Source organism: Bidens hawaiensis, unplaced genomic scaffold, assembly GCF_021521415.1.
Source record: "Bidens hawaiensis isolate Kalapana, Puna unplaced genomic scaffold, B.hawaiensis_p1.1 tig00012184_1, whole genome shotgun sequence".
Taxonomy (NCBI): domain Eukaryota; kingdom Viridiplantae; phylum Streptophyta; class Magnoliopsida; order Asterales; family Asteraceae; genus Bidens; species Bidens hawaiensis.
Window position 1 is genome coordinate 539,537 of NW_027491981.1, and position 72,089 is coordinate 611,625.

At 33.0% G+C, this 72,089-nt stretch overlaps 4 protein-coding genes across 4 annotated transcripts; 1 reads left to right on the top strand and 3 right to left on the bottom strand.

Annotated features, from left to right (window-relative positions):
* Nucleotides 1-1,504: 1,504 nt before the first annotated feature.
* On the bottom strand, nucleotides 1,505-23,528 carry LOC143540256 (putative lysine-specific demethylase JMJ16). Its single transcript, XM_077033364.1, has 9 exons — nucleotides 23,153-23,528; nucleotides 22,812-22,883; nucleotides 22,605-22,682; nucleotides 22,104-22,523; nucleotides 21,808-22,038; nucleotides 21,582-21,740; nucleotides 21,135-21,501; nucleotides 1,920-1,993; nucleotides 1,505-1,852 (listed from the first exon to the last, which is right to left on the bottom strand). The coding sequence occupies exons 1-9, from the start codon at nucleotides 23,429-23,431 to the stop codon at nucleotides 1,505-1,507; spliced, it is 2,028 nt and encodes a 675-aa protein (XP_076889479.1). The 5' UTR covers nucleotides 23,432-23,528.
* Nucleotides 23,529-27,621: 4,093 nt separating this feature from the next.
* On the bottom strand, nucleotides 27,622-33,502 carry LOC143540266 (dolichyl-diphosphooligosaccharide--protein glycosyltransferase subunit 2-like). The gene is made up of 20 exons (XM_077033374.1): nucleotides 33,426-33,502; nucleotides 33,173-33,321; nucleotides 31,966-32,158; nucleotides 31,796-31,885; nucleotides 31,574-31,636; nucleotides 31,390-31,459; nucleotides 31,162-31,226; nucleotides 30,702-30,756; nucleotides 30,033-30,157; nucleotides 29,806-29,921; nucleotides 29,668-29,737; nucleotides 29,491-29,592; nucleotides 29,310-29,399; nucleotides 29,081-29,223; nucleotides 28,891-29,002; nucleotides 28,725-28,808; nucleotides 28,565-28,645; nucleotides 28,263-28,487; nucleotides 28,043-28,165; nucleotides 27,622-27,970 (listed from the first exon to the last, which is right to left on the bottom strand). Exons 2-20 carry the CDS (start codon nucleotides 33,316-33,318, stop codon nucleotides 27,854-27,856), a joined length of 2,070 nt encoding a protein of 689 aa, XP_076889489.1. The 5' UTR covers nucleotides 33,319-33,321; nucleotides 33,426-33,502; the 3' UTR covers nucleotides 27,622-27,853.
* Nucleotides 33,503-47,138: 13,636 nt separating this feature from the next.
* Nucleotides 47,139-51,626, top strand: LOC143540245 (uncharacterized). The gene is made up of 14 exons (XM_077033355.1): nucleotides 47,139-47,183; nucleotides 47,276-47,578; nucleotides 47,644-47,818; nucleotides 47,924-48,007; nucleotides 48,090-48,331; nucleotides 48,408-48,624; nucleotides 49,545-49,624; nucleotides 49,728-49,812; nucleotides 49,910-50,041; nucleotides 50,108-50,221; nucleotides 50,320-50,367; nucleotides 50,471-50,555; nucleotides 51,137-51,193; nucleotides 51,443-51,626. The coding sequence occupies exons 2-14, from the start codon at nucleotides 47,358-47,360 to the stop codon at nucleotides 51,469-51,471; spliced, it is 1,569 nt and encodes a 522-aa protein (XP_076889470.1). The 5' UTR covers nucleotides 47,139-47,183; nucleotides 47,276-47,357; the 3' UTR covers nucleotides 51,472-51,626.
* A 13,115-nt stretch (nucleotides 51,627-64,741) lies between these two features.
* Nucleotides 64,742-67,846, bottom strand: LOC143540257 (uncharacterized). Its single transcript, XM_077033365.1, has 2 exons — nucleotides 67,444-67,846; nucleotides 64,742-64,860 (listed from the first exon to the last, which is right to left on the bottom strand). Exons 1-2 carry the CDS (start codon nucleotides 67,844-67,846, stop codon nucleotides 64,742-64,744), a joined length of 522 nt encoding a protein of 173 aa, XP_076889480.1.
* Nucleotides 67,847-72,089: the final 4,243 nt, after the last annotated feature.

The window sequence follows — 72,089 nt, forward strand, 5'->3', positions numbered from 1 at the left end:
AAACCCAAACATAGTTTGAAAAGGAAATTACTACGACATCCATCCAAATTACTAGAATCCACACGTACAACAAAAAAAGATAACGTTTACGTGCGTCAACTTTAAAAGATAAACCATAATAAGCTAAATTGTGCATTTATCATACTAGGCATCATCATAACCATGATCCCCATCACTACTATCACCAAAACTATCTTCATAACCAAAATCATCATCATTACCGGCACCTCTATCATCATCATCACCAACACCACTAGCATCATCATCACCTACATCATCACTAGCAACATCACCAACATCATGAAAGCCCGACTCCTCCTGCGGACGCGACTCCTTTGGTGGAGCCGGGGTATCACGTAATGGCACATCATCAGTGGGATCGTTCCTGTCTCTAACCAACCACTCTATCATCCTCTCCATCCATATCATACGCTACTACATATTAATTAATCGCATATCCTGATTCAGCGTCCCGGCATTGCCATGCGACTGCCACTCGTCGACATGTGGCCCCTGAACAAGTACATAAACGTTAGGATGGCAATGTAAGTAGGGATGGCAGTGAAACTCGAACCCGATGGGAAAAAACCCGAAACCCGACAAATAACCTTTGAACAATATTATATCGCATACATATTTAAATGTAAAACAGATAAATAACCTTTTTATTTAAATGTAAGAAAGTTTTGAACAACATTTGAACAATAGTCCTGTAATTGTAAACACAATTGGTCACGCCTCAATTAACGGTAACATGTAACAACACGGTGAATAAATTTAAGACTTACTTGGGTGGCTTGAAGAGTATTTTTCTTCAAGTCGTTGGCAATGGTAAAGGTACGACTCCTTGGTGGGAGAATTGAGTAACACTCTCCACTTACGGAGGAAGACTTCCCAGTCTTCTTCAAGTGGAAAACTTTGCTTGTGGTGCTTGGTAATATTTTGATATATGTGAAATCGACACAGTAACATTTCAGTGTTTGGGAATTGCCGTTGCCATGCATTAATCAAAGCATACTCCCTGTCTGTTAGTATGACATGTGGTTGCATACACTTGTCCAGCGTCCTTTTTAGTTGGCTTAAGACCTACGTGTAACTATCTTCTGTTTCGTCACTTATAAAAGTGAAAACTACACAAAAGGTTTTACGGGTAGAAGTTACACCTACAATCTCAACAAATGACAAACCGTACCTATTTTTCTTGTATGTTGCATCTATGAACAATACATGCGGGAATGCACGCCAAATCGGGAACGATAATTCATGAACGATGAATAGCCTCTCCAACTTGTGAGTGGATTCATTTACCTCATGCTCTTGAAGGTAACCAACATTAGTCAGGAGTGTGAAAAGAACCTGCATCGGAGACTTATTACCGTGGAGGGATACTCGTTGCCTTTGTTGTTCGTTGTATACATTTTTTACCGTAGACGCACAACGAGGGTCCTGCTTTCTTATTATTGATATAATGTTTTGGGGATCCGCGTTCTGGTTTGTCAGATCCTTAACCAAAACTTTTTTGTGCAGGGTTCAACCTCTTTGCAAGTTCATGCCCTTCCATATATATAGCAGGCGGATGATTATGTGTACCACACACAACTTTTAGTTTCCAACCATCTTCCTCTTTGTGGTACTTTGCAATCAACTGAAACGGACAGTTGATTTTCTTGGTACCACCAACGAGTCTGACAGTTGCCTTCCCATTGTATACACCACCACGATCACATCTAAGAAACACATTGTTCTTGTCGCCAGCAACATTTGTCATAGACCTTTGGGTCACTATCACGTAGCCATTGTTAAGTCCGGTGTTGTACGCCCATTGCTTCAACTCATCAAAACACATAAACACCTAAAATAAGATTCATTTTTGTTAATAACAGGATAACGTAATACAAACATGAATAGAAAACCTATACCTGTTCGGTTGCGAAAAAATGACCAGATTCCACAAAAACGGTGGCGAAATATTCATCGGATTCCACAAAACTTTCTTCAAAATAATGCATTTCATCAACGAAATTTATCAATGTGGTTGGAAAAATAAATTTAGGTTGGTAATATTTTTAACAACATTTGGAAGGGATGAAGGGGGAGAAAGAAGTGAGTAAAATATACACAGACTTCATCGTTAGATTTATCTCGTTCAAAGAAGTAAGTGGGTAAAAAACTCTATGAGATCACACAATTTATATGGTTGAGAGATTCTTTTTATACCTAATATTCGTCTTACAATATGGTCAAATAATCGATTACACATAAATATAAGTGAGAGATTGATGGATTAAAGATTCTTTTTATACCTAACACGTTTCACGCTTCCTTCAAAAGTAATTGTACGATTTTAAAGATTCTTCGTCATGCGTTTCGTATTATTTCCTATACAATTCGTACAGATTACTTTTCATGATTTTTCAAACACCTACATGCATACAATTTGTATTCTTTCTTATACGGTTCATATGTTTATGTTAGATTTACATGTTTCGTTTAAAATCTTATACGTCTCGTCTTCCATATAATACGAGCTGTATACAAAAGAATATGGCCCGTATAGTTTCAATAGCATATGACTCCTATGGTTTTCCATATGATCGTATGGCTTCCTTGATTTGACTAACTTAAGTTAATATTCTATACGTTGCGTATTTCAGCATACGTTGCGTATGAGGCCTATGATTAGACGGGGGAATGGTGTGTAAATTGCTCAAGTGGTGTATCTCTAGTAGACCCCTTTGATTATTATACCAGAGCTTTTGGCACTCCCAATAAATATTTTTTTAAAAGAACGTACGAAATGTACATATTTGACATCAACAAAATCAAAATAACTGTTTGGAACGTACTAGCTAGCATATTTTTTCCATTTTAATACTTTATATTAAATAAATAAAATGTGACAAGTAAATTTGCTTAATAACGTTCAAGAAATAAAAATCAAAGAGACTTTGGTTTATGTGATTTTTTTAAAACTATCAATTTCGATCAAATAGTTTATTTTAAGCTCTTATGTTACAATACTTAAATTTAACTACAAATTTTAATCCAACTTATATTTAAATTGAATATCATATTGTTATATAATAATAAAAAAAAGTTAGTGGGTTTTTTTATATTTTGTTATTTGGTTGTTCATTGTGTTTTTTAATTGAATATTTCTATGCATTATGTTATAGATTTTGGTCATTGTGTTTTCCAATTTGTACTCATATAAAAGATAAAAATTTAAATAAAGATTACATCATTGTGTCTTTTTGTTTGTCATTGTATCTTTATGCTCAACATTTGTCTTTTTACTTATCATTGTGTTTTAGTCATTGTGCTTAACATTCACTTAAGTTGAGAAAGATAGTATTATTATGTTCATTGTGTAATATGTAGATTTCATTGTGTTTTACGTTTCAGGTCATTGTGTTATATGTATAATATTTACCATTGTGTTTTACGTTTCAGACCATTGTGTTATATGTATTCATTATTGTGTTTTACGTTTCATGTTATTGTGTAATATGCATTCATCATTGTGTTTATGTATTAGATAATTTGTTGGTATTTTTAATTATATCTACACATTATTACACAACCATGTTATTAGTATTTAAAAAAACACAATAATCAGTTGAAAGACACAATGGCGAAAAAAACACATTGACAAACAAAAAGACACAATGACGAAAAAGACACAATGTTAAGCAAAAACACACAATGACGTAAAAAAAATTTATATAACTTCATACTCATATGATAAGAAACGCGTGCTATTATGGTGAATTTTATTTTTTTTTTTAAATATCATATGAAAAAGTTATAGACGTTTAAAAATTATTAAGAAATTAGCATGAGACTTGCATTTGAAGAGGGAAATGTGTACTATTACTTTCATACCATTTTTTCTTTGGTCCCTATATGACACATGTCAATTAATTATAATTTGTCACACTTCTCATTTTTGTTAGTTGTGTAAAATAACTCAACTCTATTTTACTAATATAACTTTTTTCCTTAAATAACATGACATAAAATAAGTAATCAAATCTATACTATATAATAAATAAATGTTTAAATCGTCACGTGTCATCACCAAAGTATTTCTTACAAAATTTTCCCTCCTATCTCTCCTATTAAATACAAAATTTTCACTCTCATCTCTCATATTAAATATATTTATCTTTCTTGTTAATAGTTTTGCATTTCATTTTTCCCTTTTTAATCTTTAATTTTCTCTTTTTAATAAATACATTATTGAACGAAGAGGCAAGATTAACTTAAATTTAAAATTTTAATAAACTTTAACTTATTAAATATATGATTGTTTACTAAATTACATGTTTTTTCTTTCAAACTCTTAAAAGGCAAATTCACTATCGATGTATTCTCAGTGTTTATATTAATTTAAACGAGCGAATTTTTTAACTGGTTAAAGTATTAAACATGGTTCAAGTAAAAAATATTTATGATTAGAATATTTCGATCACGGGTTGGTTTAAAAGTAACCATTTACAACTTCTTTTTTTAATTGATTGTTTAAACAACTCATCATTTATGTTACGTTCATCATCCTAAAAATTCACAAAAATATAAGCACTAGACTACATGTTTTGGTTTTCAAGTGGATAATACAACTTTTTATATTTGGAATACAAATGTTAGACATTAGCACACTGTTAATCAAATGACAATTTGACTCTATATATCCTTCTACTATTAGAGATTTCAAAAATATATATTTCTTTAGTAAAACGAGTTGTACATGTACCAAAAAATTAGGTCGTTCAAGCCCATGTTTCTGGGAGATGAAAAATATTACTATTTTTTAAGATGGTATTTATCAGACATAAAATGATACGTTACAAAAAGGTATTAGTTTCCTGATGTTTTAAATTGCCTTAAAATCTAAGGTTGTCAAGTCATATGTCAGTCCTAAAAGCCGATGTTGAAGTGGTGTTGCTTAAAATATTAACTAGAAAATTCGTCTATGCAATGAAACTAAACTACATATGAAAATACAATATGATAATCATGCAATAGAAGCCGAAATCATATTCAGAAGTAATATTGGAACTCATACTTTCATTCTTAAAAATAATCCTACACCTTTAGATAAAATAATTAATTTCAAAGAATGAAAATTTCATTTTATTTTTGTTTTGCAATGAAGATTAATAAAAGCTAAGGTCAATCATTATAGATAGTTGGTTTCTTTTTTAAACAATTTATTTTAGTTTATGATCAGTTATGTGTTGTATAATTCATAGTTAAAAGCAGGATTAATAAGAAACTACTAAGTTTTTATATTAAAAGTAAAGTTTCAAATAAAACTACAAATAATGTGTATAAAGAAATGGTTTTGAGATTCATGAATTTTGTTACAACTTTTTATTTTCATATTGTGCATTGTGTAATTTATTCTATCATATAATATGTCTTTATATTTGTTGAACATATTTTTTTAAATTTTATATTGTGTTATTATTTAATAAATTTATTTATTTATTCTAACATGTGTGCTACACGGGTAACTAACCTAGTGTCTTATATAAAAGCAGTAATTAATTAAGGGTTAATATTATACTATACTGATTCATTCCGTTGAGCATGGTTCCTTAGGTTTACAATTTTTTTCATAATTGATTTGGTGAGGATTTAAATTTTGTCAAAGTTAGTATATTTAGTAAATATCTAAATTAGTATTTCATGACGCTTTTAAGAATGACAAAGAAATATTATCGGTTATATTTGTATGAATATATATACGGAAAAGGGTTTAAATAAAAAATAATTGTTTTGTGAGAACTATGGGAAGACTTTAAAATAAACTACACCATTAAATAGAAAACTATACAACTTTTAGAAACTGCTAATTTCAACCACTAAATCCTAGATCCAAGAATCTATATATATTTTTATGCTTCTCAAAAAACTATTATTTTTTATGTTAACTATATCCTATATCGAAGTACATTTGTTATATTTAAATTTGTTATATTTAAGTGGTGTGTTTTTTTCCCTGAAATACATTAGAAATATAGAGTGAATATGAAATATAGTCGTATCAAAATAATTGATAAAATTTTAAATAATCAAATCAGGTTCCCACCGTACTTATTGTCACGTGTGCCTGTCTGCAGCCTGAAACAAGGGCCCACTGTCCTCCCAAGTAATTATTTTTTAGAAAATTTTACCAATTATTCCTGTTTATACTAACGTTTCAAAATATTAAAAGGACACATTTCATTTATTTTATTCTCAATGATGACTATTTTAACCGATTGAGTCGAGTTATACAAAGACTTCAATTTAAAAAGATAAAAAAATAATGAATTGATATCCAATACAGGATATAAAATACTAGGGATTCTCCTAAGACAAATAACTTGAGTCTACCTTTGAATACCCAATGATTGAACAGCTCGTAAAGCAGGTTAGACAGGCGAACAGATGAGAAACATGCACTCAAAAAAACTTTAGTGAACCTAGGACAACTTTTGCAGTTGACGAAGGTACGCGTAAACATGCGGGACTTGAAGTCCCACCTATAACCGTTAAAAAAATTGATTTATTTATTCCCTTTTTAATCCTATTTTTTGCTCATACATACTTTGTGTGAACACGGTAAAAATTATAAAGGCATATATCACATAGACAAATGCCGCTCATACTCATTTACACTGATTAAATATTCTGATAGACACTGAAACCGTCAAGACTGTCTCAATTCTTCAAACAAAAAATTGAATAACATTTACTCAACCTGTCAAATCCTTGACAAAACACATATATCAATCACATGTCTCAACTACTTTTTTTTGCATTTAGCCTGGCACATAGCTTAAAGTCATGATTATGACATTAGAAGCAAAATCTTGATCACAAAACGTTACGTCCTTGCTAGATATTGTAGAGTGTGATAGATAATATATATAAGATACACATTTTCTTGACAAAACTCCGGTGATGGTATAGGTTTGCTCTTCTACTAGAATAATGTGTTTAATTTAAGATTCGTTCTCTTTGATCCGATTAACTTGACACCTTGGTATATGTATCACACACGTGTTAAAAATTAAACCAAGTGAAATACATAGTTTAATATGAAAATAAGCCACTTAAAGTGAAGGTTACTATAAACATGTCAACAAAGATATGTGTTTGCTTGTACAAATTTAAGCACGATTCAACAAATCATTATTTTTCCTTGAAATATTTAATCTACAACTTCTTACACTACTTAGAACATGTGTAGTGGATGGAGCCCTATGTGAGCGTTATTTGTCATGTTGTGCCACATCACCATAAGGGTTTTATGGCTAAAATGGGTATAGTTGATGGAGCATGGAGCTCATTCAAATCATTACCTCATTATTATGTTATTATTATTATTATTTATCCAAAAAATAAATAAATAAACAAGCCACCAATCACCTTCCACTCCTCCCCCCTCACTGGCGCTATGTGGGGAGCACGCCCCTCCTCCCTCCATAGCACCCTGGGGCGGTGTTCCTAACGCTATGGGGCTTCATGAGGCGGGGTAGCGCCTCACTACGCATGGTCTTATAGCACATTATGGTTCCAGCTAGCCATCTTGTTCCACATTTTGACTGCCATATAACACAACATATTACCGAATTGACATCTAACTTAGACCCTTTTGTACTAGTTCAGCAATTTTAGTAACCTGAAGTCTAAACTAGTTAACTAAACCGCAATTGGCCTTCTGGCTCACTGGCATGGAGGTGATGGTTAAAAATTGGGATCCGTGAGGTCTCATGTTCGAAACCTGACTCAATGGGGTTTTCCCATAGTGGTGGGTTTCCTCATTGATGGTGTTCTTGAGTGAGTCAAGCTTGGAGCGTCAAAATCAGTATGGACGGTTGACGTCTCGTCTTATGAAGGCTCACTCGAGTGTTGGTGGTGGATCCAAACACTATTAAAAAAAATGTTAACTAAACCATAACAATAATACAGTCATACACTAAGCTCATGCCTTTTTGTTTTAACTTACTTTTTAATCATGATAACATGTAACTCAAAAAACTTGCGGGACCCCACAAATACCATGCTAACCAACGGAATCCGATAAATCATTGTTTGTGTTTGACAAGTGATCTTCAAGAGGTTATGACAAGATACCACTAGAAAAACTCAAACCCGAGATTTCACAAGAATTTTATTTGAACTAGTAAACAGTCCGCACATTGTTGTGGAAGCTTTGATACACTTTAACTTGCGTGGCACATTAAGATGTTGACAAAACATAAAGTTAATAAAGTTTTTATGTGCTCTATGACATATTTGGTTTTAATAAAATTCATATCAAAACGTAGATAAAAATAAGGATGTACCTAAACAAAATTAATTTGTCGTGAATAAACATAATATATATCTTATTTAACCATATGTTTTGGTAGCACATTACGTGAGCCGGGTAATCCGGTATTAAATAAAATTTATATTGAGACGTACGTAGAAATATTGGCATTTGTATTTGAAATTTAGAGTACATTACGATGTGAAAAAAAAAAGGAGCTAAAAATGTATTACACTTGACCCAGATCGGTTTCGAACAAAACGTATACCGACACGTGAAGATAAATGATCACGTTGCAATGGTATATTCAAAATTTAAGACACATACTATTTTCAAAAATAATATAAAATATGTCAATATATTGAATAACTCTTGGAAAAAATAGAAAATCATAGTATATAACAACATTAAATAATTTAAAAATCAAACTTCAAAATGAATTAAATTGTAACTAACTCAAGATGCTTTGTATACTTGTGAAAAAAGTAATTAGATTATTGGGCTGGTAATAATCAATAGAATGTGTATGAGCGCACACACTATATATAGTGTGTGTAACTCTTACACAGGCAACCTTTTGTCAAACCTTATTCTCTTGAACTCTCAAACTCTCTCTGCTCTCCCTTTCTCACGGCAATAAACATATACCAAACAAGATCTGAGATCTCGGTCATCACTAGTAATTTTCGCTATCTAGTGTAGAGGTTGATCCAAGTTAACTAGTAATAGTGTTGTTAGATCCGGTCAAGGGACCTGCACTACCTTAGCTACTCACCAAATCTGGATACACCAGAACCGGAACTCAAAGATCCTGCTCCAGAGACTACGTCTGTGATTGCACTTCTAGTTAATGCTGCTATACCTGCTCCAGAGACTACGTCTGTGATTGCACTTCTAGTTAATTAGTATTTTTTTTATTTATGACGTCATCCGGGTCAAACACCGGTCCGCCCTCTCGAGTCTGTGCGACCTTTGACCCGGGTAAGGCGTCCGGGTTAACGTCTGAGCCGAGTCTGAAACATGGTATACGCGAAACATGTATATAATCGTTCTCGAGATTAATCATAAAACACATATTTTCAAACCATTATCCTTTTTAATCACTAAAAGTGATAAGGTTTTAAATTTTTTATCAAGTGTTTAACATTTTGTCATTTGTTAATTCGTACCAACCTAACTGTCTCTACTTGTTCCATCCAAAAAAAGGTACTAAAAAAATGTATAAAATAAAAGATGGCATGAGACACAACCCTACCAATGAAACCAACTAGACTATCAGTCAACCAATAAACTGTTGACATCAAATCATTAAACAAATAAAAAAAGTTAAAGTAACACTACAGTTAGGCTGAGGGGTGTGGGGGGCTCTAATGGGGGCGCGAGTGGGGGCTCCAGCCAATAATATTATGACGTGTGGCAGAGAGAGAAACTGGATAAGGGGGGTGTTGGAGCCCCCGGTGGAGCCCCTGGCCCTGGTGTGGAGGGGCTCCAGCAGGGGCTCCAGCGGATTTTTTTTTTATTTTTTTATAAATGTATTAAAAAAACGTATTATTAAAAAAACTCATAAATTATTTAAAAAAACACACATTAATTAAAAAAACACATTAATATCTAAAAATAAAATAAAAATTAAAGTACTAAAAAAAACATTATTCTTATTCTTCGGCTTGGTCTTCTTCGATCAACCTCTTTCGGATACGTTCCTTTTGCTTTTCCATCAGTATTTGATCGACCAGATTTAGGTTACTGAAGTCTCTAGTAAGGAAGTCCAAATCTCTCATTCGACTTTTTTCCTTTTTGTCATTAGAGACCACCTCCATGGTTTTGTTGAATTTATTGAGGGATTCAACAAGATCGACGATGTTTACGGCTCCCCCCTCAGCCGGTTTTTTCCCCTTGGCGTCCCGTCCCAATGGCCGCCTCCTCGGCGGTGAAGACGTTTCCTCCCCCGCAATGTTTAGGTCGAATCCAACGCGGCAATCCGACCCGATTGAAGTGCTATACGCTCCGGACGAACTTGTTTTAGTCCGTTTCGGCCGTACTTCCGCATCAACGTCCGGCGCCACCAGCTCAACCCACTTGGAACACCTTTTCAACCTCTCCCACAACTTTACATCGTCCCACGTCTTCACCGTCCCATACCTCCGCAAACACTCCTGCTTCCACTCTTCGACAGTGAAATTGTAAACCGCCAAATCATCACTGCCACTATGTATACTAGCTAAGCATTGTTAATTTAAAACTGGTGCTTCTTCCATAAACAAGCTATTGTTTTATGTTTCTAATATAAAGAAACTGTGAGTATTTGCAACGAAGAAACTGGCACATCAATTTTGTGTAACGGCAGTAACAATTATAAACCGGACTAAGATTTAAAGTACATGAACTTGAGCAGCATCAGTCTTTATTTCTTGAACTCGTCTAGTTAAAAACCGAATAAATGGTAATTGTATTCTTTTACTAATTGAGATATTTAATCAAGATTTTGAAGTTAATGGTTCTATATACTTTTTTAGTTTATATTGACCGTACTTTTTGGTTACCATTTTACCGAAAAGAAAATGCTAATACTAAATCGCTAGTTTGTTTCACATGCAACAAATTAGTGAAAATCTTTAGCCATCTACTTATATCTATCATTTTTGTTTGTTTCACATGCAAACAAGTTAGCTAGTTGGAATTCATTTAGTTATATAAATTGGAGATTACATAAAATAAATAATTTGTACAAGATTTGGACAATAATATTTGTGTTTCTATAAAGAACAGTTTTCAGTAATGTAAAAAAGATGTTAGGTTCCAAGGATCCGGAGCCACTTCTTTTGATATTCTAGCGTTCATGCTATGCTATTCAAAGTACATTATATGCCGTCGTATGTGCACTATGCCAAAAACGTAAAGAATAATATGATGAAAACGTAAAACTGAAGCCATTAGCCTTATCGAAACAACCTCTATCCCTTAAAGTAAAGGTAAGGTTAATTTGTCACCGTCACACTCAGCCTCCCACCCATATGCCAATTATGGGTAAGTTTGTAGGCTTATAGGTTGACAAAAATATGGTTTTTTATTTATGTTTGTAACTATACAAAAAGTAATTACAAAAAATATATATTTATATATGAAGAGATATCCCATCACAGGGTACAATGAACCAGTGACTTTTAGTGTCAAGTGTCAACATACATAATGGGACAAGTCACGGCTAGAAAGAGCACGGCCTCTGAGACGACATGACACATGATTATTCTTGGCGAGGGAAGATGTCTTGCCATTTTTAAGCATAAAGCAACCTTGATCGGCCATATTTTTTGTTGGTTCTTCCGGTACTAAGCAAGATATATATTTGTTAAGGAAACGCACGTACTGTTCCTCATAAATATATATAATCACAATATAAATATAAACATGTGATCCAAATACTAAACTATAACTATTTATATACACATAAAACACATCTAAAAGAGGAGCATGTTGGTTGATGCACGGTTTACTGTCAATCTATCACATCAATAGCGGAATTCGATAAACCAAGCAGTTTAAGAAGATATGATTTATCAACGTGCCTACACATGCTTGGGTATTCAAGACACATCAATTTAAAAAATGCATGATGTGAATTCTTATAAAGATTACGAACGCATTTTTTAAACCTATATAACCAAATTTTTATTAATAATTTGAAAGTTATAAAAATAGTGCTTAACGAGAAAATGGATGAACAACTCGAAGTTAAAAATCACAACTATAACAAGTTTTATCAAAATCAAAAAGTTCTATAAATGTGATTATTTTTATACAAATAAATATAATACATTGATGTGTTAGATCTATAAAACTTAAGAAATCTTATAATAACATCCATATAATAAAATAGAAGTATATTAGAAGAGGTTGCAATAATCTTCTATAAGAATAAATTTTCCAACATGCTAAAGCAGTCTTGAAATTGTAACAATAGGGTAACATTTCACCATTTGAGTAATTCACATAAATTATACTTTCAAACATTTTTAACTAAACCATATACTTGTGCATAAGCCATATGATTTTGTGGTTCCCCTGGCAAACTTATGTCGCTCATACCCATGTCACACGCGTGTCACTAGGATGCGTCGGTTTTCCCTAGCATCTTGAATTGTCAGTCGAGCCATGCCGCATCCGTACCCACCTCTCTAAGTGGAAATTTACCTTATCAACAAGAAGTTGCCTCAGTTCCTTTGATCTTCGATGACAATCTTCTTCCAGTGCCATGTTCTTTTGTCAAGGACTTGTGTGTTAGCACAAAGTTGTTATATCCGGACCAAGTTTTTGTTAGTGGCAGCTTGCCCACAATAACAAATTGTCTTATCAACAATAAATCTCTTTCAAAGGCATTTCCCACTCAGCTTCGATACACTTTTTTCTCATCGGAACTAACTGAGCATCAATAGTAACTTAGTTGAGTTTGATGAACAAATACAAACCCAACACATTAATTTCAAAAGATAAATATTAATTATACTCTTTTTAAGTACATGATAAGAGTATTTAGAAAGAAAAAAGTAGCTAGATAACAAAGTATAATATTTTGAAAGAAAGTTATTTTGATGCACTAAATCTTCAGAAGTAAAGAAATGCCGCAACGGAAAGTTTCATTTAATTTTTCTAAGTATTCTTTTTAGAAAGAGTTGGGGGGTAAAGGACTTCAGACTAAGACCCTTTTCAACGGGGAGGGCATGCATTTGGGCTTCTGGTCCAATCGTATGAAGATAATAACTCTTGAGATCTTTGAGGTTTCTGGTTCAAAACCTGACTTAAGGGGTTTTTCCAAAGTGGTTGGTTTTCTTCTTGATGTTGTTTCTGGGTGAGTTAAGTCCGAAATGTCAAAATCGGTATGGAAGGTTGACATCCGTCTCAGGAAGTCTCACTCGAATATTGGGGGTAGTTCCAAACGTTGTTAAAAAAAGAAAGGGGTGATGACATCCTCTCTTCAGCAAGTCAGCTACTCGAACCAGCTACAACTCGGGAATGAAAATAACCATGCCAAGTCAACTCGGCTCTAAACTCCTGCTAATAAAATATCGAGCAAGAATTTTAAATTAAAATTATATTATCATGTCACTAGTTGACTTATGAACCATGTTATACGAGCCTATTAAAAATTGAATTGGAAACTCATTAAGATTTAAAACTTAGTTTAGCGTAAACGAGTCAAATGAGTGATCGAGCCGACGAGCGAGCTTACCTTGTAACAAGTTTGCCTCTTACAAATGAGCAAACTCATCTAATCTTGGTCATAAACGACACATTTTTGAGCAAGCTAGCTATGAGCAATGAACTTTTTGGAGAACCCTACTCCTCCAACGGGCAACCACTCATTCTCCTCCCTCAACCCTGTATCATCACATTCATCACATGTCCTTTCACATCGTTGTAAGGCCCCGTTACCGGTAGCTCTACTTTCGTGTTGGATTTACTCATAAACGCAGTTCTAAATATCAGAGTTAATTAAAACATTCGCGGAACATTAAAAACTTTCGTAAAACATTTCGTAACAATCCAAAACTTGTCTTAAACAAACAACTTGTCTTTCAAAAACAAAGTAATTAAAACATATCACGTCTTGAGCCTTCTGATGCCAGCCTCTTATTCAATGTCACGTGTCTCCTCAAGCGAGCTGCCTCATCCTACTCACCTGCGTGCATACTAAAAGTCAGCTACGCTGAGTGAGTTCAAGTTAATCATACATTATACAATACATACAAACTTATATTCTTTCAATCATACTTTCGTACTTTCTTTTGTACTAACCTGCTTTCATATCTTACGTTATAAAGAGCATTACGCCCTACATTCCTCGAGTATTATTAGGGCTTGGTACCCTCCTTCCTCGAGTATTATTAGGGCTCGGTACCCTCTTTCCTCGAGTATTATTAGGGCTCGGTACCCTCTTTCCTCGAATATTAGTAGGGTTCGGTTCCCTAGTTCTCGAACATCAGTAGGGTTCGATTCCCTCTTCGTTACCATGCAACCATACGTCATACCTCGAGTATTATTAGGGCTCGGTACCCTTTTCGTAACCATGCAACCATACAACCATCCTTTCCTTCTTTTATTAACTTTATCACGTTCATACACATAAGCATACATATCATACTTACCTTATACATAGCGTTACAACCTGACAGTACGTGCAATATCCGAAGATCGTTCACGTACCATCAAGCAATCATTCATACATTTCACATTATTCACATAAGGCATACACTTATCTCTTAGGATAAGCGTATTAACAAACATATTGAGCATGCACACAGCCCCGAAAACATAACACATAAATGGGGCTAGAAACTCACCTGAAGTCGGTTACGTTCACCGTTAATTGTTATTCCTTTCTTCAGTTGGGCGCGGCTAACTTTATAACAATTACTCGTATTATTTATCTATTACTAGCCATATCACTAGCTTATTTGTAATTAATTCATTCCTTTCTAAGTTCAAGGACCATTCTGTCCTTCTGTTAAACTTCAATTCGTTACTTTGGTCTTAGCGAATTAGACCTTCTAATTCGTTATCTTTGTTAATGGTCTTAAAGAATCAAGGGTAATTCGTTACCCTTTTCCTTAACGAATCGGATAAAGAATCAAGCCTAGTTCGTTAGGCTTCCTTATGCGAATCAGCTAAAGAATCACCTCTGGTTCTCTAAGTTCCCTTAGCGAATCAGCTAAAGAATCACCCTCTGGTTCTCTAAGTTCCCTTAGCGAATCAGCTAAAGAATCACCCTCTAGTTCTCTAAGTTTTCTTAGCGAACTAGCTAAAGAATCACCCTCTGATTCTCTAAGTTTCCTTAGCGAACTAGCTAAAGAATCACCCTCTAGTTCTCTAAGTTTCCTTAGCGAACTAGGGTTAGGTCAGGGAACATTCCCTGACACCTTTATCTTTTCCGGCGCCGCCTTTCCGGCGCCGTCATCGCCGGAAAACCGCGTTTTCGCCGGAAAAACGAGATCTCACTCGTTCTTCCACCATTTTCATCGTTTTTCGTCCCGTTTGATCCAGATTTGAGCTAGGGTGATCCCTAAACTCATCTTAGGTCCGGTTTATACCCGATTCCACCCGGATCTTGTGATTTAAACGGTTTAACGGTGTCGGCTCGTCGTTACGCGACTATAACTAACGTTTTAGGCTCGTACAATACTAAACTATCATTACCTCGGGTCGGTGCTCGGTTTCCTTCTTGATTTCGGCTAGAGATAAGGAAGAACTAGAGAGAAATCTTAAGTGTGTGTTTTGGGTGGTGTATGGAATATGTGTGAATGAGGATTAAATGGATATTAAGGGTTTATATATTTAAGGATCATGGGCTTAAGCCCATGGTCTTTCCTTCTTTCTTTCAAAACCCAAGTCCATAACCCATATTCATTTACCCAACACTAGCCCAACTCGTATTCTATTTATCTAAACCGATAACGACCCACTATGAAATAACGAAATTTATTTTTATTATAATAACCGAAAGTAGGATGTTACAATCGTCGCGTCCTCTACGCCTATCTTTTCTCTTACGTCACTCATATCGGTAATTCTATAACATATATAACATAGTTTATATTTTCCTAGCGCCCTTAACACATATATATGTGTAAGCATATAATGGATCGGTCAGCTAACTGAATGCATGTGGGCTTTGGTTCTCCTATCCCTAGTTTTGCAAAAACCGCATAAGGCATCAACCATTAATACTAGCTCCAAGGTCAGCCAAGACATTGCTAACAGACAAATTTCCTATGAGACAAGGGATAGTAAAGCTCCCTGGATCGGTCATTTTCGGCGACAGCTTTCTTTGGAGGACAGCTGAGCATTCTTTACTCAAGGTGACGTGCGAGAGCTCCTCCAGCTTCCTTTTGTTGGTCAGCACTTCTTTGAGAAACTTTGCATATGTCGGCATTTGAGCAATGGCTTCGACGAAAGGGATGTTGATGTGGAGTTGTTTGAAGAGTTCTAAAAACTTCCCGTACTGAGCTTCCAATCTCTCCTGTTTCAGCCGTCCAGGGTATGGAATAGGTGGAACATAAGTTCGGACTGGTTCCTTAGGTTGTACGGTGCCTGTTGGGATCAGTCTTTCCTGCGTTTTATCAGGGAATTCCTTCTCAATAACTGGTTCTGAAGTTGGTGAGGCAACAATGGTTGTGCCAAACTTAAATATTCTATCATATAATATGTCTTTATATTTGTTGAACATATTTTTTTAAATTTTATATTGTGTTATTATTTAATAAATTTATTTATTTATTCTAACATGTGTGCTACACGGGTAACTAACATAGTGTCTTATATAAAAGCAGTAATTAATTAAGGGTTAATTTTATACTATACTGATTCATTCCGTTGAGCATGGTTCCTTAGGTTTACAATTTTTTTCATAATTGATTTGGTGAGGATTTAAATTTTGTCAAAGTTAGTATATTTAGTAAATATCTAAATTAGTATTTCATGACGCTTTTAAGAATGACAAAGAAATATTATCGGTTATATTTGTATGAATATATATACGGAAAATGGTTCAAATAAAAAATAATTGTTTTGTGAGAACTATGGGAAGACTTTAAAATAAACTACACCATTAAATAGAAAACTATACAACTTTTAGCAACTGCTAATTTCAACCACTAAATCCTAGATCCAAGAATCTATATATATTTTTATGTTTTTCAGAAAACTATTATTTTTTATGTTAACTATATCTTATATCGAAGTACATTTGTTATATTTAAATTTGTTATATTTAAGTGGTGTGTTTTTTCCCTGAAATACATTAGAAATATAGAGTGAATATGAAATATAGTCGTATCAAAATAATTGATAAAATTTTAAATAATCAAATCAGGTTCCCACCGTACTTATTGTCACGTGTGCCTGTCTGCAGCCTGAAACAAGGGCCCACTGTCCTCCCAAGTAATTATTTTTTAGTAAATTTTACCAATTATTCCTGTTTATACTAACGTTTCAAAATATTAAAAGGACACATTTCATTTATTTTATTCTCAATGATGACTATTTTAACCGATTGAGTCGAGTTATACAAAGACTTCAATTTAAAAAGATAAAAAAATAATGAATTGATATCCAATACAGGATATAAAATACTAGGGATTCTCCTAAGACAAATAACTTGAGTCTACCTTTGAATACCCAATGATTGAACAGCTCGTAAAGCAGGTTAGACAGGCGAACAGATGAGAAACATGCACTCAAAAAAACTTTAGTGAACCTAGGACAACTTTTGCAGTTGACGAAGGTACGCGTAAACATGCGGGACTTGAAGTCCCACCTATAACAGTTAAAAAAATTGATTTATTTATTCCCTTTTTAATCCTATTTTTTGCTCATACATACTTTGTGTGAACACGGTAAAAATTATAAAGGCATATATCACATAGACAAATGCCGCTCATACTCATTTACACTGATTAAATATTCTGATAGACACTGAAACCGTCAAGACTGTCTCAATTCTTCAAACAAAAAATTGAATAACATTTACTCAACCTGTCAAATCCTTGACAAAACACATATATCAATCACATGTCTCAACTACTTTTTTTTGCATTTAGCCTGGCACATAGCTTAAAGTCATGATTATGACATTAGAAGCAAAATCTTGATCACAAAACGTTACGTCCTTGCTAGATATTGTAGAGTGTGATAGATAATATATATAAGATACACATTTTCTTGACAAAACTCCGGTGATGGTATAGGTTTGCTCTTCTACTAGAATAATGTGTTTAATTTAAGATTCGTTCTCTTTGATCCGATTAACTTGACACCTTGGTATATGTATCACACACGTGTTAAAAATTAAACCAAGTGAAATACATAGTTTAATATGAAAATAAGCCACTTAAAGTGAAGGTTACTATAAACATGTCAACAAAGATATGTGTTTGCTTGTACAAATTTAAGCACGATTCAACAAATCATTATTTTTCCTTGAAATATTTAATCTACAACTTCTTACACTACTTAGAACATGTGTAGTGGATGGAGCCCTATGTGAGCGTTATTTGTCATGTTGTGCCACATCACCATAAGGGTTTTATGGCTAAAATGGGTATAGTTGATGGAGCATGGAGCTCATTCAAATCATTACCTCATTATTATGTTATTATTATTATTATTTATCCAAAAAATAAATAAATAAACAAGCCACCAATCACCTTCCACTCCTCCCCCCTCACTGGCGCTATGTGGGGAGCACGCCCCTCCTCCCTCCATAGCACCCTGGGGCGGTGTTCCTAACGCTATGGGGCTTCATGAGGCGGGGTAGCGCCTCACTACGCATGGTCTTATAGCACATTATGGTTCCAGCTAGCCATCTTGTTCCACATTTTGACTGCCATATAACACAACATATTACCGAATTGACATCTAACTTAGACCCTTTTGTACTAGTTCAGCAATTTTAGTAACCTGAAGTCTAAACTAGTTAACTAAACCGCAATTGGCCTTCTGGCTCACTGGCATGGAGGTGATGGTTAAAAATTGGGATCCGTGAGGTCTCATGTTCGAAACCTGACTCAATGGGGTTTTCCCATAGTGGTGGGTTTCCTCATTGATGGTGTTCTTGAGTGAGTCAAGCTTGGAGCGTCAAAATCAGTATGGACGGTTGACGTCTCGTCTTATGAAGGCTCACTCGAGTGTTGGTGGTGGATCCAAACACTATTAAAAAAATGTTAACTAAACCATAACAATAATACAGTCATACACTAAGCTCATGCCTTTTTGTTTTAACTTACTTTTTAATCATGATAACATGTAACTCAAAAAACTTGCGGGACCCCACAAATACCATGCTAACCAACGGAATCCGATAAATCATTGTTTGTGTTTGACAAGTGATCTTCAAGAGGTTATGACAAGAAACCACTAGAAAAACTCAAACCCGAGATTTCACAAGAATTTTATTTGAACTAGTAAACAGTCCGCACATTATTGTGGAAGCTTTGATACACTTTAACTTGCGTGGCACATTAAGATGTTGACAAAACATAAAGTTAATAAAGTTTTTATGTGCTCTATGACATATTTGGTTTTAATAAAATTCATATCAAAACGTAGATAAAAATAAGGATGTACCTAAACAAAATTAATTTGTCGTGAATAAACATAATATATATCTTATTTAACCATATGTTTTGGTCGCACATTACGTGAGCCGGGTAATCCGGTATTAAATAAAATTTATATTGAGACGTACGTAGAAATATTGGCATTTGTATTTGAAATTTAGAGTACATTACGATGTGAAAAAAAAAAGAAGCTAAAAATGTATTACACTTGACCCAGATCGGTTTCGAACAAAACGTATACCGACACGTGAAGATAAATGATCACGTTGCAATGGTATATTCAAAATTTAAGAAACATACTATTTTCAAAAATAATATAAAATATATCAATATATTGAATAACTCTTGGAAAAAATAGAAAATCATAGTATATAACATTAAATAATTTAAAAATCAAACTTCAAAATGAATTAAACTGTAACTAACTCAAGATGCTTTGTATACTTGTGAAAAAAGTAATTAGATTATTTCATGAATAGTAAATTTTATGAGATAACCATCATATGGTTTTTAATATATATGTATTTTTAACACAGTTATCTCATTTTGTTTTCAAATCATATTACGGATATGGGTTTAACTTGTTGACCTAGCCCTTGTAAAAAAATTTCTTTTTTCTTTTTTTTTTGCAAGAACTCAAATCTTCGCTAATTGCATATTAAATCCAAATCTGGCATCGAAGTCGTAACATAAACTTGACCATAACAATCCACACAAGATGTAAAACAAACAATTTACATAACCCTCAAATATAACTCATGAACACTAATTGAATAATTCGAATATTAAAGTTTAAACCTTTAATATTTACTTCCAAATACACAAAATCACCTTTCTTGCACGTTGTTGTTCACCTCTTTAGATCATCTTCAAGAACACACTCAACACCAAACACTTCATACAACAAATGGTCAAGAACTTAAGTAACACTTACTTTTAACACATCTTTTGACTTTGATGAGCTTACTACGTTTTTATACCAATTTCACACTAGATTTACGCACCTTACAACATGATTATGAAGGTAATGATATTTCAGAACATCAAAGGTAATGATTAACCGATTAGTGGATCATGAAGAAATCATGATACGATAAAAATGAACATAAATTCATTATCTTTGCGTAATCAATGTTTGTATGTATCCTTGCATAGTTTGTAACAAGAGTATGATGCAACATTACCAATCACCGTTTGTATATATTTTACGCATGAATTCATTTTATTTAAGATTTAGTGATGATGAAAAAGTTGCTTGCAGCATACCAAGATAACATATGATATATCCATGCTTCTACTTCCACGGTTGCATTCTATACAACTAACCATCCACATTTTGTTACAGACCTAGAGGTTCTAGCATTATACCCCTTTTGGATTTGCCTTACCTTCTAAAGTGTCGATTAGGTGATTCAATTCACTTATCTCATATCGAAAGAGAAAGAACCTGGAACTCCATGGACATGTGCATAAATGCTTTGAATGTTCTAGACATGAGTATTTGCCTGGGGTACATGGACAGCTAACAGCCGAAAGGTACAAGTCATAGAAGCATACCAAGCATTCCCTTTTCACTGCACAACCAACATCCTCTTCCATCTTGCGTGATTGTGAAGCATTGCACAAGAATTCCCTCTTTATGCTTTCTTGCCTCACACGTGACTGTTCCATACAAACAAACACGGGTCAGCGGGTCAGATAAGAAAATATCATACGGAATGGGACGAACAGATTAACCTTAAGAGCTCGTGTAAGCCAACCATCTTTTCCACATGCATTAGTCCACCCACGCATTCGAAAGTCCCACGTTGATTTAGCAGCTTGTCTGGCAGCTTCAATTAGCATTTTATCATAGGAGAGTGATGTCTTCCGATGAAACTCACTGTATATTTCTACAGTCAGCTGCCCGTGTGGCAACCAGGCAAGGGTTGCAAGGTTGACTTTCTCAGAAACACTGAAATCAGTATCAAATCCTGAATAATATGCCCCGGGAAAGATAAGTACAAACTGCTTTGCATGTTGTACACAGCGGTACACAGGTATACCCTCAGATTTCAGAGTCGAAGGTGAAAGTTGAGCAACCTGTAACAGACAATGAAAACTCATTATCTGAACTGTGAAAATATAAAATACTTATTTATCTAATACTTGTAGATACTCACTAGCTTATGAAACAATTCACGATGTCTTGATATTTCTGGGAACGTTCTCTTAATTAGTGCTTCACATTTTTGGCGGTATTTACCAGGAACTCCATACAAGATTCTAGAAGCCCCAAGGTGCAAGTAATTCAGAGAGTATAAGTGATGATCTTCAACATTCTGGATAAACAAAAACAAATAAGAATTTAAATAGTACATGTTATCGTCAAAGAAATTCAAATCTTACCCAACAAATGGATGAAAAGCACATTCCTACATCTAGGCGTGGGGTCGAAAGGGCAGAATTGTCACTATCAAAAGCAAGAAGGGAACCAGGGAGCTTTGGGGTCTTATTTAAATTCCAATGTGATTTCATGTATTCGGTTTGATTATTATCATCATCGTCATCATCATCAAGTGATGGCACAGGAAATCCACTACCAAGAACTTTTGCCTCCAAATTGTGAGCAGACAACACCTATTACAGAGTCAGGATTAAATATTAAGTTCACGACATTTTAAGGTATGATTGTTTGAATATACCTGAATTTGATCAGTCGGGTTCTGAACAATTCGCCAATATTCACCCTCGACATTCTCCCAATGCTTATTCTGAGTGAAAATATCCTTCTTTTGAAAATAGTAGCGTCTAAATTGTTCCGCGTATGACTTGAACTTTTGCAGAGTAAAATCGGGACCATTTTCAAATTCAAATTCATTAGGTCCATTATCCAAATCCATTAAGCTCTCTTTTTGAATGATTGCGTTAAGTTTTCTCCTTGAGTGTAAATCTTTAAGTTCATCAATCTGTTGAATACGTGTACCAAATTTACGAGATTCAAATTGATTTCCTTGCATAATAAGCGGCGGCTTCCAGGATTCGGGAGGTATGATACGACAAATTCCATGTTCCTCGGCTTTTGGTCGTATTTTGGCAATATATTGATAAATGTCTTTAAACTCCTGTCAACAAAAAGGTGAAAGCCAGGTTAAAGGTATAGGAATGCAAAAACATTGGACATTAAAACATATCAAAACGATCACCTCTGGAGATGGATGAAAGGCGTGGGAATACTCTACCCCAGGCCTGCAGGATTCGTCTGGATGCCAACATGCAATAACCTGTAAAAGTTGTAATGCAGGGTTAATTACAACAATCTGAGAGGGTATTGGATATATCATATACCAACTGAAATATGTTAAAATTATACTTCATTATCGAATTGCAAATTGAAATAAATGATCTCAAACCTTCTGGCAAGTATTGCAAGCCGGACACCCTCGAGTCACTCCTTTTGGAAGGGTATTTTCCAATGATATATTCTGCAAGAAAAAGCCATTATTAACTATTATAAAAGTTTTATTATAATATCCAATCTGTTAGATTTAGTAAATTTCCGAATTTGGACACGTATAAGCGAGCATGTGATTATCATGTTCCAATTTAACAGTTTTGGTTTGTAACTATTCTCAAAGAAGTAAACCATTCTTGCTTATATTAGCTAATCTATCACTAATCAAATCAATAAAACTGCAGTCTGCTTATAAGAACTTTTATAGTTAAGAAAGTGATGCCAAAGGAGCTAGCTAACCGTTTTAAGATGTTTGGTACTATCCGGTTCTTCCAGATTACTGACTTGATCATCGTTAAGTAGCCATGGCATTCGCTTGACAGACTTTCGAAGCTTCTCTACATCAACGTCACCTTGAATGCCTGCAAAATTACTAGATTCATCATTCAGTTTTGTCCTCTTCAGTGTGAAAGATGTGAGCGATGAATATCCTGGTGGGGCCGGCCTTCCGTTTACTGCATTCATCCTAGATCCTATATCTTTGGTTGTCATCTTTATTGTATGGAAACAAACACACATTAGTTAAGAAAATACTTATGAAGCCGTTACTCAAGATGGAACGAATGCAATAGCACATAAAGAAGAATCTAAAATAACCTTAGAAGCAAAATCACAAAGAATAATCGCTTAATGATATCTTAACAATTAATGTAGATCATTAACACAAACATAAAGAAAATGGGATTCGTAAGTATGTAAACAAAACTGAACTCGGGAAAATAATATGGTATTGTTATCCAACCCAAATTAACTTCAACATTTGAATTTTTTATATGAACCAGTGTGGAAATACCTCAACTACTCAGCCCTAGCCCCTAGGCTGCGTCCTCTTTTAAACAACCCGTTTTGAGCCCTAGATCGTGCTTACTTTCACAGTGCAACACAAGTTTACAAAAAAGTGAAGACATGAACAAAATCAGATGGTCGATAACACAAACTTCCACAAGCATTCAGTAACGGAACAAACACGAAATGAAAATTGATGAACAACTTTACCACAAAAAAACGCATAATTGTTGTAACAAAATAGTTATTATGTAGTAAAACAGAAGTTATACCTAGAATCAAGGGGAAGAAAAACAGAGAATACATATGAGTATTATGTGGTTAATTTATATGTAAATAACCATATGAATATGAATGCTAAATCCGGACCGAACCGTTGACACAGGTCATTCTTGGTTAGCCAAATCAAATAAAGCACACAAATAGGATTTACATTAAATGCAAAGTAAATAAATTTGAGGCCATTACTCAAGATAGAAAGAACATGATAGCATATAAAGAAGAAACTAAAATAACCTTAAAAGCAAAATCACAAAGAATAATTGCTTAATAATATCTTAACAATTAATGAAGATCATTAATTAACACAAACACAAAGTAAACAGAAAACTGAATTAGGGCAAATTACATGTCACTGTTATCCAACACAAATTAGCTTCAACAGTTGCATGATTTTGAAGAAGCAGTGTGAAACACCTTCACTGTTCAGGTTTTGAGCCCTAATTTAGCTTCAGATTATGCTTAATTAAGTTCAAGTTACAACACAAGTTTATAGAGAAGTGAAGACATGAACAAAATCAGATAAGCACTGAGTTACGAAATGAAGATCGATGAACAATTAACTATAATATAAATAAAAACGAATAATTATTGTAAGAAAACAGTAAAATAGTAAGTTAAGTTATACCTAGTCGATGAAAGCAGAGAATGTGGCACTAGTCGTAGAAAAAAAGAAAGAAACCCTAAGGCGCTAAAATGAATGCTCAAAATTTATACACAAGTCCTACTGCTGTTGGTGTTGGTGTTGGTGTTGGTGGTGTATAATAAAGTATTAACGGTAATATGGAATTGGAAAAGTTTTAGAAATACGTTTATCTTGTGCAACGTTTTCATTAGCTTGAAATTAGTTGTCAAACCCTCAAACATGGGTCTTGTTTAATTAGATATTAAAGTTAATAACAACAAAATAAATTATTAGCTTAAATGAGGTAGATGGTGGGTCTTACCTTTTTTTTTTTATTTTTTTTAACTATCATCGGAGTTGAAGGGATAACGATAGAAGGGATGTGGTTTGGCGTTGGCATAATAACGGGGGAGGTGTTGGGGGTTGGCGGTTGTAAAAGAAGATACATGTGCAAATCGCCACCAACCTCCAAACCCTAATCAATTTAAAATTTTAAATGCTTCGTAACGTGGCCCCATGAACAAATCACTGTTAATTGTTAATTTATTTATTGTTTGTTTCAGTTAGATTATCGAAGCAAAGGTAGGCTGTACTTGATCCGAGGCCTACCAAATTGAATATTGATAGCCCCGCCCCTTCACGATTTCTTCCATTATGCTGCTAATTTGAGTGACAAAAGGCGGTGTTGGTTACGACAGCAGTATGGGGAAGCAAATAAGGCACTGCACTACGGGTTTGATCCTAGAAGCAAACTGTTCTCAATGACCGGGATTGAAACAAACAAGGACTGAAGCGATCAGTCAAGACTCAACCAGTCTGCAGCTGCTGATCTGGACAGCAAACGAGCCAACATCAGGAGTGGTTTTGAGATCAAATCATGGCGTATAGGATAGCAGTAATTTGGGATGTGCTGAAATAGTGAAATTGATGATCAAACGATACCGAATAAAAATGGGGCGCCAAAACAGACCAAGACAACAAGTTTAACGGTTTCGGTTTCGGGGCAGAATCACGGTGTACCAATCCAGGTTCATAGGATACCTTCGGAGACGATCAAGGACTATTGCGGGACTGCGGAGGCTGCCAAATTTTTGTGGCAGCTGGTCAGTCGAAGAGGCGATAGCTGTTCGCGATAATAGTGGTGGTTTGGACCTAAATGAACCCGGAAAAGCGTGTGGCTAGCTAGCAAAATGTGCGTAAGCACTTGAGGTAAGTTCATCAGCCGTTTCTTGATTATTATTATTATTATTGGTTCTCAAATCTAATTATTAACATTTTGAATACTGGTGTTAAAAACATCAACCTGAAAAACACGACATTTTTAGATGTTATTCTCTTTTGAAATCTAATACTGATTGGGAGTGTAGTTTTCAGTTGGTATGTATCTATGGTATCCCCCCCCCCCCCCCAGTTATGTGTTTGATTATTGATTGGCTAACTGAGTTACAAATTAAAATTACCATTTGATCAAATATGTGCAGATAGGAAGAGTACACTTGGCTTAAGCTTATTATGCTCATGATCTGAAATGCAGTCTTATTTTTGGGTTCATTACAACATAGCTTTCTTTTATATGATTAGATTCTCAAGCATGAAGACAAAGAATCGAAAGTCAGGCAGTAGTCTTATTCTTACTTCTATTGTTGAGTGATTTAAACTTTAAAGAACTTGGTTGTAGCTCTTTCTAGCAGCCTAGCAGGTTACTTAAAGAAAAGTAACATTAACATTAGCTGGATGATGATTTCTTTACTAAAGTTCTAAACATTGTTTTTAACTTTTTATATACTTGGTTTGTTTTAGACAAGCATTAACATTTAAACATTTGTCAACAACCACGAGAATCGTGTTGTAGACAAGCATTAGCGTGTAAAAAATGTCAACGACCACATAAATCGTGTTTCCGCCGCAACGCGCGGGGCAAATTGCTAGTGTTTACTCAATTTTAAACTTTTAGGCATTTTATATGTTGAAATTAAAAGAAGTATGAAAGAGAAAGTTACTAATAGTTACTGTATAGATTTTTGTAATATACTCTTACTGTTAATTATATAATCTATTATCTTATTTTAGTACACACTTATTTATTATTGTTAAGACTAAATTTAATGATAAATACTAGTAAAATTTCAATTGTAATAGCAAATATGTAAGGTAGACAATGGAGGTTTAAGTGATTTACAGAATTATTTAAAATAGGTTAGTTTTTCGTTTAAAAAAATATAGCAAATGAAACAAATAAAGTCATATATCATCTATTATACATTAAATTATTATAATTAGTTTGCGAGCTAAAATGGGTAACACTCCAAACCAACCAATCATTTTTTTTATTTTTTTTAATATTTATTTACCTTTTTAGTTCAACTAGAATGAGCTTGTTAAAAATGTGTGATATTTAAAACTCGCTACCTACATTGACCAACCAATCATTTTTTTTATTTTTTTTAATATTTATTTACCTTTTTAGTTCAACTAGAATGAGCTTGTTAAAAATGTGTGATATTTAAAACTCACCACCTACATTGACTAGCCGTTATACACTTTTTATTTTAACCAAACACAGTCTTATATTAAGTATACAATAACATAAAATTATTACAAAAAAAAAGTAAATTATTAATGTTTATTATTAATTATTTTTATTTTTGCATTTCATACTTTCTACATAAAAATAATATTATGTACATAGAAAACCATAAAAACAAATTTGTTCGTGTGTTTTTCCTTTGAACTTTTAATCATTTACGTACGTGTTTCGGTAAATATAGCTTACACAATACACATTGCATTTATTAAAAAAAAATATTAATTTTGTTTCATATACTCTTAATCTCTCATAGCATATAGCAACTTTACATGAGTGTTGTTTTAAATATCGTTTTTTTAACTCTTTTCACTTTCGCTGTAGATGTGATTATTTTCCATGCATAACAAGCGACTACTTTAATCGTCATTAACTCATTATATAACATGAAGTAAAATCTAAACAAAAGCAGTGCATAGTAAATAAGCCCTAATCTATAGTCGAAAAGTAAGTCCTGCTTAAAATAGGATATAATATTAAGGCGAAAAAGTATCTAAAGAGGGTTAGATAACATTACAAGACCAAACTCAACAGTCAAAACTGTATTCTAACGTTTAAGACCTCTTTTCTAATTATAATAACGCGCAAATACCAGCCAACGATTATGATATTGTATCACCATGTCTAACACTTATATAAGTATAAGTATCTAACTGGTGGATTTGTTTCAGGCCGATTTTAGCTTAGCTGATGCCGAGGCAAGGTAGGAGAGAGTTCTATGTCCCACAAACATCAAGAAAATCCCTATAACTCCCAAAGTTTTCAATGTGGTGAAAAGATCCAACTGCAGCCAATATAACAAAATAAATATCAGATTTGTCAATTGTTAACGAAAGAGTTAAAAACGGAGTCATACCTTCAACCAGAAAAACGCATATAGGATAAGCACCGCTGCAATGCCACCATGGAACAGGATGGCAAATGTGGCAGGTACGGGTGATGTGGGAAAGTTCTTCAAGTTCACACCAAGACGTAATAACTGCAATAAAAAGATATAATTTTTTTAAAGTCAGATTAAACAACTTCGTATTCTTTTATTAGAAAAGTAAATGTTAAAACTTAAAAGACAAACTTACCCCAACCAAGAATGCCAGGAATGGAACAAGAACCAGGCCCAAGAAAGCAAAAGAAACCTCTTTAGGAGGGCGTTTTTCTGGGACCCGGAAGATATGGGCTATCTCGGCCTTGGGCCCGTATCTTGAGTGCGGGTTAACAGCTTGTAAAGGGGGTTGGGGTGCCTTTTCAGGTGCCTTGGGCAGATCTAAGTCAATAGAGCCGAGAGGTTGTAAGAAAGAGTTCTCCTGAAACACATATTAACGGGTTTAGAAATTGACCAACAATATGTATATAAGAATTATTGATATAATGAAATACTTACCATCACAGCATCACCCACTGTCAGCACAATATCGTATTGGCCAGAGAGATAGTAAAACTTCTCAACAAGACCGAGAAAATCCTGAAAAAGTAAAATATATTCAAACGATCCATTTTGACCAGTTACAATAACATTAAAATAGAAAGAAACAAAGCGTAACCAGAGTTATCTGAAAATGTTTCCCAGAGTTTCCCACAATGAAGATATGCTCAACTCCAGTTTCATGTCTCAGCTTTAAAAAGGCCTGCAAGTAAACAGAACTTGAATAAGTTAAGCATACAAAAAAAACTGACGAAATACAGCCGTTCAAAGAGCTGGTCAAAGACCTGATGAGGCTTGAACTGTATGCCAGATGGGGTTGTCAAAACAAACGATAACTGCAACTTTTGAAGGTGGTTTGCTGAAAGTGACAAATCATTCTTTCCAGGTAAAACTAGCCTACAAATCAAACATCACATGTGATGACCATATTAAAAATCTATTTTGTTTATTTTTAGTTCGAGTGAAGTAGCATACTTCTTTTCAGATTCCACAATATCACCCTCAAGCACTGCAACTTTCACGTTATCCACTTTAACGACTCCTGTAACATGAACTGGCACTTTTGTTCGGCCTCCAGTTGCAAACTTTCTTTTATGTTCTGGGTCTGAAAGCACAATCTAGAAGAAAAGAAATTAATGTGATGGCAAATAAATATATGGTTGGAAACATTATGGTAAATCTGAAGCATAAAAGGTCTCAGTACCTCAAAAGCAAAAATATATTCCCCAATATCAACACCTTCTGGCAAAGCATCTAATGTATAGATTGCTTCTTTCGGGTCAAAATGAAGTTCCTAAAGTATTTAAAAAATCACTTAGAACTAGAAATTCAAATTTAAAGATATATTTCATAGGCAACAAATGTTGTCGAGTTTTAGTAAGAACCTGTTTAAGAATTGAAGCATCTTTTGAACCCGAGCTGAAAACTTGCATGAGTTTTACTGACAAAGGAGGAGCAGCAGATCCCAGAACCGTGTTCACCTTAACCTGAAAGGAAAGCTTAGAATTAATAATCTGAAACCGAACAGCATAACGAAATATGAAAAATGAAACAGCACACACCTTGAGTTTATCTTTGCTGGTCAATGAAAGCACCGTAGATGGAAGTGATAAAATTAGAGGAACTGAAACCCTGCAACAAAATATGATTTCATATTATTTGATGAACAAACTGATAAATGCAGTAACAGCTAGACTTGCCTATTGTTTTCCAAGTGAGATAGAGCGTCAATTTGGTAATACAGGTCCTTGCTATTTCCAGGGACTCCAACTCCAAGAAAAAACCTTGCCAAACCCAAAATTTTGTCCTCAGGTATCTGCAAAATTTGAGAAACATTAGGAATAAATATTGATAACAATTAACAGATAATTGAAGTGACCTGTAGCAAAAGAAAAACAAATATATGAAAAATAAGAATGTGCCGCACATTTAAACTTTCAGAGGTGGATGCAAATTTTGTCAGCCCTCGAACAACAGCAGAGGTGGCGGAAAGCAGGCCCTGATGCCCACTTGCATCAATGTGTTTGTCGTCAAAGTAATATGATCCATCATCTATAAAACGATAATGAAATCAATAATCAAGTCAATAACTTTTTAGAAGAATCATGCTTTCATGGTATACGCCCTGCTTGCGGTGCGCACATATAATGTATATATGTGTGAACCCTTGGGTGGGCAAAAGTAAAATTGCACTAATTTTGACGTTATTTTACTAATCACGTGAAAATAACGTTAAAAGTGGCGGAAGGTTAATCAGGCATCATGTGGTGGCGTTGATAGCCGAAAGACAAGGGCACATGCACCAATCAGCCGGTGTCCCGATGATTGAGTGTTATGTGTCTTATGTCCAAGGCTTGATTCAAAACTACTATCGAGCCGGGGGTCTCACCGGAAGCAGTCTCTCTATCCCTATGGGATAGAGGTAAGGCTGTCTACATCTTACCCTCCTCAGACCCTACCATAGCATTGCTATTGGTGGGATATACTGAGTACGATGATGATGATGATGATGATGCTTTCATGGTATAATCATCTCTTAATACAAAAAATAGACACTTTTAATTTAATATATATATATATATATATATATACTAACCATATTTCTCAATACTGTCAAAGAGCTTCACAATATCTTTTTTCAGTGTACCAATCTGAAAAAAAAAGGTGCATAACAGTTAGATAAAAGCATGAGACATACATGCTATAGTAAGTAGGAATAAAAAAACATAAGCATCACAAAATCTGTGTTTGCTTTAACAAGAAGATGTGGTAGGTACTAGGTACGATAAGAATCAAGTTCAATGGCTAAAAAAGATCCAAGCAACCACAAAAATTACACTCAAGACAATCCCACTATTGGATCATTTATTTGGAATGCATGTGAGAAATAAGAATAATATATATAGCTCAAAAACGAATACTTGTAAACAACTCACAACATTAATCATATTGCATTATTCAAAGAAGAGATTAAACGGCTAAGTTGCATATAAGTAAGGGATTTCAAATGTGTCATTATAAATTGGAAAGACCATTAAGCAGAATGCAAAACTAACCAGATTTTCATCAACCGGAGAATCTGCTAATGATATAACTCCAGAAATGGTTTCAAATGCTAATCCTGAGTCAAGTTATTGTATATAGTGAGTAATTGACCAAATAAAAACTAATCTTGATGCTTAACCAGCTGACCATGAACAATCTTTATAAATAAAAGAAGATAAAAATCTTTTATATGATATTGTACCAATACCATAACCATTGACAGAGAGTAAGTTGCTTACCTGCAGCATAAGTACTGGACTCAGGATTGTTAGAACTGTAACGCCATCTTCCATCACTTTGGCTGAGAGCCTGAAAATGAATACAAAGTCAACTAAGGCATTCACTTACAAAGTAACATTAAAATAGTGAAAATCTGCTTTAAAAAGGCAATGCCCTTTACTATAAAATATAGGTTAAAACAACCTTTATGGAGCGTAAAATCCCATCAGCATTTTCAAGAATTACATCAACCTCAGAATTTTGTTCCTGTAAGAAATATAATAGAGAAATCAAGCCATGAAAAAAAGGTAATTGCAAAGCTAATATTTATACAACAGAACTACAAAAGAGTCAATTTTTGAATAAACTGCCCCAAAAATTGTGATTACGCAAAACTGAGAACTGAACTCTTCCAAAAGTCATTACCTTAACGAGTAGCAAACCTCCTACTGAGTGATAATAATCTAGAAGAGATGTTGCATCCTTGACGGCCTCTTTAAGTCGTGATACAACGTCCTAAAGAAATAAAAGTCAGTATACAGGCATTTAAATACAAAAAGAATTTCAAACTATGGGTAATGCAAGGTTAACCATACCGTTAAAACCCCCTTGCTGATCGTGCATTTTAATAGCCCATTTACTTGTAATGCATGATACAAGTCCTTTGAGTTTGAAGAGGCCGAAGAAAGAGTATCCACCACAGACTTACAAGTGTGGTCCTTTACATCGGGTTTCTTTTTTATTTCAAGAACCTCAAATGTCCTCAATGCTTCATAGGCTTCTTCTAAACTGAAATGAACAACACTTAATCAGATGTCTAAATAGCATTGCAAAGAATAAATTTTCATAGTTTAAGTATTTTAGCACTTATAAATTCCGGATCAAAGACAAAACATATTGTGATAAACAAATCAGAATAATATTTGAAAGGAGTGATAACCAATTCATGATATGAAACAATAAGAAAGACAAATAACTTGGTGACAGCTAGTATATTTAAACATAAACAGACTCACAAATAAAGAGAATAATGTATCCAAAGTGTGTATGCTGTCACAGACACTTGTATAGGTATAGAATCGCATAAGAAAGAACACAAACCCCCAACAAAAGAGTAAAGCCATGACATTGAAGCATTTAGCCCAATGATTAATCACTTATTGTTTCATAATATTCCTAAAAATAAAAGCCCAACCAAAAAGAATAACGTTCTAGTCCATTATCATCTCCAAAATAAAATTTATCAACAAAACAGCCAGACCTTAAGATTCTAGCAGTACAACTAATATCAATATCAACAAATTATATTGTAGTTGGTCATGTAGAACGTAATCCAGTTAGCGTAGCTTGCCTTCTATTCTTACCCTTCCGTCTTATCAAATAACCTTCCTATTTTCTGCATCCCATCTCTTAAACATAATTGGCACACAAAAACAAAAAAAAAACAAAAATCCTCTAAACAAATGCTCACTCAGAGTCTCGGTAATGCAGAAGAACTGTGTTACACTGTTACATACTTGTATTCTGCTTTCAAGCTTGAAAACTGTATAATGCATTAGTCTCAATTACTCAAAACCAGTTTTAAGTGTTTGTACACTTTGTCTAGTAAAATAGCTAAAACACTAAAAGCTACAGTCTACACATAACAACACTTTTGTTCACTAATTAATTAAGGTACAAAATGAAAAAACCATTAAACCTAATCTATCTTCCACAATTCATTTCATAACAAATAATAACATTTAAATCTATGCATATAACACAAATTTAGCCTAATTAACATCATATAATCATTAACCTAACCTCGAAAACGATCCGGTAACCGGAGAAAACAGCTCTAAGGCAGCGGACCGGTGAGAGTCAGAGATCGGGTGAAATACCGCCACAGCTCCATAGATCGAAGCTATTGCTAACACTACAACAATAATAACTCCTACTTTACTCGCCATTGCCTGTATACAATACGATGAATTGAAATACAATTAGAGCAATCTAAGAGCTATAAAATTGAGTATTTGATCGAAGCTTATAGATCGAGATCGAAACAAGATCTTACGAATTTGATCGATTGGAGATCGTTAGAGCATGCAAGAGTGTGTGAGTACTTACTTTGTGGTTGCTAGTCTTCAGCCGGACTAATTTTCAACGCCTGAAATGTGAAGTTATTTAGGGATTATAGTATACGCCCAATAATTTTACGGTTTTTTCCTTCTTGATTGTTTTGGTCCTAAATCGGTCCTTAAGACATTCGAAATTACTTTTTTTGGAAAGGTAAACAAGCAGAACCGAGCCCCGATAACGACTAGGCTCGAGATCGGCTTATTTTGACTTAGGAGAGCCAGGTCCAAGTTCTCGGCCTAATTAAGCTCTTTTTTCTATTGTTTTAACTTGGCTTGTAAGTTGTTTTTTCAAGCTCGGGCTCAACTCGAGTGTGAATACTTTATTATTTACTCCAATTTATATACGTTTTTATATTTATGCATTTTAAGAAAAACATTAAAAGAATCCTAGCTTGCCTCGAGCTTGTGTAGTACACTAGTACCTTAACTGAGTCAAACCTCGGTTGGACATTGTAAAATTAATACATAAAAGTACAATAAAGAAAAACATAAAAATTACACAAGGCTCGACAAGTCTAAACGAGCTTCCTATATAAGGTTCGAGCTTGGGCTCAATAACTAAACGATCTTTATTTGAGGCTTGGGCTCGTTTTGTTTCGAGTTATTTATCAATCCGAGCTCAAATAGTTCGCAAACAGATTGGCTCGTTTGCACCCATACTTAAAAGGATAATATGAATTAAAGCTCACATTTTATTTTCAATTTTTACTAAAAACATTTTCACATCTTATAATATACCTTAAATCTCTTAAGATTTTGTTGGTGAAGTTCGTTTAAAGGGTGTTGTTGGAACTTGTAACATCTGGCCCCTCGCACAACCAATATTGTCCGCTCTGCCCACGAAGAGCTCACGGATTTGTTTTTGGTTGCCCGGATGGAGACTTCCCAGGAGGTCACCCATCCTAGTACTACTTCCACCTAAGCACGCTTAACCTTGGACTTTTCATGTGCTCCACAGCCAACTAAACCCAAAACGCATTGGTGATTGAAGAGGCGGGACATTTACTTATGAACCAAGGATCTCTCTTGTCCACGGCTGATGTGGGATTTGCCTAAGAGTGGGACGATGCTGTGTTTGCCAATGGTGTTACAGAACCCCAATTGAACCGGATATGATTGTATGAGAGTTCAATGATAGATTTTAGTGCCAATGATGATCAAGTGATGATCAAGTGAGTAAAAAGATAAAATTGTGATTGTTATTATTGAGTGTTCTTTGGTTACATGGAATATGGTTTACAATATACACATAACACTTTCTTATATAGAGTCCGAGGGAACCCTGCTTAGTGTTTATCCTCTGGGTCTTTGACCCGTTCGTTGTCATGCGGTTTCTTCACTTCTCCACTGGAGTCGCAGGAGGTATCCTTTTGTCTGTTGGACCTTGCTCTCTCGTCCTCTGGAGCACGCGTGCCTTGGGCCTTTCCTCTTGTCATGCAAACAGTGACCTCCTCTACCTTTTGACATGGTCTCTGTCTTATAATATTATTCACTTTTTGGACTTGGGCCTCATTTCTTGGGCTAGTAGTTTATTCATTGCTTGATGGGCCGTGAAGCATTTCCAAGAGCCCAGTTCCCAGGTAGCCTCTTCAGGTGCAAAATTTACACGTGGTTGACATGTCTTTTGTTGATCAGTTTTATTCTTATGCATATATTGTTTGATTATGAGGCTAGCCATTTTTTTCTATGAAATTTAGTGGATCTTTTACCCTCTCTACTATTAAGCTTTGATGAAACCTTGAAAGTTGTAATATTGTGCATCGAAGGCTTCTTAGTACTAGATGTGTATCCAAATTATTGTGTTGAGGTCGAATGAAAGACCTATTCCATTGACCTCATTCATATGGTTCTGGGAAGTTTGATGTTGTAATCGGCATGGATCGGATATCCTGACATCATCAAGTAGTGTATGCAATTTGTAATTAGAAGATTATTCAACTTTTTATACCTAGTGATAGACACATCCTGGTGAGAAGAAAGAAAAATATGTGTTTGGTCAATGATGAAAAGTAACAATGAGACACTTGACACATGGGTGTAAGGTATTCTTAGTCTATGTTGTTGACACTAGTCAAGCGAAGAATAAACTTGAAACATCTATGTGGTGAATGAATTCCATGTAATATTTCAACATGTTATGTACAAACCAAACCAGAGAGATGTACAATTTTTAACCGATCTAATTACGGGTGCCAAACTAGTTTCAAAAGCACCTTACCATTTACATCACTTTGAGATGCAAGAGATTAATCTCAGCTGAAGGATCTTCTTGATAAGCGTTCTACTCGTCATAATGTGTTATCGGGTGGGGTGCACCAATTCTACTTGATTTATCAAGAAAAAGGACAAAAGCATGTGCTTTGATTATCACGAAATGAATGAAGTCACCATAAAGAAATGGTATTTGTTAAAGATTATTATGGAGATTCGGTCACCAAAAGGAAATATGTAAGATGAGGATGTTGTTAGACCGTCTTTCGTACAAGGTATGGTCATTATGAGTCTATGAAGATGTCATCCGGTATGATTGGTGCACCATCCACATTAATGGGTCTCATGAATCAGGTACGTCAACCATGCTTATCAATCTGTTATTGTGTTTATTGACAACATCTTAGTGTATTAGCGAAAAGAGGTTGAACATGATCATCACCTCCGCGAAGTTCTTGCTAAAGTTGAATATGAGATTTGGCCACTATCCGCTGAAGCTTTACGATAGAATATTAGTGGTTAATATATAAACAAGACTTTAAATAATAACTAGAACTAAACCAAAAAATAAGTTCGTCAACGCCAAAATATAACAAATTAACATATCCTAAGAAACATGTGTGTTTCTGTGTCTAATTGGCACGAATTTGGTATGTATCAAAATACTGCGCTAGAACTAAACAAAAAAATCGTGAACGTCCAAATACAACAAAATAACATTTTTTTTAACTTAGGTTCGTCACGATACCGAACTAAACCTAAAAAAAGATTTCATCAAGATAACATAAACACAAAAAAACATATTTAAACAAAAAACAAAATCATTTAAAACACACAAAAAGAAAAGAAAAAAGTAAAAATAAGAAAATAAAAGAACTAATTAATCTAACTTTTTTAATTTAGGTTCGTCACGGTATCAAACTAAACTTAAAAAAATGATTTCATCAAGATTACATAAACACAAAAAAAACATATTTAAACCAAAAACAAAATCATTTAAAACACACAATAAGAAAAGAAATTAAAAAGTAAAAATCTACTACTCTAATAAAAGAATACTACTATTTGTCACTTGTCACTCTCTCAACCATCCTCATATTTTTAAACCCATTTTATTATTTGGATCCCTTATGGGTCATTACTCAAACCAAAATAGCCTTATTCTTATTTATATATAAAGTAAGTGTGTTAATGTTTATTTATTTCTTCTTTTTTTTTTTTTATATTTAACGTTATGTTTATCCTTAAGTAATAAAAAGAAGCAATTTAGCTATAAAAAAATAACATGCCAGATGGGATTGAAGTGGTCAGAACATTACTTTATTATTATTTTTTTAGTATTTTCAGGTATATAAAATAAAAGTCAATTAAAATACTTTCTTCTTTAAAAATTTTCATTATATACATTGACTATAATATCATAAATTTGTTTATCGATATACTAACAATATAAATTTATTCTTTTGGTTTGTTTTGGAAGGCTAGAATCATGTTCTTCTTTTCTTAGCTATCATATATATATATATATATATATATATATATATATAACTAGCTTTTATTCCATGTATACGAGATTGTTTTATATTATTCATTTCTTATATTAATATATTTTTTTGGATTTTAATTTTATTATTGTAAGGAAGTTATTAATATACTTAGGATTTGATGATGAAAAGGTTTCACAAATAAATAAGATGTTATAACCCGGTTTAGAAAAGCTATATGGGTTTGGTGAGACCTATGACTCGGTTTTTTTTTACTACAAAACTGTTTCTTAATTATAAATAGTATTTTAAAAAAACGAATACTAATTTTTAGTGTATCCCTATTTTATAGAATTTTCATATAAAATATTTGATGAGATTAATTTTTAATATAATGAGATGTTATAACCCGTTTAAAAGGCTATCTGGGTTTGGTGAGACCCATACCCGTGAATTCAGTTTAAATGCATAAGAAACCTTCATTTACAAATAAAACAATCTGGTGGTTTGAGAGAATTTAAGAAGATTTAGTTTATAAATATTTAAGATTAAGATTTAATACATAATCTTGTTTTATTATATATGGTTGGCTTGTATTTGAAAGAACCCGTGTTTTCACACGGACATTTATATCGCTTTGTCAAGATTTACAGGCAGACACTGACTAATTTTGATTATTGATAAACTATGTATATTGTCCAACATAACCGCAAACGTATTGTACAAGTAATTTTTTTATTTTGGAGTATTAAAAAAAAAAATTTATTAGTAAATATTTGCGCAATGTTTCTTTAGTAATTCCTATAATTTTAATATAAATTGTAATTTTATTTACAATATATGATAATTGTGTTGTCGATTGTGTTTTGATTAATGTTCAAATTTAAAAATGTTTCTCCATTCCCCGTGTAATACATGGGGCTCAAACTAGTAAGAAAATAAAAAAGAACTAGTTAATCTAACGTTAGTAATCTAAAAGTTAGGTGACACGTGAAGAAAAATAAACCGAAGTAAATACGTTGGTACTTGGTAGGGGGGCTCGAACATGGGTAGAGAAGAATACACTTCCAACTTTAAAAAAGTCACACTAACTATTACACCAAGCAAGTAGATTGTTATTTGAGCGAAATAACTTACTTAAAACTTAAAAAAAAAAATCTTAAAAAAGGATTTTTTGACACCAAGCTTTGATATTTGTTCATAGTTATAATGTTTATCTATAAAAATGAATTTGTAATTTTTGAATTTTAAATGAATTAAGAGATGAGTTTGTAAGTTTAAATGGATGGTTGAAAATTAGTTATGGTTATGGCATTGGCTGGCCTTTATTCCAGTAATCAATATAAGTTTACTTTCTAGCCTCTCTATTCTGTTTCATGGCATCTCACATTTGCAATACACCCAAAGAGCCATCACACCATTTCACCTCAGGCAACCTTTCAACCGAGGTTTGAGCTTCTTAAATTTACCGGGATCGATTGTTTAGTCACCTGTAAATTAACATTATCAGACAAAGACTCGTTTTACCCTATGGATCAGACCACCAAAATGAATATTTGTTCCACTGATGTATGCTAACAATCTGACTCAAGTTCATTTTTTATTTTTAATTAGTAGTCGCAACTTAACTTTGTATAAATACTTGTAATATCTAATTTTACAAACATATAAAGTTGTAAATATATACTTAGTGATTGTACAAAGTTTAATTAAAATGATATAGCTAGATACACTCAAAAGTTTGTTTGGGTACAAGTTTAGTGACCCTCTTTTATAACTAACTATGAATAAACGAGTATTTATACTCTCGCGTCGCATCGACATACATTACATAATATATGTAAAAGTCAGATGTTAAATTTTTGCATGATGTATAAAATTAGGAAGAACATGGACGATTTTACATAACATATAAAAGTAGGATGTTAATATTTTGTGCGCTTTAAGTCACCGCAACCATCGTGCTGCAGAGAGTGAATTGAAGAAAATAAAATGAGTATATTGGTACATGAATGATTTGCACATCATAATTCATACCTTGATTAAAAAAAATTAAATTTACACTGAATATTGAAAAAATAAGTATGTTGCAACTATACGTGTACATTTTTTTTATACATCATTTTTTAAAAGATATAAGAAAAAAAGAAAAAAATATATATAATGGTGCTAAGTGTCATCACATGAGTGGTAAAACAAACGAAAAAGGTTTATTATATAATAAATAGCTGAGTAGATATAAAAAAGAGTAGAGTCATATGAAAATTTTAATTATATTATTAAATGTGTAGATAATGGATATATTCTTATGCTATTAAAACTTTCAAGTAGCAAGGACTAGTTACCAACAAATAAATACAAGGGATAATGAAATAAGAAACTATAATTCTAGTACCTCAAAATTGTATCTCCCAACCAGTACCAACTTTTTAACCTTGTCACCACCCAATGACCCAAAAGAAAGTTATGACTTTGACTTCCACTACTACTTTGCATGCGTTCTTGTTAACTTCATTGAAGATCTTGTAATTCCTCAATTTCCAAATACTTCAAAATGTAATCGGAAAGATAGCTTGAATTAACTTTTTTTTTTTTTTGTGTGTGTATTGGACTGTGAACCAAGTGATCTTGATACTCAATGGCATAAGATAGTTTACACCACTTAGCAATTCCTTGCCAAATTGTATGCGCCGAGGAGCACGTAATTAACAAATGCTTCATGGTTTCTTGGTAATCCAAACAGAAAGGGCAAATTGTTGAGCCGACTTGGATATTGCTTCTTATAAGAATGGGCCTTATAGCAATTCGTTCTAATAAATTTCTCCAACAAAAAACATTTACCTTTTTTGGTAGCCAGTTGGTCCACTCGTACAAATAAGTGTTGTTAACCTTGAATTGATTTTCCAGTAACTTACGGGCCGAGCAGACCATGAACGAGCCATCCGGGTCGGCACTCCATTGCTAGCCATCTTCTTCAGTTGTAATGGTGACATTATCGAGAATTGTGTGAGACATTTGAAGTTCGTTTTTTTCCTCGTTGCTATGAGGGTGGCACACCCAGTTCCAATCCCATATGAAGTTCCCACGTATCCTCAGGGGGTGAACCTAAGTGTAGTGGACAAGGGTCGGCCGACCCTTGTGGGAAAAAAATAATTAGTACAATATATGCTTAAAGATCCCGATCAACCCCTGTCAAATTTTGACACTGATCTCTGTAGATCTTTGAAAAAAGTCAAAAACTACACTAGAAGATAAGGAAGAAGGGTAAGAGTTTAATAAAGATATAGATAATAACATAAAATGGAAAAAGAAGGCTTTTATGATTCTATAACATAGATGTGTAGAAAAAACTAATGATAGGTTTAGACAATTGAATTAAACTTAATAATTTTCTTTTTAGTTTTAGTAATAATTTGTAGTCTAGTTTATTCTTTTCTTTTCCTTTGAACGTGGGTTTGTTTTTGCTTTTTTTTTTCTGATTTATTACTTTAATTACTTTCTTTTATTTTTTAGCTCATGTAATTGCATATATAGCTTTGATGTTTTGCGTTTGATAATTTTTTTTATATCTTAACTTGTAATATTTAATGTGTGTTGAAATGAATTTTGTTAATGTGTAGCTTAAGAAAAATGAATATCATTAAACACATTCTCAGAACGTGTTGCAAGATGAATAGATGATATTACTTATTCAAATAAGCGAAAATAAAATAGATTGACTTACAGAGTATGTATAGAAGAACATACATTTTTTATAAAATAAATAAGTTATAAGAGAAACTTAAATGACAGGCTAATTTGCCATAAGTTTTTATTTCATGCTGAATAAGATATAAGAGAGAAACTTGAGTTGCCACAATAGCAATTTACTCGTGAAGCTATCATTAGCTTTACCCGTCCTAACCAGTTTTGAAATATATTTTTCTCGTTAAAATATGTTATTATTATGTGGTGACCCGACCCGATCCAAATCGGGCTAAAATGTTTCAATATTTAGCGATATACAATTTACCCAAAAAAATTTCCGACCCTTGCGAAAAATATTTCTGGGTCCGGGGTCCGTCACTGCGTATCCTCCTGTAACAGTTAACAACCAAACAATCATTGTGACGAGCAATACCAAACAAAAGAGAGACGTTTTTGAGTGATATTGGGCCGAGCCAAATGTCCAGTTAGGTTGTCCTCTATGGTGAGGGGCTTCGAAGCCTCTCCCCAGTGCCACGTCAGCGTCACGTAACCACCGGGGGCTTCGAAGCCGCCAACAAATAATACCCCACTATGGTTTAATGCCCATTGGCGCCCATATATATATAAACATATATATCATATATGTATGTGTGTGAGAGGTTGAGAGAGGAAATTGAGGGACCCACCAATTTGTTCAACCACGCCGGCCGTTCAAAGGATCCCACCCTCGCCGCCCACCATCCGTCTGCGCCCCCCTGCGGTGTTCGCCGCCCTCGGCGCCCAAAAAAATCTTCCATCCGCGCCCCATAGCAAAGAATCTTAGAATCAGATCTTTTGACTATTTCAAAAAAACTAGAATATGTTTTGTTGATTGGTTGAAAATACTAACGTTAGAGATGTAATTTTGTGTGGTTGCCCCTGCTATTGGGTGCCTGGGTGGTGTTTTTAATTTTATATTCGACTGTTTTAAAAGGGAAAAATAATGATGATAGATATTATATTAATATAAATATGTAATAAATAAAATTTTTGTTAAACAAAATATGGTACACACCAACAAATTGCAGCACCTCCACGTCGTTAAGACGTGCTTGTGCCGGCCAGGCCATGAAAAAATCATACAAATGCCTCGTAATATAATATGATATCATTTCTAAAGCAGGGAATATTATCAAGTTTTTAATACATGTATAATGTAATCAACAACAAACTATTTATTTTATTGAAATGCATATCAAACTAACATTATTTTTCATGAAAATCTTCTTAGAAAACTCATTCAGTGCCAAGGCCCCAATATTTTAATTATAAATTTTGATTAATACCTTTTCTCTAATAAGAAAAGAGACAAACCAGTCATTTTCTTTTTAATTTCAGTTACAAATTTCTGACGGTATGTAAATTAAAGTTATTAGTTATTTTGATCACAAAATAATTAGGCATGCCAAACGTTATCAAAGTTGAGATATTTAGTTGTATTTTTTATAACTTTCAAAAATGATTAACATGACCTTTAAATAATAGATTTTTTAATAGACTTTATCTTACTCAACTACAACCTAAACCTACTTCAAGTCTCAAACGAGGCTTGAACCCAACATTGGTGAAAGACACATCTTTACCAGTAAGTCATTGTGACTAATAAAAGTAATTATTGTAACTTTAAACCATTATAAAAAGATTAACGTTGGAATAAACATATTACGTTGTTCATTGTCGATTTAATTTAATAATTTTCAATTTAATCATTGACAACAACCACAATAATCTTACTTAAAAGAGATTCATATATATCAGGCATGTCTCTTTTATTTCGTTAGACGTTAGCCATGCCATAAGCTATACAATTCTTTGTGTTATTTGGTATATATCTATCTATAATATATATAAACGAAAACATAAAAATCCTACGTGTCGCAATGTGGTCGCTCTCCTCTTTTTTGGAGTTACCAGATTTGCTTGATTTTTAAATTGAGGCTTCTCATGTATTTGACCCGAATTCACGGGTATGGGTCTTACCAAACCCAAATATTCATTAAACGGGTTATAACTTCTCATTAAATTAAAAACTAATCTCACCAAATTATTAATGTAAAAATCCTATAAAATAGAATATATTAAAAATTAATATATGATACTTTTAAAATATATTATTTAAAATTAAGTAACAATTTTATGGTAAAAAAAAATAACGGGTCATGGTCCCATCAAACTCATATAGCTTTTAAACCGGATTATAACATCTCATTTATTTGTGAAACAGTTTAATATCAAACCATAAGTATATTATTGATTTTCATACAATAAAAAATAAAAATTCAAAAAATAGATAAATATTAAAAACAAATAATATAAAACGACCCCCGTAATAGGGGGATAAAAAACGAAAACATAAAAATCCTACGTGTCGCGATGTGGTCGCTTCCCATTTTTTTGGAGTCACCAGATTTGCTTGATTTTTAACTGGAGACTTCTTATGCATTTGACCGAATCCACGGGTATGGGTCTTACCAAACCCAGATATTCCTTAAACGGGTTATAACATCTCATTAAATTAAAATTATTCTCACCAAATTATTGATGTGAAAATCCTATAAAATATGATATACTAAAAATTGTTATATGATTTTTTTTTTAAAAATATTATTTATAATTAAGAAACAATTTTATAGTAAATAAATAAGCAGGTCTTGGGTCTCACCAAACCTAAATAACTTTTAAACCGTGTTATAACATCTTATTTATTTGTGAAACCCTTTTATCATCAAACTTTAAGTATATTATAGATTTCCTTACAGTAAATAAAATTAAACTCAAAATAATATTTAAATATTAAAAACGAGTAATGTAAAACAGCCCCGTAATATGGGAAGATAAAAACTAGTAATTGTATATGCGGAATAAAATATAAGTGTTGATGAATGATTACTTCTCTTTGTTTTATTTGTTTAAATTACTAATGGATAAAATATAATTGTTTGATAAATCTTTTGAATGGAAGTGTAAATGACAAAAACCGGCTAACATATGTATTATTTTAAACAAAATTTTGATTAACATGATAACTCAAATTCAATAACAAAAACACATGTTGTTCAGTGTTTTAACGTATACACGTGGGGTTGTGAGTGGCGAAGCTGGGACTGAGGCACCGGGGGGGGGGGGGGGGGGGCGAGCTCAAAATGTATACAAAAATTCACAAACGAGGGGGACTGGGCTCAAATTTTCGGCTGAAAAAGGCTAAACTTACACTACGTCTAAAAATTTTCGGCCGAAAACGAGTAAATTTTACACTACTGCGCAAAAAAACAGGGGGACGGGGCCACCCTGGGTCTCAATGAAGCTTCGCCCTTGGTTGTGTCTACCGTCCCTCTATTACGCAACACATTTAATACCTTACAAGCTTAACAAACATGTTTGTGAACTTAAACACAGAAAAATACATGTTTAATGAACGTGCTACATTACATAAAACGTTACATTCAACACAACTGAATTTAATAAGTTCAACCACACGAATGACACAACCCCGTTTAACAAGTTAAATAAGACAACACGACACGTTAAACAATTATTGATATGACTTTAAACACATTTTGAACTCAGCACTTTAAATACTTGCAAACTGTAAGTAGATACAACTAGGTTTAGACACTAGAAAGAAAAAAAAATATATATTATAAAGTCTGTAAACTACGTTGTCTTAATAAGCAGGTCTCAAAAATGTCATATCGTCCTGCAAACCAATCTAACATGATTACTAAATAGGGTTACAAATATCATATGGGTTATGCATGATAAAACCTTTTAGACACGTTGTCCAACTACGCTTTTAATGCGCTGATCCATTTTAAAACATGAACTTGTATATCCATGTTTTTGACGAAATAAACTAAGGGCGGACAGGGGCAGTGCGTGGTGGCCTCCCATCACACGTGAGGCAGTTTCAACACCGCCGCCGCCCCCTTATCATGCGGAAATGTGGTAGTTTGCGTGATGGCTATCACGCTTGGTGGGGGTGCATTTCCAAGAAAAATAGCCGTTGGGGGGGGGGGGGGGTCATTCTAGGCGTTGGAGTTGTGGAAAATAAAAAAAAACATTATATACAAACACAATAAAAACATTATATATATCTTCAAAACATACACAAATCCAACTCAAAATCTTCTACTATACACACCATTTTTAACATATCAAATGGAGGGTTCTAAGAAACGTGGGTCGGGTTCAAAGAAAACCCAAACCCGACCAAAGGTTCGACAAAATCTTGGCGAACCGACGAGATTTCGCTTACAAGACGAACCCGACACAAACCAACCTTATTATCCCCAACCTTTTCAACCGTCCCAAAACCAACAACAACCTTCCCAACAACAACGTTATTATCAACCGTCCCAAAACCAATCGTATCAAAACCAATCTTTTATTCCCCCTTTTTCTACCCAAAATTACCCAAATAATGCTTTTCAAACTTTTGGATCTCAACCGTCTCAAATGTTTGGATCTCAATCGTCTCAAATGTCCGTCGATCCTCTAGACGATAACGATGTTATACATCAATTTGCAAGTGCCTTTCGTCACGAAGTGCAAACTTTGGATGAAGATAATTCCGCGGATGAGGAGCCGCATCAAAGAGGTAATCGGCGTTGGTTGTTCGATGAGGAGGTCGCCTTGACCAAGACTTATTTACATTGCTCCGAATCAAAACATTCAAACCAACAAAGAAAAGAAGCGTTTTGGAAACGTGTTAAAGAACATTTCTCGAAACTTCCCGGCGCAACAGAACGAAATAAGGATCAAATGATTAGCAAGTGGGGAGATTTGAATAAAAAAATGTCAAAATTTAATGCTTGTTACGTCCAAGAGGTAACTATTTTAGTTTATTTATTTTATAATCTATTACTTTATTTTTATAATTTGATATATATATTTTTTCTAAATGTTTTGTAGTCCCGAACTCCACAAAGTGGAGCGAGCGAGGCGACTATCATAAATAACGCTTTGGCCGAATATGTCCAAGCTTACACATGTAGGGATTTTCCCCACTTGGAAGCATGGGAGATTGCGAGACATCACGCGAAGTGGGAACCGATTTCGTTGGTCGATTTGAACGGACCAACGGCTCCAAGGAAGAAAGGATCTTCTTCAAAAAGATCAAAAACTTCCAAGTCCGGGGACTACACAACGTCTACCGGCGGCTTATCATGCAACATGCCAAACATGAACTTGAAAGAGGAACCCGAAGACAATCCCGACGAAGACATACCTACACCCACACGGCCGAATCGCAAGAAAAGTGGGGAACCGTCAAGACTTGGAAAGGAAGCGGTGGCCGAAAACTTCGGTGAATACAAGTCGGCTAAGATGACGGAAATGGCCGAGACGAATGTGCGAAGGAATGAGGCTCATATTTTAAAAATGAAACGTGAGGAGACGTATATCAACCATTTGAATGAAAAACCAAAAAAAGCCAATCTAACTTTCCTCCTACAATCGCACGAACAACTTGAGGAACCCTTTAAATCGCTCATACTTCAACGCAAACGCGAGATATGCGACAAGTGGGGTTAGGAAGGGCCGTAGTTTTTTTTTTGTCGTTTTTTTAATTTAGTTGTCTTTATTTAATGTAATCTTGTTTTTTTAGTTAATGTAATATTGTTTTCTTTTTATTTAATTTAATATTTATTAAAAAAAACCATCACACATCATCACACCACACCACCCCCCTAGTAAAAAACCATCACATGTGATGGATTTGGGGTTGGTGATGTGGCACCAACTGGTGTGTGATGAGTGATGCCATCACATCCACCCCCCCTAATGGGGTTAGACAATTGGACGCGTAGTGGAGGCTTTCACATACGTCAAGGGATAAACTTGATACTAACCTCGAAAATTGTCAAAAAAGGATATTGGTACCGGTACCAAAAGCGTCCGGGAAGTACCGATCCAAAAAAATAAAAAGAAATATATAAAAAACAAAATCCATCATTGATGGGGTTCTTCCACGCAAGCCAAAGCCAGGTGAAAAACAAACAAAAAGGTAAACTAATTGACCCACACAACACTACCCAAGGTATAAATAGCGGCCAAATAATAATAATATTCATTCTAATTCTAAACGAGTTCAACCAACCACGTCAATGGCAGATTAGCAGGTATCTATGCCATACGTTCATTACATCCACTAATTTCCATTTACACACACCTAATTCACATTCTCTAATCCATCTATGTAATAATAATAATTTTGCCTTTGAATTCACGCACGGATTATCTCCTAATTCCTCCGTTTAATTCAATTTCGTCAATGTAAGTTAAACTTTTATTTTAATAATAATAATCATAGATATTATGTAAATTGTGTTAAGTTATTGTTTGATTGATAATATCTGTTATTGCAGAAACCTGTTAATGAAATTGTATTAGGGTTTCTAGGGGAAATATATGTGGTTGGCCATGAATTCCTTAGGCTGAGGGAAATTGATGGATTCAGCAAGGAGTTGGCTGCATAAGTTTCAACCTAGGGATCGGTTGAGGTCGAATACCAAAAAGAGGGAGTCGATGGCGGACGGTGAGGATTCGAGTAGCCCCGTGACGGACGAGGAGGTGTCGAATATAACAAAGCAGAAGGTTGCTGCGGCTAAGAAGTATATCGAGAATCATTACAAGGAACATATGAAGAATTTGCAGGAGAGGCGGGAACGGTAATGTCGTTTTTTTAATATTTGTGTGAATGCGAATAGTAATCTGTGGATTTTTTTACTAATAGGCGGATATTACTTGAGAAGAAATTGGCTGATGGTGACGTGTCGGAGGAAGATCAGAATAACTTGCTTAGGTTTTTAGAGAAGAAGGAGACAGAATATATGCGCCTTCAAAGGCATAAAATGGGAGTTGATGATTTTGAGCTGCTCACGATGATCGGAAAGGGAGCGTTTGGTGAGGTAATGGCTTCTCTTTTTATCTTTCCGGTTTTGTAACTGGAGTTAAATAACACATGTCTTATGTATATAAAATTGAAACAATTTAACGGACATCATATGTTGTAGGTCAGAATCTGCAGGGAGAAGATGACAGGCACCGTATACGCCATGAAAAAGCTTAAGAAATCGGAAATGTTGCGTAGAGGTCAAGTATGTGATTTTGTAACATGAAATGATAATTTTGCTTAATTTAATCTTAATACAAGTTTAACATATATAAAATATGTTTTAGGTTGAGCATGTGAAAGCTGAAAGAAATCTTCTTGCTGAGGTGGGCAGCAATTGCATTGTTAAGCTTTATTGTTCTTTCCAAGATAACGAATATCTATATCTCATAATGGAATATCTACCCGGTGGAGATATGATGACATTACTTATGAGAAAAGATACATTGACCGATGATGAAGCCAGATTTTATGTTGCTGAAACAGTTTTAGCAATTGAATCTATCCACAAGCATAATTATGTGCATAGGTATGATATAATTAATGCACTTATTTAATCATGTAATAATATATCTGACTTATTCAGCTATATTGGATTGCAACAGAGATATCAAGCCTGATAATTTGCTACTCGATAAATATGGGCATTTGCGATTATCAGATTTTGGGTTATGTAAACCGTTGGATTGTAGCACACTGGAAGAGACAGATTTCACCACAGTGGATAGCGTCTCAAATTCAACAGGCGAGGGGAATTCTGCTGCCCCAAAACGCACACAACAAGAACAGTTGCAGCACTGGCAGAAAAACAGGAGGACACTTGTAAATAGGGGTGTTCTTCGGGTTATTTATTCGGGTTTCGGGTTGTTCGGGTCGGGTTGTTAGGGTTTGAGATCAAAGCAAATTGACCCAAGAACCTACCCAAATAAGGTCGGATTGTTCAGGTTTCGGGTAGAATGGGTCGGGTATTGGGTCTAACAATAAAAATATTCACCCTTAACAAACCATAATTCAAACCTTCATAAAACATAATCAAGTCAATTTCAATATACAACCATATTTAACTATAACAAATTCCAAAACTTAATTGAAATAAAATGTTTGAAACATAAAATTTAATAAGAATTATGGGAACTTATTAAATATTACAGTAGTAGCCATCATTGATCATACTAGATTAAACAAAAAGATTTAAAGTGATACTTTGAAATAGATTTGAATGAACCAAGTTGAGTGTAGTTACGATAGGAGTGCTTCACTACTTTGTTTAATTCTATGTGATGTGTGGCTGTGGATTTTGAAATGCAAAGAACCACTGAGTAATACTTAAAACTTAAAAGCAATAGAGATTTTAGGACTTTGAAAAATTAAATTGTGAATTGAATGAAGAGAGCATGCCTCAACTAAAATATTAATGTGTACACATGCAGCCGCCAAGAGTTTGAGAGCATGAGACATCTGGTTACCCTAGGGCTATAAAACATTAGAACCAAGTGTTTGAGTTATTCGGGTTGTTTGGGTCAACCCGATTATGGATGTTTTAACCCAATTACCAACCCGAATGTTTATTCTCGGGTTCGGGTTAAGTGTTTATTCGAGTGGGGTACATTCGGGTCTCGGTTTGCTTCGAGTCGGGTTTGTTATTCGGGTACGGTTAAAAAACACACCCCTACTTGTAAGTATTATAATTGGTAAATAGTTTCTTATTTCTGATTTTAAATTATTTATTGGGGGCATTGCAGGCTTATTCAACTGTTGGCACTCCTGATTATATTGCTCCAGAGGTTCTGTTAAAGAAGGGCTATTCATTGGAATGTGACTGGTTAGTAGTTTATCACTAGTTTTCATGTAAATCGATTAGGTTATGTTTTAAGAACCGCTTGGTTTGTTTAAATGATCATGTGATTGCTATTCTTCTTCTTCAGGTGGTCACTTGGTGCTATCATGTATGAAATGCTTGTTGGATATCCACCTTTCTACTCTGATGACCCGATGTCAACCTGTAGGAAGGTAATCACTCATTTGAATTACATTAATATCATGAAGTTAAATCATGTTCTCTGACAAACATACAGATGCAATCTTATGGTTTTGTTACATTTGGTAGATAGTACATTGGAAATCACATTTGAAGTTTCCACAAGAAGCACAACTTTCTCAAGAAGCAAAAGATCTTATCAGCAAACTTCTTTGTAATGTCAACCACAGACTTGGTTCAAAAGGCGCAGATGAAATAAAGGTGCGTCTTATTCTAAGTTTATAAAATTTCAGATTACACGACCTTGATATTTTTATTATGTATTAGGCTCATCCTTGGTTTAATGGTATTGATTGGGAAAGAATATATCAAATGGAAGCTGCATTTATTCCAGAAGTAAATGATGAATTGGATACTCAAAATTTTGAAAAATTTGAAGAGGTATATTTGTTTTATTGTTTCTTTCCATCTAATTTATTTGCAGGCATGGTATTTAGCTTACCGTACTGTCTTTTATGGTCTTTTTTTATAATATTCAGTCAGAACACCAAACCAAGAGTTCATCAAGATCTGGACCATGGAGAAGGGTAAATACTCTGTTCTAAACTCTACAAATATTATCTCGGTTGTTTTTACCTTCATATGATTTACTGTCTTTTGTTTATGCTAATTTGTGGTTTTAATTTGTAGATGCTTTCGTCCAAGGATATTAACTTTGTTGGCTACACATACAAGAACTTTGAGATTGTTAATGATTATCAAGTCCCTGGAATGAGTATACCTCTCTCTCTCTCTCTCTCTCTCTCTCTCTCGCACACGCGCACACGCACATGCACACTCTTGTATCATAACTATCATGTAGATTAGAATCTAGTTTTTAAATGCCATTATTATTATTATTATTTTATTATTATTATTATTCCAGTATTCAATGTCGTTAAAGGTTGCACTTTCAATCTATTTTACTTATGAATGTTTCTATTCGGTTATGATTTGTTCGTAATGGAGCAAACTGTATAAATAAAATACTTTTGCTTAAAAAGGAAAGGTTTTTCCCTGAAGTGTATCTGATGCATAAAACCATCTTGTTCAAAAAATTAGGTAATTATTGTAGTATAACTTTTTAATCATATTTACACAAATCATTTGTAAAAAGTTACATTTTCTTTGAGAAAAAATATGTAAATTGATGATTTTGACTCAAAGATTACAAAGGGAAGTATAAGATGTTCAAAAAGTGAAATTGTTGAAATTTTCAAGAGACGGATGAAGTATATGATATAGAAACAGTTTTTTGTTTTTTTGCCAAATAAAATCCTGGTGACTAATCCTGTATTTGTTTGTTCATGGTTGCAGCTGAACTGAAAAAGAAGAAAACCAAACCAAAGAGACCAACAATCAAGTCACTGTTTGGTAGACTACTGTTTCCATTCTTTATTTTCTTCTTAATATATAGGAGTATAAATGTATAATTCCAACCTACGAACCCCAAAATCAGACCGGTCAATGTGGCACAATCATTGTTCGGGCATGACCGGAATGGATGAAACAGTTTGGTAACTAAATAGAACCAAAATGAACCATTCTTGCTAAAATGAACTATTTATTTGGTGGAAGTCAATATCATATTGCTAATATTGTTAGTTATACTTCATTTTACAGAGGAAGAGCCGGGCCCCGAATCGTCGTAAGAGCACTTTTGGAATTGCTTTTTGCACAGTCAAAACTATTCTAGCTGCTCGATTACATAATTTTTTGTGAGGCTAATTTTTCTTTTGATTGGTATCAAAATTAAATCTAGAGGCCGTTGACTTGTTATTTTCAAATATTGGAAGATCATTTTTTTTTGTTTTTCTTGAGCCTAAAGAAAGCGTGTAAAAATTGCACAGTTAAATTGCTAGTCAACTGTAAATTTCCATTGGTTTAAATTGCACATCTTACTTTGTCCCGGTGTAAACATCAATAATATTAATAAAAAATTAATTTAGGTTAAAAAAAAAAATGTAATTTTGTACATAATATAAGTATATTATAATTGAAATTGTTAAGTGTTAAATTCACATCGACCTGTTAATGTGACGGTGTTAACTTGGCTTTGTGCCCTGGGTTTTGAGTTTCTTCCAACTGACCCTTCTATGATGAAGTTTATGGATGATCAAATTATAATCGAAAGAAAACTGTTGCGTAAATGTCATGATTTAGTTTGTATTATTCATAGAACATGCGATGCTTAAAGTGTTTTGGGGGGGGGGGGAAGAGAGGGAGGGAGAGGGGGAGAGAGAGAGAGGGAGGGCGGGAGGGGGAGAGGGGGGAGGGGGAGGGAGAGGGAGAGAGAGAGAGAGGTGGGGGCTTGGATAATGGTTTCAGCTTCTATTTGGGTACACCACCACACCAGCACAAATGGCTTTGGTAAGTTAATTGGCAAAAGTGCTCGGCTAGTTTTACCGAATCAAATGGATATATTAGAGAACGATCACATGACCGTTGATGTGTGCCATTTAAAAAATAATACAAAAATAGAATAAGATTAATTTTACCAATATAAGTAGGGATATTGGTTTTTAATACTCTCAACTTTCACTTGTTGGCTGATAACACTCTCAATTTTCGCTTTTTTACCCACCACTCCCAACTTTCACTTTATTTTCTTGTACCACTCCTCGTCTAACGAAACACTAACCTCGTTAGTGTTTGGGACAGATAATGTCATTTAAATTAGTTGAGGGGAGAAAAAGAATTTTAAACTGTTTAACTTATTTATAAAAAGACAAAAGTACCATTACTAATATCTTTTTTTAATAAATTTTGTAATATTTAGTTAATAAATATGAATATTTATTATGGGACCCACCACCAGCCATCTTCCCCCTTTCTTCTAAAACCCTAATTTCATCACTTTTCATTCTTCACCTAAAAATCAACCAGACCTTAATAATGAAAGGAACTTCATCATCTTCTTCTCCTAGGGTTTTTATTCAAACCACTAATTTGCAACTAAATCGATGCTAAAATGGAACGTGTACCAAAAATGACACAATTCAAATTTAGTATCCAAAAAACCTCTCTAATGCTTACTCAAATCTTATATTCATTTCTTAACAATCCACACGTCTCCGATGCTTCTCGATTCCTATTCCCCTCGATTTCAAAGGGAAAGAAAGATAAGAATCACCACCGTCCTTTCTATACCTTCATCGATTTCCGACCACAACCATTTTCCTCCTCTGCAAACGCCGTAAAGATGTTGCCGGAAGTCTAGAGACGATGTTCTAAAGAGAAGGTCTTCACCGATGAGATTATTGTTTCCGTGATGTCATTTCGGTTTTTAATGGTGTTATCTTCCGGTGGCGGTGGTCTTTGTGTCTGTCATAAACTTTCCGGCGAGAGCCATATGTGCCTTGGATGATCCACATCTCAGGGTCAGGCGCCGATGAGCACATTGAACTATCCATGTGGCTGATAGCCCTCACAGCCCAGGCACAACGACGCAATTATCAGGGGCGCGCTCTACCCACTGAGCTAATAGCACAACGACCTTCATGCACAATCACATTAGACAACCGTACTAAAAAGTCCTAACATGTATTCACACATCGTATCATGGCAAATCAACCAAACATTCATCATACAACTTAACTTATGATCACTTAGTTCACGAGACAGATTATAACATGTACAAACTGATTTTATTCACTATGAAAAGATGAAGTATAAATTCTACAAAATTTACAACAGTAGAATATTTGAATTTGGTTTCTCATAACAATTTTTATTATATTTTTCTCATTCATACAAAACTCACAATAATTCAAGCATTAAAGATATGTACCAACAATTCAGCAGATTGCACAACAAACACTTGTTTAATGGTTTTATCAACTCGTTAATCCAAATTGTGCAAGACCAATTGGGTTGTCTTCAAAGCTCATAATACTAATTTTCAGAACTGGAACCAACCCGTTTGGTTTTGTCATTAGGGAGTTGGGGTGTCGGAAAGACAGACCAGAATATAACTCCTCAAATCAGCTTTGACCAGTGTTTTTGTAAAATTATAAAAACTATTCAAAACTCGTCCAAAAATTACAAATTTTACCTTTCTGGAAACTAGACTCATAGCACTATATCCTAGAATCAACAATCGTTAAATAATCATCGTTTAACATCAAGTTACATACCAATAAATAAGCAAAAACGAATCTGTCAGCAATGAAAGAAGATGTATTAAGCTTCAATTACAAGTGAAATACATACCTTTTTTAACGATGAAAGAAGATGTACTAAGCTTCAATTACAATAAATAGAACTTAAAATTGAAAATCCCCAAACTTGGTTCTTAGGGTTCTTCACACTCAACACGAATCCGACAAAAATCGGGATAGAATTGATGGAAATCGACACCATACGTGAATTCCTCTCGCAAAAATAATAAGATTAAAGCCCGGAATCAAAGAATTTGGTTAAAAATTGAGTGAGTTAGAGAATTAAAGATGAAAGATGGTGGGTGTAGAGAGATGAAGAAGAAGAAAAATAAGAAGTAATGAAGAGAAAGAAAAAAATATAGGTTAATTAGAAATTAGATTTAAGAATGAGAGGGTAATTCAAAATTTTTTAAAGAAAAGAGGGGGTGAATTTAATTTGAAATTTTGAGGGAAGTAAAATTAATAGGAAATAAATAGAATTAAATATTTTTACTTTTAATTAAAATAAATAGTTGTTAGTGTGTGTGTGTGTGTATATATATATATAACAACTAATTAAACCTTAAATAATATAACAAATTGTATTTTAAATACAAAATAAATACAAGTGATATTTATAGTTGCTCTAAAAGAGTTGTATAAGAGTGTAGTAATCAGTGTTAACGCCCAATAATAAACCATACGCTTATTAGTGGGTCATCCTTGTTCTTGATCGGTGTTAGTATCTCATTATAGCATCTATCATGTCACAGTTGCTCTAAAAGAGTTGTATAGTAGTGTCATTAGTCATGGTTAGATGTTAACGCCCGAAACACACCATACTTTCGTCAATAGGCCTTATTTGGCTATCATTATTCATAGACTAATAGTTAGATGTTAGTGTCCCTTGGTTACGTCATAGTTGCTTTAAGAAGTTTGCATATGACTATCATTAGTCATACTTAGATGTTAACGCCCAAAACATGTCATACATTCATCAATGGGCCTTGAATGGTACTAGTGGCCATTATAGCATCTATCATGTCCCAGTTGCTACAAGAGGGTTGTATATGAGTGTAGTGAGCCATAGGCATAGTTGGTCGTTATACTTTGCATTAATGGGCCGTCTTGGGCCTTGATTGTTGTTAGTGACCCATTGTAGTCTCTATCATATCATAGTTGCTCTAAAAGGGTTGAATATGAGTTTAGTGAGTCATAGTTTGGTTAACGCCCAACAAAATGTCTTACTTTCATCAATGGGCCTTATTGGACCTTAACTGGTGTTTGTGGCCCATTATAGCCTTTATCACATCATAGTTGCTCTAAGAAGGTTGTATAGGAATGTGATTAGTCATAGTCAGATGTTAATGGCCGATAACATGTGATACTTTCATCATAGGTCTTATTGGGCCTTGTTGGTGCTAGTGGCCCATTATAGCCTTTTTCATGTCATATTCGCTCTAATGGGTCATATTAGGGCTTGAAATCTCTTAGTGGTCTATTATGGCATGTGATATGTAACATTAGATATTTAAGGGTTATATCGTGTTATAGGGAGTCATATTAGACCATAATAGACAAAAACAACTCATACATGTCCTAATGGATCATATTGGGCCTTGAAATCTCTAATGGGCCCATTATGCATATAATTTTAAATTGTGTCTTAAGAGGTACAACTCGTATAACCGTCAATATACATTAAACATAGGGGTGGCAAATGGGTTAGGTTGGGTCGAAATGGGTTATGGGTCGGAACGGGTTATGGGTCGAAACGGGTCAGGTCCAAACGGGTCAATTAAAAAAAGGGGTTGTTATGGTTCGGGTCGGAATGGTCAGGGTTAAAAGGTTCGGGTCATAACGGGTCCGGGTCAAAATGGGTCAAGGTCGAAACGTGTCAAAACAGGTTTCGGGTCGATTTTTTTTTGAACAAGGACAACGGAGGAAATGTTTTAATTTTTTTACTTTTTCCGTTTTTATTTATAATTTGACTTATGATTTTTTTGTTATTATTTTTGAATATTTTTTTACATTGTGTCTTAAGAGGTACAACTCGCCTAACCCGTCAATATACATTAAACATAGGGGTGGCAAATGGGTTGGGTTGGGTTGGGTCGAAATGGTTTATGGGTCGGAACGGGTCAGGGTCGAAACAGGTCAGGGTCGGAACTACTCAATTAAAAAAAATCGTTGGTGATAATAAGTAATGTCAACAGTACCAAAAGTCCTAACATGTATCCACACATCACGTATAATATCCGAACATCACGTATAATATCCGTAGGAACTTGTCTTTTAATCAAAGATAGTACATATTTTAAAACTTATTCATAATTCATTATCAATATTAGAAACTTGCACTTTGATGTGTATTGGTGTCCAAATCCGAGCACTTGATCTTCGGCTTTTCGCTTCCATTTGTGGGCTTCGCCTAAAGCAATCCAATATCAATGTTAGTTATTGCCAATATTTAAATATTATATATAAATAAGATATTAATCCCGGAGTAACATTAGTCAAAATATTAAGCCAAACCAGGTCCAGCGTAGTCTATGCTGGCTACCGTTATGCAACTCCAAAGATTCAATTTATTATGTATCTTAACTCGCCCGATTGATCATAAGCTTCGCGTACCTGTTCTAATCAGCATGATTATAACCCATCAACAAAATTACAACCCATTTAAATTAATCTTAATGCTATTTCACGTCTCAACTAAAATTCAACTTTAGAAACGGTTACAACTTTTCAACATATTATTTACAACCCGTCTAAACAACTTAACGACATTTCTCTAATTAAATCATGCTACTAATTTAATATTCACCAACGAGTCAAATCTTCATCTAGTTACTATATTATTATTATAATCGGCAAGCTGGTCCGAAACCCAAATCAAACCGTACTACACAATGCTAGTACTATTTATTTTCTAGACACGAGTAATTCCCACTTAGACATTTGGTAGGGTAAACTTCAAACTGTAACGAGTTAAAACAACCAGTACGCACTAAGTATAGTCAAAAGAATCAACTTTCAATTAATGGGTCAAGGCGGCCCCTATCCATTTGATATTCATAAGAAATCAAAACATACTAATAAGACTTGTAACTTCTTAAAATAGATGTAAGATAAACTTACCTTTGTTCGTAGGAGCTTGATTACACTTCGTCCATTTGACTCGTTGGCTTCCAAGCTTCAACATACCTAGCTTGTTAAAGTCAACTTTCAACAAGTTAGAATACATAATGTGGACACTCGGTATTTTCATACCACTCTAATTCATACCGAATAATTAACAAGCCAAGAATCATCAATGTGTTCATCAAGTTATCAGTTAAACATTTTCAAGTCATTTATCCACTTCCCCTGTTTTAACGGTTAGCTCAGTACATATACGACTAGGCTCTACTTAGCAACTTCATACATTATGGCATTAATTTACATTAAAGTAGTTATGTCATAATCTCTTCTAAACAAGTGCGCACACCATTTATTATTATGAAAAAAACTATTTTCAGTGCAGCACCTTTTGTGAAGCACCTATTCACCTCAACTTTTGACCAGTTAAAAGTCAGAACTAACTTAATATTCTCAAAAGTAAAATGTAGTAAACTCACAGAGGTTTCCAAGCATATAAAGTTCACCTTTATCGGAGCTACGGTTTATTATATGTGATTTTTAGCAAAACAGGTCAGCAACCTATTTTCTGTCAAAACAGTATGTTGAATCCGCTGTATTACTCTAGAAACTAACTGTTTTGAACAATATTTCATCTGAAACAGCTTTTCGTGTTCACATATAAAACGTATTAGACTCAAGGAGCTTTTCAAGAATATAAAATACATCTTTCTCGGATTTTTATACTATTTTATATGATTATTCAAAGAACAGGACAACAACATAATTTAACTTCAAACAACATGCTGTCATCATTTTAATCTACTATTTTGATCTGTTTTAAGTCTGAATTAGCTTATCGTGTTCAAAGATGAAACCTAGTACATAAAAACAGGTTTTCAAGCATGTATAATACACATTCACCCGATTTTTCTGTGATTTTATTTGAACTTTATTGACAACAGTAATATGAATTTCACATCTTAACAACTCTTTTAATTCCTTGTTGGTTGAGACATTTTCACAACCACCTTGTGTGCATTCATTTGAAATCATTACTTTAAATCTCTACACACGATCTGAAATGCCTATTTGCTCATACATTTTAACAATGACCTCTTATGTTTGATGCATTACAACAATCAACTTATGTGTATAGATTATAATCATATAACCACATCCATAAAAGATCTCTAATTTATCAACTGTGTTCATCAAATATGGTATACTCTTGAACACAGTTTGACACTACTATGATAGAATCAACAATTATAACTAGTAATAGATCACATAATCAATATTATTACTATCAGTTTATCAATAATCACATAAAACACGTACTAGATCATCGTGCATGAAGTGTAGATAACAAAGCCCCAACTTTAGGGTTAGAAACACTTACGCAATGATCGATCTACTAGACGATGATTATGTATTTCTAATGCTCGATTTGATAATCGATTTGAGAAGTGAAATCATCTGTTCTCCTTTTTTCTCGTTCTCTTCTTCTTGCTTGTTTTCTTCTTCTATCCACACACACATCCAGAACATCCAAAAATATACATCATCCACCCTTTTGTTTTATTTCATCTTTGACCCCTCTTTGGTTTAAAATCCATATTTATAAAAATCTTGAAATTTGGGATGTTACATAATCGTTGTTTAACATCGAGTTACAGACCAATCAATAAACGAGAACGAATCTGTCAACCAACTGATCTCAACAAAACTCAAACCCTAACATTTTTTGACATCTCTAGGGTTCTAATTAATCATGTTGAAAACCCCCGTTGGATTTGATCGCAGGATGGTTGATGAAGTTTGGAGTAAGAATCAAAGTGATGAAGAAGAGTAATGAGCTTCAATCGATGTTTATGGATTAGGTTTGTAATTGGGAGGAGGTGAAGGTGATGGTACTTAGGAAAAATAAAGCGTTGTAGCCATATAAAACTAAACTACTCTTTGGTCACACAACCTCGTATAAGTGGCCATATATTTTAAGCGTTTTAGCCACATTACTAATAAATACAATGGTTGTTCGTCATATTTCGCCACATTATTAAAAATGTGGCTAACAAATGTGACATTAGGCCACACAACGTAATATAAGTGGCTATATCTTTTACCTTTTAGACACATCTCTTATCAATACAGTAGCCGTTCGTCATATTTGGCCACACTATTAAAACATGTGGCTAGTTAAATGTCACAGTTTGTGGCTAATGCATGTGTTTTTGGTCACATGTATAAAAGATCAAACAAACTATGACTGTAGGTCACATTTCGCCAAACGTTTTTATAATGTGGCTAGATTTTGTCACAGTTTTTTTCAAAGTGTGGTGAAAAGTATCTGAGTAGGTATAGAATGGTCACATGAAGAATAACACGTGTGGCCAAAACATTCTGGAAGGTTTTCAAACATGATCAAAGACCTTTTAGCCACACATTTAAGCCGAAGTGTGGCAAATCGCCCAGACCACATGTGTGGCTAAAAGTCGATATTCACGTAGTGGGTTATGTGTATATGCTAGATACCCATATTAATTAGGAAAACTTTGATGCGCTTAAATTTTTAGATCACTTGCTTTTGATATCACGAATTTGGCAACTCTATATTTGAATAAAACCTTTGCTTTTAAGTGACTTAAGTCGTGATAGCATTGTTTTTGAGATTTTATAATTCATTTATATACCATAATGTCTTATATAATTTGTCGTTATGATATACATCATTTTTGAGATGTTAATAAACTTTTATGTAAACCGAAGATGGTTGTTTTGTTATCACTCTTATAAGAGAAAGTATAATATTTTTATGACACCGCAAGTTTCCCTAAATCTTATTGTAGATTTACATAAAGGTCTTTAGATTTAATACCAATAAATTTCACATCAGTCGATCATGTAATTATTTAATTATTTCTCAATTTATATTATGTGAATAAAAAGATTATTTGTCATACCTCAAATATGCTATTATGGTAGCAATATTATTATATGAGCATGAAGGTTTAAAGCGACTTCATATATGTATGTTCAAAGATATAATGAAAAACCTTGAAATTTGTTTGCTTATGATCCATTCATTGAAGTGAATGTGAATACGCATTGATTGTTGCGATCATGGATATAATAGAAAGTTTGTAACAATGATTATATTAATAATGAGATCGACTATCAGAATTATAATGTTGGTCATGCTAATAATGAGATCGACCACCACATGTGGCAAAGAGTTTGATCATATATGAGAAAAAAATGTGGAAATTCAAAAGTGAAATCACATGATCGTTTGAAACGAGAATACAATGTTCTTTCATATTTATAGTCTTGCATTAAAGAAGCATACTACATATACGATCATAAACCTAAAGTTTATGGATCATGATTATCTAATGGCACAACCGGTTAGACCACGCCGAGTCAATGATGTGAAATATATTGAGGAACCAAATGATTCGTCATAATAATTATACTGTATATTGCTCTCAAGGGAAATCATCTATTTACCAACTGAAGGAGGGTGTGAATCCCTAGATGTTATGGTATTGGGAAAAGGATGCGCATATCCTAACATGATACCATTTAGTGTTTTGAAATCGATACATCTTCTAAATGGTTATCAAGATCGCAACTACATGTTTGCATGATCTATGGCTTAGCTAATAAGATAGCAAGCATATTATTCCAGATTGGTATATTGCATTCGGTCATAATAATGAATTTGATTCCCAAGTTAATAATGATCATTAGAATAAGTGTTGAACTTCATACCAGATTATGTTTTCACATAAATTGTTTTGTTAAAGACGAGTACTCAACGTCTATAATGTTTAGGAGAGCAAATGTTCATGTTTGTATTTGAGTACACATGATTTTACATGTCTTTAAACTAATTCACATCAAACCAACAAGTTATGATACTTCCCCCCATTGCAATTGTTTTTTTGGTCAGTAACTAAATATTTCTCATCGAATATTTCGTATGTGTTATATATTGAAATTAATCCACCACAAGACACAAAGATGAGACCACAAAGGAAGTTGGGAATTTATGTCGGTATTAAATATTATATATGATTAAATACTTAGAGCCATTAATGAGATATTTGTTTATGGCTCATTGGTCTTCACTTTAGTGAATCGATGTTCCCAACGTCAGGGGGAGATATAAGGCAGTTGGAAAATGAATTATCATTGATCCTCAAACTAAGTTATATAAACTGGAAATTCAAAGGATAATTCATGTATACATCTTAACGAATCAATTACCAGACAATTCACTGACCAAAATAGAGTGTCCATCTAAGATACATATAACAACAACTAATGCTCCAATTAAAGCTGTCTAGGAAGGACAAACACATATTGATAATGAGTCTAATACACGCGTGTAACATGGTAGACCAATCGATTCCAAAGGTAAAATTTCCTCGAAAAAATTGGAGCAAGTAATAAAGATGGTCAAGTCGAGGTACAATAAAAAGGTCTCTTGAAAGACATTAGACATGATGTTCTCGAAGAACCTCAGTTACCTGAAAATAAAGAGCTCTTAGTATACTACTATTTTGTATCATGTCTATAAAAAAATATGGAATCGAAAAAAAGACGACGTCGTTATACTTTTATATATATATAGCACTTAAAAATGATGAGGATCAAGATATAAGACCTGCCTATGAAAAGTGATTGGCCAAAGAGAAGAGACGCAAATAGGGCAGAGTTGAATTCTCTAAATAACGAAAAGTTTTTTTGGGCCAACGGTCCGTATAACTAAAGTTGTAAAATATGTTAGATATAAACGGGTCTTTTATGTGAGTTATGAAAATTCAATAAAGTGATATAAGGCAAAATTGGTAGCACAAGGATTTTGCAAAGACCCATGATTAATTATGAGGAGACGCACTCTCCAATGGTGGAATCATTGACTTTCCGATATCTAGTCTGGTAATAAATAGAGAGAATTGATATGCGTCTAATAAATATTGTGATTCAGTTGATACTGAAAGTTTACAAGAAAGTCTTCGAAGGATTTGAATTATCAAATCATGTAAATTAAATTCTCGAGAACACTATGACTCATGTTGTATACAGATTCATATTTGAATATGTTACGATTATTGAATATGTTGAACATAAATGTAACTCTTAAAGAGTTTCCTGAGGTAGTTGAATACCTGAAATGTTAACTAATACATCTTAATGATGGAATTCTTGTGCATCAATAAGCATACACATAGAAGAGAATCTATATGATGAGTGCAATATCTCAATGAACAAAGAAATGGTACAATATGAATTTTTGATATTTGATACAAAATTGATATGTTAAATGAGCAAGTTTATGCAATAAAAATCATAGAAAAGTGAATACACATGCATAATTTGTCAAGTTGGAAAGCAGTTCATGATAGATTGGAAAATGCATAAAGTTATGCTTATTGCGTATGGAATAATATAATCGGATTGAGCATGGTACAATCAATAATTATTTTGATACGGAGGGAGATAAGTTGGATGTCATTAGTCATACTTTTATCAAAATTTTACTCTTAAAGGTTCATATAATCACAGTTTACAGTGATGATGTACACATCATCGACAGAAACTGCAGAACTTTTAGAAGGATAATTTTTGAAATACCTTGACACGATGTGATTATTGCTCGACCTACGGTTTGAGTATATGTGTAATTATATGTTTATCAATCTATCAAAGTGCATCTGAAAATGTTGAGACAATTTACCAAAGACAAGATTCATTCTTTGAGTACGTTAAAGATGTCCAATAATGCACTCTATATCATTTCCTATCACAATATGAAATATTATGGGTTTAAAAGTATCATAATTAAATGCATATGCACATTAATATTTATTGCTAACTATACAGGATTTCTATATCTTTTATTTATATTTGTCAGCATGTGTATAGCTATATGAGACATCAGAATGGGTTAAAATATATTCAGGTATGAAAGATATATACTTATATTTTACTAACTCATCAAAAACAAGTTTGGCTAGTATTGTCGATGCAGAAAAACACAACAGGGTTATCAAATGAAGATCATGAAACGTTATTCAACCTAAGGATTCACAATAGAAGTTTTCAAATGAAGATCATGAAACGTTATTCAACCTAAGGATTCGCAAGTCAATGGTTGAAGATGCAAATGATTGACTACAAAAGTTTTGGACAACTTTCACAGAAGATCAAGATTTACCATTTTAACGGATATATAAATCAGGGGGGGATAATACGCGTTGCACTCTTTTTCCCTTAGCTATGGTTTTGTCCCATTGGGTTTTCCTAGCAAGGTTTTTAATGAGGCAACACATTCAAGCGTATTATGTTGATAACCAAGGGGGAGTGTTATAAATATATAATATTATGGTTATCAATACCTAATATAGATTAGCTTTCTCCCCAAGTTTTTCTACCCTATATATACATCTCATGTCCCTCTTTGTAATATACACCTTATTAATAAAATCTCTTCCTTTGTCCCTACATGTCTTCTCTTGTTCTTTAGCTATTAGACTTGTTTCACAACACTTTTCAAATATTACGTATAAAAGTATCCTACTTTACAATTTATTATTGACGTCTTTATATATGAATTTCATTATGATCATTTGCAAACTATAAACTATGTATTAGTTACCTCAACTTATTATTTTAATTATTTCTTATTTCTACTTTTATGAAAAATATCACTAATTCAAAATAATATAAAACAAGCTTTTTTTTAACTGCAACCTTCAATTGAAAAAGTCGAACACAGGACACGCAAAGTACAAACAAACAGATTACAAAATACACCTATTTCAATTTGTCAAATCTAACTTCAAACGGTTTGCTTTATTTTTAATTCACAAACAGCTTAAAACTTTTATATCTCCAATAATGTTCTCCATCTTAATCGATATTTTTGAATGAATAAAGTCATTCTGGGCTCTTCACAAACACAAACATGCCACCATAACTACCGATTGAACCATCTTACTTTTATGCTTGTTACCCGGTACATATTTGTGGATATCAAAAGTGTCTTTTGTAGAAAACGCGAAAGTCGGTGGTATATCACAAACCACCTACACATTGTTTGCCACATAACAAGCCATGAAAACATGATCAGTTACGTTGTTTCTTTCGAAGCCAGACACAAGCTGCACATAACTACTATAAAACAAGCATTTAATATCATTTATTTAACCGAATACTTTAGTTATTAAGAAATAAAGCAATTAGGATTACGGGTACATCACGTGGTCTTGATTAGTTTGTTACTTGGTTATGAACAAAAGTGGACCGGTAATTAGTCAACATTTATATTGTTTTATCAATTATTTATGTTATTCCTTTTGTTTTGCTTTATATAAATTTTCTAATACTTTGTTTGCGAATAGGATATCTTTTCTTGCTTATGTGAACCTCGATCGACGTATGCTTTTGTATTATATTATACCAGTCCACTTTATGCCAATAATAATATAAAAAAATCATCATTACTATATTATTAAATCTTATGGAGCAATATTCCTGGTAGCCATAAAATACTCCAACATCGGAAGCCAAGTAAGCACATGCAACTTAGAGTTGGTGGTAAATAATACCGACACAAGGGAGAAAAATGCATGCAAGATTGCAGAAAATGTAATCAACGCCTTGTAGGATATTCTTGTAATATCGGATACTGAGTATCAGGGGAGCCATGCAAAATAGCAACATGAGACAAAATCGTAAAAGGATTTGCAATAGCAGCATGGATCAAATAGGCTTTAATAACATATCATTGACAATAGTATTCAAAGAATTCAGTTAAGGTTTATTATTTGAACTAAGAAGTTACACACACACAAAAAAAAAAAAAAAAAACACGATAATGTTATAAGAAAGTTGATAATATAGCTGGTTAGGTTACTTCATTTTGTTTAGTGTTTTATAAAAAGATTAGGTATAATGTAGTTGAAATCTTTTATAAAACTTCAGGGTTTTATCAATCTTTCCTCATATATTTTTATCATGTATTATAATTTTTGTCCAAAAGAAAAAGCAATTCATAAAGCGGGAAAAAACGTTATTGCATAGGTGGCAAAAAGAAAATTTAATTCCATTGAATCAAATGAAGTCACGTCAACGAAAACAAAAAATAGTGATAGAATCACTTGAAACTTGAAAGCCTACAATCATATGTATTTACGATGGATTGAATTTTCTTGTAATTTTTTTCATAGCGCTTCTAATAATTGATAAATAACAAATAAATAGTTAAAAAAACAAAGAAATTACGTACATAATTCATAACATTTTAACTTTGTTAAACATAATTAAAACATCAAAAAACAAACTTACACAAGAAATAATTAATTAGGTAAACTTACACACAATATTTTCTCTGTAAATAAAAGCCAAAATAAGACACTAGGACTTTCTGTAAATGAGATCTTGGAAGGGCCCACCCCACCACAACCAGCTTTCACTCTGAATGAAAGCCGAATAACTCATTGAAATTTTCATTATTCTAGAATGAAATATGGCCCAAATAAGTCAATGAATTTGCCAACACCAGACACGGCCACCGCCCCTTCTAATTTCAAGGTTTAATTTATTTATTAACTATTGCAAGGTGAACAAACTATAAATTGTTAATTTAAATAGGCTTTTTGTATTTTTATGTATGAACCTTTTTTTTTCATTTACTGTCTTTATAAATGCCATTTATGTCCTGTTACAAACTATAAACTATTTATTATTTTCCTCATTTTATTATTTTAATTATTTAAGTGTTACAAAACTAAATAACAATTACTCTTAAACTTTTCGTTACCAAATTTAGTGAAAGAAAAGTTGAACTGAATATATATATATATATATATATATATATATATATATATATATATATATTTTATTTATATATAGGATCAGGATCATGAGAGAACATTTTTGAAATTGAGAACTATGAGAACCATTTTGGATCACAAAAAACTCAAAATTAAAAAAAATCATAAAATAAAAAAAACACAAAAATCAAAAAAGTAAAAAAACAAAAATTCTTATTTTATCATCCCGGCTTCATAAAAAAAACTCGGTTTAGCTAAATTATATACACATATGTATAATATATACATATATGTACATTTACATGTTTTTTTATACATATGTGTATAATTTAAGATAAATGATACTGTACGTATGTGTATATTACGTAACTAAAGATTATATAAAATTATACATATGTGTATAATACGACGTTTTTTTTTATTTTTTTTAATGAAACAGGAATGAAATATAAGAATTTTGGTTTTTTTTTACTTTTTTTAAAATTTTTATTATTTTTTGTTTTATGATTTTTTAAATATTTTTTTAAAGATGTTTTTAGTTGTCTAAAATGGTTTTCCAAGTTCTCAATTTGCAAAGGGTTCTCTTAGGATCCTTACCCTATATATATATATATATAAATATATTAAAACAATTGAGTTTTATTGAATAAACTCTAATGTTTCCATATATAACAATCACTTCTATGATTTTCTTAACATTTAAATAATTCAAAAATTAATTAAATTAATCAATAACCCACAATTAATTCACATACTAAGATATTTAAATTATCTATAAACTAACTTTTAGCTAAAACTGACAATTTTAATACTAGGTTATTGAACCGTGGACGCCACGGGTGGGAAAATATAAATTTTGTAACATGTACCGGTAATATTAAAGTGGAAAACATAAGTTCATACATACATGTCCAAAGGATAAAGATAATACACTATGGTTAATAACGTCGGTAACAAAATAAAAACTTTACTAAACATAACTTTCAAAGTAAAATAAACTGCATTTTACAATCATTCTATAGATTCAAAATAACAATTTCATATATTACTAAAGAGTTCCTTATAAACAACATTTGTAGTTTTATTTGTCACTTTTCATTCCTTGTCTAATATAAGCATTTTAACACCGTCTCTACTATTCATTCTTGATAAAACAACATATAGTTGACATGCGTAAACACCGGTGCTCGTAGGTATATGCCAAATTTTGCCAGTGATAGGCCTTGACTTTTGTTAATGGTCATTGCAAAACAAACCGCAACAGGAAACTGTCGTCGTTTTAATTTGAATGACAGTTTCTTATCTGAAGGAGTTAGACCACTACGAGTTATATAATTGCGAAACCCAATATTAGTACTTGAAATTACCTTAACTTCGATAAAACGCCTCCCCAAATTAATAACTTGTAATATGGTCCCATTACATAAACCGTTCTTCTGATCAATATTTCTTAGTAACATTATTGGCACACCAACTTTTAGAACCAATCTATGATTAGGCATACCAGAAATCTTTAAACCATTTAGAAAATCCAGTGAGTATAATGCTTGATCGAAACCAGGACCAACACTTTCAGAGTTGTCTAAACTATCAGAACTAAGATATTCAACTTCTTCTCCAGGAAACATAGACAAAAATCCGTCATTAATTTCTTCGACAACCTCATTTAAAGGTGCAAATATGGCCCTTTCTTGGAAATACGAAATATCATTACATTTTTCCAATAATGATGGATAAACAAAATCAATAAAATCTGAGAGAGGATCGGAAGAATCACGAATCAAAAGATCATCCGGTATCTCTATAATGGCGTTACCGTCATTGTAACCGCCAAGTTTTCCTTCACCGAGCTCCAACAACCATTCAGCAAATCTAATGGTGTCTTCCAAATTTGATGATTGACATCCGACAGTTAACCTCATATTTTTGGTTAACCTAAGAACCTTGCATTGGGTCCCAATGTGGGATGAACTAAGTGAAACATTAACAATGTCACTACGTGACCCCTTTTGTACCACAGGCAGGATTTGTCTGAAATCACCACAAAAAAACAATCACTTTACCACCAAATGGATGTTCACAGTTGCTACGGTTACCATCTTTTATAACATCTTTTAAAGTACTATCCAAGGCTTCAAAAGAATGTTTATGTATCATTGGAGCCTCGTCCCAGATAATGAGATCAATTTTGTTGATTAACTTGCAAATATCTGGATTTCGTTTTATTGAACATGTAGAATCCTCAATTAGATTTATAGGAATTAAAAATCTAGAGTGAGCAGTTCTACCTCCCTCAAGTAACAAAGATGCTATACCACTGGAGGCAACGTTTAAAACAATTTTACGTTTTGATCTTATGGAAGCTGATAAAGTCTTTCATAAAAAAGTTAACAATAGTCAAATCTAATAATTTTTAGTGGTTAACTTCTGATGAATGATGATGATACAAAAAGGTATGTATGTGTTCAGTATGTTAATATTAATTTAATATTATTGTGGATTCTTTTTGGTAAAAGATTTTGATAACGAATTTAAATATTGTATTTATATATAATAACTATATTGTAACTAAAAAATTTAAATTTATATCTTTAAATATGGTCTAGATCTGAAATTAGTATCTTTAAATATGGTTGAAATTGTAAATTGATATGTTTAAATATAAATGTAATATACAAATTAGTTATGGATGGTGTATAATGTAACTAATTGGTTCAAAGATATCAGAGTATAATGTAATACACAAACGTAATTTTAATAATTAGTTTATCTGATTAATTAACCTATATGATAATACTTGTATTTTGATATGTAAAATTAAACCTACATCAGTGTTTTTGATAATCAATATTGATGTCTATCATTGATACAAACTATAAACAAACTACATGTGATATAAAGTAATTATGTATGTTTTTTATTAATAATACATTTACTAAATTTGAAATACTAAATGTGATAAGTTAAGTATGTTTTTATTAATAATACGTTTACTAAATTTTTATAATAGGTATTCTAAACTTCAAAATTATTAAATACACTATAGAAATAACTCAAAAGAATAAAAAAAATAATTCAACAATTAGTATCAATCACATGACATGTTACAATTACCAATGCAAAAAGTATATAAATTGAAATGATTAACATTCTCATACAAATCTTGAATGAACTATATAGTTGATATCCAAACCAATAACAATAACTATAGTAAACTATGTACATATAACATAAACATATGACATGCATGATAAACATTAAAAACCAAGGACATAACCTTATATTAAAATCTTAAACACAAATAAAAGAGTACCAAACCAAAGTCACCAATCATAACCACTGACCAATAAAAACCAAAAATGTAAACACAAAATACCAATTACCAAAACCATAGTCATTAAAAGTGAAACATAAATAAAATTAAACAGAATTGCAAAATAGTCTTGAGAAATCCACGGACTACTAAATGTTGGGCATCACAAGGGTAACCACTTCATCACCATTGGTAGTTTTTTTAGCTTCTTCACCACTCTTTGATTTGGTTGAAGACATGCCCGTCTCGGCCTCTATCTCATAAGCTTTATCCAACTTCCATTTGAGCTTTAAATCAGTGACAGGAAAACAATCAACCTTTTCGTCAAATGAGGAAACACGGTCATCAATAGGAGTGACATGTTCAGACGAAGGAGTACATGAAGCCTACAAATACCTCAAAGAAACATGTTTTAAGTTTACATAGTTTATGTAATAAAATAATAACATTCATTACATCAAACGAATATAATTTAGAGTAAAAATGAAGACTAAGTTAAACCTTTTCGTTGGTTGTCTCGGTAGACTTGAGGCCAGAGAGTGAACCAACTGTTAAAGATGGTTGTTCGCTTGGCTGACCACCAATATAAACTGTGTCAATAACAAAACACAACTAAAAACATATAAAACATGTGTATGTAACGTTTAATATATTGCAACACAAATAAACAATTATCATACCTCACCAGCTGCAAACTTCATCTCAAGCTCATTAATAACATCGTGGTCATCAGTTAGCTTCGAGACACCATATTGCTAGTGGTGAAAAATTTAAAAAAACAAACAAATCATTTACGAACAATGACACTTTTAACCAAAAAAAATTAATAAGAAAATGGAAGATATAAAAACAACAAAAAGTAAAAACCTTCGCACAAAGCTAATCGTTTTTAATAAAGAGGCTATGATGGTGTAAGAATTAGCCTATCAAATGTACGTATTTATACCAAATGAATTAGGGTAGACTAAATTATAGAAGGAAGATATAAAGGTAATTGATTGCAAACATAAATTTAGTAAATTTGAAATTTTTTCAAAAAAGTTATAGTAAGAACGAATAGAAAGGAAACCGTAATTAATGGATTTTCAAATTTTGAAATTTCTATTAATTCAACAATTCCATTAAGGTCCTAAATTTATCTTTTCATATAATTAAATTAGTATATATTAGATTAGTATAAATGTCATATTATTTAATTTAAATGTTCACTGTATTTAAACATACAGAAATAAACTAATTAATGTAAAAATATAACTTACTAATTATATTATTTACAATAATATAATTAATCATCAATTATAACACCATATATTATGTGGTGTGAAAATAAAAGTTAATAATTGTGTTATATATATGTAAGTAAATTGTTAATTATATTATTGTAATTATAATTAAATCGTAATTATAAGTCATGGGTCAACAATGGATTTGTAACTCAATTGTTATTGTTAAACAATAATAAGACAATGGATTTTGGTTATAATTGTTAAAACTTAATAACCGTAATTAAGTAAATGGGTCAATGGGTCAATGAGTCAACATCTGTATAGTAAAACTTAATCATTGTTAATTAATTCAAATTCACATTCAAATTTACACCATAATTTATACAATCATTAATTCAAATTTACAAATTAATTACATTCAAAGAATATACAATAATTAATTCAAATTTACAATTTCCGTAATTAAACCATTTCCTTAATCAAATGGGTCATCCTTTCCTAAATTTAACATGAATGGTGCAAAACTTTACAACTTTATGAATTTGATAAATTTAAATAAATATTATATTTTAACAAAATTTCAATATTTTATATCGGTAATCTCTATATATTATATATATATACTATCCGTAATCTCTATATTAAATCCGTAATCTCTTCTATTGATGAAATATCAAATAATAATCTAGATTATATATTATATATTATCTAAAAAAATAATAAAGGTGGTGAATGAAATCAACCAAAAATAATAAAATATTCAAAATGAAATTTTGAATATTTGGTTTTTGAAACTATAGCTACGATTTTAAAATATGAAATTAATTAGGTTCCTATATTTAAATGACTAATGATTATATATTTCCTATATTTATACTATAGCTATGATATAAATGAAAATTGTAAATGTTCAAAATGAAAATGAAAGATATTACTTTAATAGCATTGATGAATCTTATTTTAATATATTATTGATTAATTTCATTAAGATGAAAATTAAAGAAGACATAGATATAAATGGAAAGTATGGGAATCAACCAATAGGAAGAGGGAATTTTGACATAAAGCTTATTGCTTTAATAGTATAGTTAGATTCAGATTTAAATTTCAAACTTAAACCAAAACTAACACAATGAATGTTCATCTATATATAATATTAAAACAATTGAGTTTTATTGAATAAATCTAATGTTTTCATTTATAACAATCACTTCTATGATTTTCTTAACATTTAAATAATTCAAAAATTAATTAAATTAATCAATAACCCACAATTAATTCACATACTAAGATATTTAAATTATTTATAAACTAACTTTTAGCTAAAATCGACGATTTTAATATTCAGATTTAAATTTCAAACTTAAACCAAAACTAACACAATGAATGTTCAATTTTAATATTCAAATTTAGATCAAAACTAACAATATATTTAATTCATATCCTTACTAAATGTATTTACTCTAAATCTAAATCATCTATAAATAAAAACGTGTAATAACTATTGTCAAACCCTCAAGTATTAGATGTCCAATCTTTAAAATTTCAAATTTTCACTTCTTATTTGACCTCATCTTATACTTCGAAAATCATTTTAACAATCATTTCTATAAATTCGGTATTCCA

Excerpts from the sequence above, each read along its gene's own strand:
- LOC143540256 (XM_077033364.1), bottom strand. The coding sequence starts at position 23,431 with ATGTGTGTTTGTTTCCATACAATAAAGATGACAACCAAAGATATAGGA. Across the intron at positions 21,502-21,581 it reads GTGAATTGTTTCATAAGCTA|GTTGCTCAACTTTCACCTTC; the intron begins GTGAGTATCTAC and ends TGTCTGTTACAG. Across the intron at positions 1,994-21,134 it reads TAATCTGTTCGTCCCATTCC|AAAGTTTTGTGGAATCCGAT; the intron begins GTATGATATTTT and ends ATTATTTTGAAG.
- LOC143540266 (XM_077033374.1), bottom strand. The coding sequence starts at position 33,318 with ATGGCGAGTAAAGTAGGAGTTATTATTGTTGTAGTGTTAGCAATAGCT. Across the intron at positions 31,637-31,795 it reads GAGGTTTGCTACTCGTTAAG|GAACAAAATTCTGAGGTTGA; the intron begins GTAATGACTTTT and ends TATTTCTTACAG. Across the intron at positions 29,400-29,490 it reads ATGCTTCAATTCTTAAACAG|GAACTTCATTTTGACCCGAA; the intron begins GTTCTTACTAAA and ends TAAATACTTTAG.
- LOC143540245 (XM_077033355.1), top strand. The coding sequence starts at position 47,358 with ATGGATTCAGCAAGGAGTTGGCTGCATAAGTTTCAACCTAGGGATCGG. Across the intron at positions 47,579-47,643 it reads TTGCAGGAGAGGCGGGAACG|GCGGATATTACTTGAGAAGA; the intron begins GTAATGTCGTTT and ends TTTTACTAATAG. Across the intron at positions 48,625-49,544 it reads AGAAAAACAGGAGGACACTT|GCTTATTCAACTGTTGGCAC; the intron begins GTAAATAGGGGT and ends GGGGCATTGCAG.
- LOC143540257 (XM_077033365.1), bottom strand. The coding sequence starts at position 67,846 with ATGAGGTTAACTGTCGGATGTCAATCATCAAATTTGGAAGACACCATT. Across the intron at positions 64,861-67,443 it reads CTCACTGGATTTTCTAAATG|CCTATTTGATCCATGCTGCT; the intron begins GTTTAAAGATTT and ends ATGTTATTAAAG.